The sequence below is a fragment of the Triticum urartu genome, chromosome 6A (genome assembly GCF_056163025.1).
Source record: "Triticum urartu cultivar PI428250 chromosome 6A, HENAU_Tu73, whole genome shotgun sequence".
Classification (NCBI taxonomy): Eukaryota; Viridiplantae; Streptophyta; class Magnoliopsida; order Poales; family Poaceae; genus Triticum; species Triticum urartu.
In genome coordinates, this window is record NC_141878.1 from 602,321,226 (window position 1) to 602,393,314 (window position 72,089).

General features: G+C 46.6%; 1 protein-coding gene across 1 annotated transcript; it reads left to right on the plus strand.

The window, feature by feature from the left end:
• The first annotated feature begins 12,670 nt into the window (after positions 1-12,670).
• Positions 12,671-33,818, plus strand: LOC147967151 (G-type lectin S-receptor-like serine/threonine-protein kinase SD1-1). Its single transcript, XM_087531057.1, has 10 exons — positions 12,671-12,796; positions 13,541-13,698; positions 13,791-14,046; positions 24,381-24,603; positions 24,692-24,812; positions 26,236-26,373; positions 26,915-27,367; positions 27,469-27,557; positions 33,262-33,324; positions 33,740-33,818. The coding sequence occupies exons 2-10, from the start codon at positions 13,543-13,545 to the stop codon at positions 33,816-33,818; spliced, it is 1,578 nt and encodes a 525-aa protein (XP_087387183.1). The 5' UTR covers positions 12,671-12,796; positions 13,541-13,542.
• Positions 33,819-72,089: the final 38,271 nt, after the last annotated feature.

The following is a 72,089-nucleotide window of genomic DNA, read 5'->3' on the forward strand; positions in this document are numbered from 1 at the left end:
ACATCCTCAGCTTCCAAAACTACCAGGGTTTCTTCCTTCTTTTATTGAAATAAACTAACTGGTAGTTTGTTTACCGTAGTGTGGGCTGACCAACTAATAATGGGCTTTATTAACACTTTAACATGCAAAGTTCCCGAGCTTCAAGCCTTAAGCGCACAGTTGTTTGTGGGTGGAGGTTAATTGGCCCTAAATACTATGCATAGCCCCTAATCTATCTACTGGGGGGCCATGCCACCCGCCCAGGCGATTCCTATTTGGCGCGTGGTCGTTGGATAGCAACCCAATACCCGCCCCATGCGCCACATCCTAATTATGTGCCGACCCATACTGGCTTTTTCCCCACGGTTCTAGGAAAGGTTCTAGAACCTTCCCTAAATCGGGTTTTTTATTCTGCTTTTTTGGCGTGATTTTTTTCCTTTTCATCTGTTTTCTTCTATTTTTTAATCTTTTCTTTTCTTTTTTTCATTTTAATTTCATGCACATTTTTTGAAATTTGTGAACCTTTTCAAACCTGCAAACATTTTTTGCAATTCATGATCCATTTTTTAATTCATAAAAAAATCCAAGTTTGTGAAATATTTTTAATGCTTACATTTTTTTGAATTTGCAAACAACTTCTGAATTTTTTCACATTTTTTTGAAAGTCGTGAATATTTCTTGAATTCATTAACATTTTTTTCCAATCCGAGAACAATTTTTGAAATACATGAACAAGTTTGCTAAATATCAATCTGACAATCTGACTTGAGATTTTTTATTATAATATATAATATAATTTATTTCAAAAAGTCCATGAACCATTAAGTTTGAAACATAAAATAAATAAATGTTGGTATGTAGTAATAATAATTCATATCTACATGTCCCCACTGGGAATAATCTAGCTTCTTTTTTTGCGGTAAGGGAATCATCTAGCTTCATACAGATTTTATACATACTAGCTAAATACCCGTGCGTTGCCACGGGTAAATTAATTTAGATTAAAGTGTCATCCTAATTTAAAGATATATCTATCAAAAATGATTTTCAATCGAGATGCAATAAAATCGCTTCTTCTCTGGCTTTGCACTCTACAACAAATGCCAGAACATGTTTCTTCCTCTCCACCCTACCCAATGGGAATACCTTTCTTCTAAATTAAACGACAATAGCTTTTCAAAGCATTATGTTTTTAGTTGTGAGTGCATATGTACCAGGGGTTTAGAAGGCAAACACAAATTTTACTCATTTTCAGAAAATAGAAGAGCTAACTTGTAAGGAGGAACATCTCTCAAAAGCAAAAATAAAAAAGAGGGATGTTCCTTGGCGAGCTTCGACGACAGATCGTGGTGCCTTAGGAAACAGAGTCATCTTCATGCGGCTCATTCAGGAAACAGAGTCTCCTTTCCAACATTAGACAGGCCATTAAAATAATCATCCTAAGAGTAGCACTGCAACGTTTAATCACATAATTTTTCTTATCAGTGGTTAGACTATAAAAGACTTCAAGAATGTAAAACAACATCCAAAGAGCGTATATGTAAAAACATGTTCTTCGCCCAAGAGCTAAGAAAGACATGTGGAAAACCAAAAAGTCAAAAAAAAACCCGGAAAAAGAACCGTTTAAAAAGCCGAAAACATGTGCGGAAAAAAAATGCGGAGGTAGCGCCCAGAGCGCTACATGTGGTGGCGGCTGAGAGCACGCCACGTCCAAGTGATCGTTGGGAGGCTCCTGAAGGAGCGCTCGCCAACTAGTTCCTCTCAAGCTTTTCACCCGGTTTGGGAAGATCATGGCCATTTTTTTCTTTAGTTTTCCTTGTTGTCTTTTTTTGGCTTTTTATCATTCTTAATATATTTCAATTTCCATTTATGTTTTCTATTTTTCATTTCTTTTGTCATTTATTATTTTTCTCTTTCTTTCAGTTCATGAATATATTTTTAAACTCCTGAACATGTTTTCATATATGAGAACATTTTTACAAACCCATGATTTGTTTTTCAAATTCATAATATTCCAAATTCATAAATATTTTTAAAAATCTATCGACATTTAAAATCTATGAATAGTGATAAAAAAATTCATGTGCATTTTATTTTAAAAGTCTAGAACTTTTTTTAATACTTGGAAAAAATTAATCCGTGAATCTTTTGTAATTCAGGGACCAATTTTGAACTTAAGTGGACATTTTTTGAATTAGCAAACGTTTTTCAAAATTTCAGGTAAATCTACAAAATATATATACAGCCTCAGCAAGTTTGCTTCCTCTTCCGGTAACCCCCCGGTACTCCGGTATATATCCGATAACCCCCGGAACCATTTCGGTGTCCGAATATAGTCATCCAATATATCAATCTTCATGTCTCGACCATTTCGAGACTCCTCGTCATGTCCGTGATCACATCCGGGACTCCGAACTATCTTCGGTACATTAAAACACATAAAATCATAATATAACCGTCATCAAACTTTAAGCATGCGGACCCTACGGGTTCGAGAACAATGTAGTCATGACCGAGACACGTCTCCAGTCAATAACCAATAGCGGAACTTGGATGCTCATATTGACTCCCACATATTCTACGAAGATCTTTAACGGTCAAACCGCATAACAACATACGTTGTTCCCTTTGTCATCGGTATGTTACTTGCCCGAGATTCCATCGTCGGTATCTCAATACCTAATTCAATCTCGTTACCGGCAAGTTCTTTACTCGTTCTGTAATACATTATCCCGCAACTAACTCATTAGTTGCAATGCTTGCAAGGCTTATAGTGATGTGCATTACCGAGTGGGCCCAGAGATACCTCTCCGACAATTCGGAGTGACAAATCCTAATCTCGAAATACGCCAACCCAACAAGTACCTTCGGAGACACCTGTAGAGCACCTTTATAATCACCCAGTTACGTTGTGACATTTGGTAGCACACAAAGTGTTCCTCCGATAAACGAGAGTTGCATAATCTGATAGTTCATAGGAACATGTATAAGTCATGAAGAAAGCAATAGCAACAAACTAAACGATCAAGTGCTAAGTTAACGGAATGAGTCAAGTCAATCACATCATTCTCCTAATGATGTGATCCCGTTAATCAAATGACAACTCTTTGTCCATGGCTAGAAAACATAACCATCTTTGATTAACGAGCTAGTCAAGTAGAGGCATACTAGTGACACTCTGTTTGTCTATGTATTCACACATGTATTATGTTTCCGGTTAATACAATTATAGCATGAATAATAAACATTTATCATGATATAAGGAAATAAATAATAACTTTATTATTGCCTCTAGGGCATATTTCCTTCATATAGCTGTGTCGAGAGCTCTGTGGGGGGCTCCCTTGGGAGCCTTGCGCGCCACTACGGGCTTTTCCTACCCTCCACTACTAAGCATTCCTGCAGTAGTGTGCTGGCAACACCGACACGTGCCTTCATCCACGATATGTCCCCGGGCTTGGCAAATCCGGAGCGACGCCTCGTCAACAACATTTTCTTCCCGGCGCACCATTACACCCATAACTAACACGGCTCCTCCTTGCGCTCGCGGCTCCACGGCGAATTCCTCTACACCGGGCACCTCGACTCGACATCGAGCACGACATTCTTCGCATGTCTACATTGATCACGGCTACATATCACACGCTCTCGGCTACCGCGACAACGGCACAAAGGGCTACCGCCTTTCTTGAGAAACCTCGTCGGTTTCAACTCCAGCCATGACCTCCGTGACGTATCGTCCGTTACGACTGGAGGGGGGGGGGGCGTGTCTGTCGACTTACCTTGGAATTCTTTTTCAGTCTCACCATCTGTGTCGCTACCGTAATGACTGCAGGGGGATGTTGAGTACTATGATTAGTTAGGAAATATGAGATAGACTAATGACTGCGCGCGCGCGCGGGGGGGGGGGGGTGTTGAGTTTTATGACTGAGGGGGGGGGGGTAGTTGTTGAGTTTTATTATTAGTTAGGAAATATGAGATAGACGAGGACTTGTTCTAGCTTGTCTTGTACTCCATATTAATCATGTACTCTTATAAATATATGCCCATGAGACTCGAGCAACAAACATCAATTTCATTAATCCCTCTCTATTCCTCTAACATAAACCATTGCAGTCTAACGACCGGTCGACTAGGTGTGGTTTCAATGCCATGATGCGGCTGCTGCGATCGGATAATTGTGGCTGGTATGTATTCGAGCACAGGTTAGAGCACAACCATGATCTATTAGTTAACTGTGGAGAGCAGTTGCATTGAAAGTCACATCAGCACATAGATAGTTACACAAAGGAAGAACACTCGCAACAACACGCAAAAAGCTGACAATCCACAATGAGCATCAGGCGTTAATTGACATTGTTCGTCTGTGGTTTGACGCCATTATAGATGACGTTTTGTTTTTATAAGAACCATGTCACTTCGAGACCTCCATTTACGTATTCTACTAGACTGTATGTTTGCTGAACTTGGGGTAGCCCATTAGAAGTTCGGAAGGTCAAGATAGATTGTGATGTTGTTTAAGCAAAAATGACCTTTTTTTTTTGAGGATCGATCTAGTTTTTTTTTCCAATGATATCTCTGTTGATAGGGCTGTGCTGTCTATCTCTCGACCGAGATGAGGATGACAACGACGCCATATCTATGGTGGTGTTCTAGCTAGCTTTGCTGGATCACGATGGATAGGGCGGTGCTGTTCTTGGCCGGTATAAATAGATTTGTTTCCGAACGTTCTGCTGGTGAGCCTAAACGTTTACGAAAAAAGGTTTTCCCTCGCTTTGTATTTCAAAGCAAACCACCATTATACACATCGCAATGTTGGGCGAGCAGCACATCAAGCCCTCCAAAAAAAATAAAAATGCCAACAACGGCAGCTCGACAAAGCGTGGAAGACTCGCGACCGCTGCGTCCTCCGGAAACAAACAACCACGGTCCTAGGCTCCGATCTACCGCGAACTAAGCAGCACCTCCAAGAAGGGATGCGACGCCGACGACGCTGCTGCCCGGACAAGTCCTAGGGTTTTCCCAGTACGCGGAGGGAGGTGGGGAATAGCTACTACCGACACCCTCCAAGAAGGGATAGTGGCACCCGCCGGTGTGACTGCATCAGAGCCGGACGAACCGGCAAGGATTTCTCCAGCACGCCAAACCCCACCGGCCAACCGGAGCCAACCAGCCAAACCACCACCCAACACCATGCGCCATCACGGTTGCGCCGTCACCAACGCCGTCTCGCTATGAGCGCCACCACAAGGCCACGAAGACCTAAGAGAAGATCCAAGCGACGGGAGCAACAACACCAAGGCCGGGTGGGAGGGAACCACCTCCACCGCCGTCGTGCGAGAGGCCCGTGCCTCCAGCACCGTCGCGGTAGCTGATCGGACACGGCAGCGGGGCATACCGAGCTATCCCTGGCCCGGCCAGGCCCGAAATGGGCCCGCTAAGCCCTTCCGGCCACGCTGCAGCATGCTAGTGTCGGCGCCGCCAGCACCCTGCCGTTCATCGTCGCTCCCCCACCTCCCGGGAGTCAAGCCGCAGACCGGGCCCGCCACCGACCCGCCCCGGCCTAGATGGGGCCCGAAGGGCCCAGATCTGGGCCGAGCGCCGCCGCCAATGACGGCGCCGCCGCCCAGTCGCCCGCCCACGCCGCGTCGAGGAGCCCCCCCCCCCCCCCCCCCGCCTAGGAGCACCCCCTGGTGCAACTCCACCCCGTGCCGGAGAGCCACCTGGAGGGGAAAGTCAGGGGGCCGCCGCCACCAGCGTCCCCGGGGCCAGTCCGACCGTGGGCGCCAGTGACGGCGGCGGGGAGGAAGGGGAAAGGGGGGGGCTGGAGGAGGGGGAGGTCGGCGCGCGGCCGGTCGCCCGCGGGGGCGACGTGGTCGCGAGAGGGAGGAGCCTAAAGGTTCGGAAATAGAGCACTGATGTGCAACGGCCCGTGATGTAATACTATGGGAGCATGAGAGCGTGCGCGTGCCCATGTTCGTAAACTGCTTGCACAACATGGACTTGATGGGTGAAATGATGGCACGTCTCAGCCTGGCAGCAGTGCGTCGTCTACATGGGATGACACTGTATGTAAAAAAGAAATACGGTGTGGTATGAGTACCTGACAACTGAAATACACATAGTACATGCGACGGTGCAGCTGATCTGTATGATGATGACTGACGATGAAGATCCAAACGGCATTTCCTACCTATCAGCGGAAGATATTCGACAATCTTCTTCTACAACACCATCAAGCAACCTGCCTAGAAACACTTTGCTCATGACTCCGCCGTCTCTCCATCGCGTTCAACATGTAAACGCACCATCCGAATTGAGAAAAACAAGGTATACAAGATTAAGCAATATTTTCAAGTCTCTTAGAGAAAAAACATGCCATCAACTGCAGTTTCTTGGATCTTATGCACGTTTGCAAATTGTTTTCAGGCACCGGGTGCCGCCAACCCACAACGAGGACGTGAAAGATCAACTGATGGCAACCTATCAGCACGTATCAACCCAAAATGAAGGTTAGTCCAAGTTAATCATAGCAGATAAAAAACCAGTGAATTTGAATTAACTGACGGGGCGGTACTTAGCAGTGTAGCCCTTCTCTTCTGACAGTTACCAAGATCCTGGAGGCGAGTGAAGCGTATAAAAAATCGCATCTTTTCAAATAAAAGAGGGCAAAGCTCATCGAAGAGAAACACCACAACAGCTTTGCCGTCTCGGCCTATATTGTGAGCGTAGTACCTCGTTGCCTGTCGTGACTTTCGAAGTGCTATTGTCTCAGTTGTACTAATATATGTGTAAAACGGGAGGATTATGCATGCAACGGCCACCACGGCCACATCAGTCTCTTACTCTTATCATTTCAACATCAAGGAACAATGGCTTCAGAATTACAAGATACATCGGTATCATCCGTCTCCGCTGGACTAAACTCTGATTCATCTCATCGAATAATCAACGATGAGTTTAAACACGGGCGCGGCGTCACGCAGCGAGCTTCCGCTTGCTATTACTGTATTTATGTAAGTAGATAGCCAACCTATTCGTAGCTACTCTAGAATTAGGAATTAGGAATTCTATTCGTAGTAATAAATGGTGTGCTTAGCTCTAACAGTGAGGAGCGATTGATCCATGAAAACCGTCGCTCGCTTTTTGTACAAACATTGGATGTATGTATAAATAATACTACCCACTAACATGAACGAAACTGCTTTGCAGACGATGCATGACTGCACGACACCTGCACGACGGAAGTGCTAGCCCTCTGATACACTTTGAAGATATGGATGGACGAACGGATATGCACTGTGGTGCACAAATCGTCTCCACACCGTCGTGTGTATAGCAACGAAAGTACCGTAAAATTTACGGGGTATATATCGAGATGACTGACTACATCGATCTGAACGATACTTAAAAGGAATAACTCGGGCAAAGAAAACTAATACTACTAGCCGCCCAGCATGGGCACAGCTCATGCACAGACCTAGAGGAGTTAACATGCTGACAAACCTTCGTTAACTTAATGAAAGTGCAGGCAGACATATGCCTGCACGGCTGCACATTTCAATGACATTTTAACGTAAATTATCATGCACGGGGACAGAGCATGCAATTCGGCTTGTACGGATCAACACCAAGTAACCTAAATTAATGAACACTCTCGGGTCGAGAGAACTTTTGTTTGAGTAACGTGGGACAAACATGGTGATTCTTGTAAAGCCGTGAGTTGCAGTAAATTATACATATTTGTTACTCCCTCTGTCTAGGTCTATAAGTGCTCTTACGAAAAGCAAATAATCCCAATACACTTAGTCCTTCTTTGGTTTGGAGAAAATTTATAGAATTTCTATAGGATAGGATTTCTATAGAAAAAGTTCCTTTAGATCCCTTTGGTTTGTAAGAATGAAATCCTACTCCTATGAAGGAATTCTTTCTATCCTCCACATTTCATAGGAAAATTAACATTAGCCTAGATTCATCGGAAAAAAAATCCTATGATGTGCATCAAAGGGCATCTCCTTTTCTATTCCTATGCATAGGATTTGAGATAAATGTCATCTCATTTTCTTTGACTTTCTTATCCCTATGATTTTTCTACCCTATGAACCAAAGGAGGCCTTAGGCGCGGTGCATTAACTCCCACCTCATTTTTTGTTTCTTGACATAAATAAAGGAATCCACAAATAAGATATGTGGGCGTGTATACTTTCAATGACTTGATACTACCAAACATGACATGTAGTAATCAGTTCATTGCACGCAATGCTATTAATTAGCAAATAAATATTAAGTTCTCTCATTTTTCCCTCCGTCTTGGTCGCGGTGCACAACCTAAGATGACTTATTCATCTGGAGGGAGGGAGTACAAAATTAAGGGGGTGCTTGGATCCAAGGGACTTATTTTAGTCTGACTAAAAATAGTCTCTTTAAGAGGCTAAAGTTTCAAGCACCCCTGACTAAAGAGGGGCTAAAACTAGTCTTGAGACTAAATTTTTTTAGTCAGGGGTACCCCTACTAAAATGTGGATTAGTCATCTCTCCTCATTTAACTCCTCTCCCCTTTAACACATGCGAGTTCTGGATTGGAGGTTTGAAGGATAATAAATGCTCATTAATTTGATTTTAGTCTCTTTAGTATTTGGATCCAAGCATGGGTGAGGCTAGCAAGTTTTAGTCTCACTACTTTTAGTCATGAGACTAAAACGTATCCAAGCACCCTCTAAGTCTACTGGAAATGTAGTATCTAGCAAGAGTAGATGGTAACTTCTAGATTGGAATGTAAACTACTGGCAATATAATGACTTGCTTGATACTACCAGTAGTCTAACTACCCAGCATGTGAACAGCTCATACACGTATCTAGGTGAGTTTTTTTTTTGATGATATATTTCTATATATTCATCATCTGTCAAGGTAGTACAAAAAACACCAAAAGTAAAAAAAAACTACATCTAGGTCCGTAGACCACCTAGCGACGACTAGCACTAGAGCGAACTGAAGGTGCGCCACTGTCTTCGCCCCTCCCGCATCAGAGTCAGACAAACCTTATTGTGGTAGATAGCTGGGAAGTCGTCGTGCTAAGGCTCCCTAGGACCAGCTCACCAGAACAGCAGCACCGCCGATGAAGAGAAGCGTAGACCGGAAAGATACAACCTATAGCAGCACCGCCGATGAAGAGAAGCGTAGACCGGAAAGATACAACCTATAGACACACGAACACAGACGAACGAAAACAAGATCCACATGGATCCACCCAAGACAAATGCCGACCGAATCCCGCGAGATCCGCCGGAGAAAAACCTCCACACGCCCTCTGACGATACTAGAAACACCACCGAGACAGGGACAAGGCGGGGAGAACCTTATTCCATCTTTAAAGACCCGCCGCCGCCGCCTTGTCTCTCTTGGCAGGAGACAAACCCTAACAAGACTCGAAAGAGCATGAAAAAACGGAGCCCTCCCGCTGGCATGGGCCGGGATCCACCATGCCTCCATGGCCCTAAGACGAGGTAGACCGACGGTGGAACCGGCGGGAGGCACGATAAATCCTAGCCAAAGGGTCCTCTTTCTTCCCGTGGAAGAAAGAAAACGACCAGCCTCCAGATCTCGGTGAGTTAACATAGTTACAACCTCTTGTTGGTTAACTAATCAAATGGCAGGCAGCCCAGACCTATATTGTACCTTCTCAAATTTTACAAAAAAGTACAATAGGGCATTGCCTTATTGTTTCCATGGTAAAAAGAATCAGTTTTTGGGATAAAAAGTTTGGAATTCTTTATAGAAACTAAAGATTTCTGTGAACATAAGATTTTCATGTGGCTATTGATCATCATAGGTTATGATTCTAGGATAGTCGAGTAATATGAATAGAACACAGTTATCAATCCCATTGTTGTTTGTGTTGATGAACACCCAAGGCAATGATGAATCATAAAAAATTATATACTGGATCATCTCCTAAGGAAGATTACTACGCAGTAATGTTTTTGCAAGGTCGTCTAATTCACCCTAGGAGCATTTTCAGCATGGACCCTTAAACCGCCCGCAATCATCCGGATCGTATGGTTCAGACATGTTATACCATCCAACGCCGTCCTGTGTCGGTTCGCCCGGCGGTCTGGACGTCATATTTTTCACAAATCAGAAGCAAACGGGGGGTTGGCTATGCGGGCGTCCAGGCCGTTGTCACGTCCGCTTCCGACAAACCTGGCCCACCCAAAACCATCTCCCTTGACCGCACGCTTTTCCAATTAAAGCGGTCAATGCTACTCCAGAGTGTTAGTGCCGCATTCATGCCCGCCCAAAGCAGATGCAAACTCTCATGTTGTTCTGACATTAAAGGAGCGCAACAGCCGAGAGGCGCTACTTGCAGGTGCACACAATTGCTCCGCGTTCAAACGTCAGCTCAACGGTCCGCCTCCCTACATTACACATGTGCGGTTGCCGGGGAACCTACTCCAGCGCCACTTGTCGTCTGTCGACTGCCCACCATTAACCACCTCATTGCTTGCCCTGCCATCTGCCTATTATTTAGCCTTTAGGCCCGACCATAGCTGCATCCAACCTCCTCCACGCCCTATCTTCCCTCGGCACCATGCCCTAAATGGCCTCCTCAATCTTTGAAGCTCTCTAGGATAGCCTCTCATGCAAGCAGCAGAAGAAGAAGATCGCTGCCATTAAAGGCGGCTGGTAGGCCTACAGACCGACGAGCTCACCGGAGGTCAGCGGTGTTGACGCCACAATGGAAGAAGCGGCTGACAACGAGTCGGCGCCATCATCCTCGTCGGCCCATGTCAGCATCACCATAGGTGAGGCACGTGCTCACTACACTAACATGGTATGGTCACAGTGGGAGACCTTGTTCTTGCAGGCGAAGGCCGGCCAGGCCTACAACCTCCACCTCCTCGATGAGCATTGGCGCACGGAGGAGCAACTCGCCACCTGCACGGGCATCGCGTCGGACATGGACGTGGGCGAGCAGGAGGCACTGCTTACTACTACCACTCCGCTCGCGACATTCGTCGCGTCCGCTGAAGTGTACAACAAGAGCAAGGATGATGATGATGTCACCCGCTCGGACACGGTTGTGTCCCATCGCCGCGACCACGAAGCCGACACGTCTGCGCGCTCCGCCGACAGGAAGGAAGAGTAGAGTTTGGGAGGTCGCCGGCGCCCGGGTCCCTGGAAGGCCACCACTACTCCCCTCCCATTGAGCAGCTTGGCAGGCTCATCACTAGGGGTGGAAAGTGGTAGCGGATAATCCGAAATCCGATATTCGTATTCAAGAAAATACTTATTCGTATCCGAAACATCCGTATCCGAACCAAAATGTAAATGGAAATTATCCGTATCCGAATTTATTAAACAAATAAATAATAAAATATGGTAGGAGATTTTGACACAAATATGGATATGGAAGTGGATATATCCGTATCCGAATAAGATTATGGGAGGTAATTTTTAAAATTCTAGATCCAATATTTCAATTATCCAACATAAAAGCCAAATAAGTGGTCAAATTTTACTTTTTATATGATTAAACTTATAAATTATTATGCATTACAATAGTATTTATTAATAAACATATTTATCATTGGCTTATTGTATGTCACAAGTTTATTATTTTAGGTCACATAGCTATCGACTAATTTACTTAAGCAATATGTTGATATTATTCGTATCCGTTCCGAATCAAGAAAATATCCGATACGTATCCGTATACGAATACTATCCGAGCCGCATCCGTATCCAATAACATCCGTATTCGGATTCACATTCGATTTGAAAATATGAAAATGGAAGTGGTAAGAGCACTACCCGATCCGCATCCGATTCGTTTCCACCCCTACTCATCACCATAGGCCAATTAGCCACAAGCAGGCTGCAGAGGCGGAGCTTCATTTTCCGGGGCTCATGGCGGCGGGACATGGGGAACGGGCGCCGACGGTCATTTAGACTAGGTTTAGAGTACACTTTAGTTGAAATATGTCAAAATGTAATGAATTTGCTCTAGTTTAGATGAAAAACATCTGGTTTTATGTAAACAATATGCAAGTATGTATGAATATCGTCTTGTTTGTTTAAATATGCATCAAATTTGTTAATTTTATTGAATTTTCTCATAATTGTAGCCGTGCATATACGGCTAGCTTTGGGTGGCCGGCTACCGGCATCTGTGTCGGGACATGCGGTGTCCAGTTTTGGGGTCGGCCTTGGAGATGCCTAAGATGGTTATTGGCCCCAGGGCCATCACGTGCATCACCGGCCACTCACTGGATGATGAGCTTGTTATACTAAACGTAAAGAGTACTCTGTTTAGTCTTCTTAATTGCACCAGGTTCGAGTCAAGTTAACAGACCCCATAGCTCTTCTTGCCCTCTCATTTTTACTCAACTGCCAGATCTTTGTAGATGTAGAGGCAGATCTTTACAGATATAAAAGAGTACTCTATTTTCTTGGAAGTGCAATTTAGTTTTCTTAATTTTATGAGTAAAGCTTAACAGATATGGTGCCTCTTCTTGCCCCTTGATTTCTGCCCAAGGTCGGATCCTGATAGACATTTGCCGTATAATCTAATGCTCCCTCACGTGGTATTGCGTGTATCCCAGTGGGCTATCACGTGAAGGCATTGGAACTGTTAAATAAACATTCTATGGACTGTTGTGTTTGGTCTTCTTACTTACAGCCCGCAGGTACTTAGACCACATCTCTTCATTTATATCCAATCTCGTCTGGTAGGCAGGTAGATCCAATCTCGTCTTGAACCTCTCTTCATTTGTATCCAACCTAGAAACTTACCTGCATACCTGAAGTTCTTCCAGGTTAGTATTCCATTTCTTCGTCTGCTTCGCATGTATGTTCTTTCGAAATCTATCTTTGATAGCATAAATGCATTTTACAGCAACATATTGGCCAAATATATGAATTATCGAGGAACTAATGTCCCAGTCATTTCCAAAGGAAATCCTTTGTTCCTAGACTACGATCCGTAGACGAAGTCTTCTCTTTTGGGAAACATCCAAATAGATTTTAGAACAACCATGTTTTTGAAATTTTAGTAACTAGTCCAAGAAACGGGTATAGTACTTCCAAATTGCTACGAGAGCATGGACTGTGATATTATTACACAACTTGTCATGTTTCTATGTTCTAGCTCAACTGAGCCATACTAATTGAATAGCACATCCGTTGTGGCATATCACTGCTTGAGATCTTTTGTCGCAATGCTCCTAATCCTATATTGTATCCGGATGAGAAATATTTGTGAGATACATTGTATAACATCGTACTAATTGATCGCTAGGAATCTGCAATGCTTCTGACAGTTGAATAACTCTGCCCTGTATTGAAAGAACTATCACATTTCCGTCATGCAATTAGTAATATTTTCGTACAAATTCTTACTGAGAACATATATATATATATATACATATATATACATATATATATATACATATATATATATGTATATACATATATATATATATATATGGAGTGTATCTAAGCAGAGGAACCAACATTACACTGTATTTGATCTTAATCCATAGGGTATTCTTGTATTATAGAAATGGATGATGATCAAGCACGTGAATTTGAAGCACTGGAGGGCATACTGAGTGATCCAAGTGCAGAGCCGATCAGGCTATCTTATGGACTTATGAAATTCATCAGAGAAAACTTTTCAAATGAAATTGGTCGTGGTGCATTTGGAGTTGTTTATAAGGTATGGTTTGTTCTCAACTGCCTCACAAATGGTAAAATTTCAGAAATTTTCCATGGTGTGCCAAAATAGTGCTAACAGCATGGCTAAAACAGGGAGAATTGCAAAATGGGGTGGTTGCTGTGAAGATGTCTAACGCGTATAGTGTTACTGATAAGCAATTCATGGATGAGGTCAAGTGTTTAAAGAGTGCAAATCACAAGAATATAGTAAGATTTCTAGGCTATTGTGCAGATACAAAAGAGGAAATCATGCCATTGGATGGAACATTTGTGATGGCAGGGCAGCGGTATAGGTTGCTTTGTTTTGAATATGTTCCTGAAGGAAACATTCGGGAGTATCTTCAACAAGGTAAGTACTGCTTTACAACTTCATTGCTCCCTCACTATAAGGATAAGTAGTACGGCTTCTCTTTGAAGTTTGAAGTGACATTTTCTTAGGTATAGCCTATTTTAAAGACGTAAACCAACTTTGGAATTTGATCACAAATAAACTCCTGCATTAGTTATTTTTTCTCATGATTACTTTTGTAGTCTTATTTCCCGTCGTCGATAAAATAGTTTCCCATCAGGTACATAAAGAAAGATTTGATCTATTGCCCTGTTCTCCTTCTCCCATTGATCATATGTGCTGCCCTGTGAAACTTCCATGTGGGGCCCAGGGCCACCTTCAATTGAGGCTTTGATCATTTGTGCTGCCCCGTGAAACTTCCACGAGATAAGGCAGGGAAAATGATCAAACCACGAAATAAAACGGGGCAAATGGAGTGAGTTGTCACACATGAGCAAAAGACAAGAAGGAGCGAGTTGGCCCTCCATCACACATTAACGGGTGGGCTTAGGTTATTTTTTTGTGAACCGTCTCTTACTAGTGCAAAGTATCTCACCGATATACTACCATAGTTAGAGCATCTACAATCGGCATCCTCAAATCCCCTCGAATGTCCGCGGATGTGCCCGGTCAATGATCGGACATGAGGGAGAAGAAAAAAAAAGTGATCCTACTAGACTCCTCATATCATCCCTATACGTCTGGATTGTCTGGGAACCCTTATATTGGGGACAAATATAGAAAGGATACGAGGGCTCGCAGACGCGCCCGGTTAGCCCGCCACGTAAGACGCGGCCCACCCCGGACCATTTTTTCTATTTTTTATTCATTCTTTTCTTTCTCTCTTTTCATCTCCAACAGTCACGTGCAAGTGACCGGACATATGAGGGAGAAAATGGGTGTGGTTATATGAACGGACAAATAAGGGCTCAAAACGGACATGCTCGATCACTGACCAGGCGCTTTCGCGGACGTTTAGGAACCCAGATTTGCTAAGTCCAGCAATAGATGCTCTTAGTGCACATGTGTGGCCTTGATATCGATTCCAATGAATTTTATACATAAAAAACATTCTAATTTATATGTTAAAATTCCAAGTTAGAAGTGCAAAATATTTTGGGCTCAAATATTCCTAGAGGGTGCTAGGTTTATATTTAGCCGTGGCTTAAAAACTGGAATGTAACAGCTTGGAAGTGCACAAGATCTATTATAGGAAAAACGACAAACCTCCAAGGAACTGGTGATTGGTCTTATTTGCCGAAATTTGAAATCAAAGTAAAAGAATAAAGGATTGCACTTGTGGAGGACATGCCCATGGTTCTCTCAACTCTTAAAACTTGAATTTTTTTATCTCTGAAGCAACTAATTCGATTGACAATCTATTTTTGTTGTTGGCTTAGTTGCGATGGGACTCTGAAACATGATCTCATACCAAATTAATGTCATTTACTTGCTAGATTAATTGAGAATTATAATTACTCAGGCACCAGCAACTCCGGCCGCACGATGCCGCCGCCGCCGCCGCCTGGCCCGGGCCTTGCGGCCGCTGGCGATGTTTCCATGTGCGCTGCCCAGGCGTACTATCGACCTCTTGCGGCCTCGTCCGCCCGCTTGCTGCTGGATCCTCGTATCCATGGCAGCCCTGCATGTGATCAGATCGGAAAGAAGTCACAGGAAAGACGCACACTCGCATGGAGGCGGGAATCTGATGACACCACTACCCTTGACCCCTCTTCCAGGGACACCGACGGGAGGGCTGCTGCACGCGCCACGAACCATCAGGGGACCGGAGAAAAATATCTTAAACCTGGCGATCCACCAGATGGTGTCCGCTCATCAGTTGTGCGTTCTCTGAAGATGAAGATAGCAGCAACAAGGAAGACGCTCGTGCTATCGGGGGAGTCTGAACATGGGATGCGTACAGTGAACTCAGAGGTCGGTGGGGGCGAGAACGGAACTTCCTTGCTGGATGCTCCGGGCCCCGACTGATGGGGAATCTGTGAACCCGGCAGGGACGAAAGGCAAGAAAATCACTGGGATGGAACAAGGACATTGGGAGGCAACCGGCCCAGGGGCCGCCGGTAACCTGACGGGGCCTAGTGCGGCGCCCCGTCAGGAGCAATGATAGGTCTGAGCTGGAACTGCCGAGGAATCGGGGGCGCCTCGACAGTTCGTGATCTCATCGCCCTCGTCCAGAGTCATCGCCCGCAGTTTGTTTTCCTATGTGAAACTAGACAAAGCTCACAAAAAGTTCGTCGCCTTCGCCATCGCCTAGGCCTACGTGGTTTTTGCGGCATGAGCAGTGATGGTCAAAGTGGTGGTTTAGCGCTGTTTTGGAATGATCAGTTGTCAGTGGAGATTAAAGATCAGAATGCTAGAATTATTGATGCTAATATCCGTGCTTCCCCGTCCGACCCCTTGTGGCGCCTAACCTGTGTATATGGGGAACCTCGAACAGAAAATCGACACCGTATGTGGTCCATAATGTCAGAGTTGCGAGCTACCAGCGATCTCCCGTGGATGCTCATGGGGGACTTCAACGAAGCTCTTTGGCAGTGTGAACATATGTCAGCCACCCCTCGTCTGGCTAGCCAGATTGCAGCTTTCCGAGAGGTGGTACAGGACTGTGAACTCCATGACCTTGGTTTCTCTGGTGTTCCATTCACTTACGACAATAAGAGAAGAGGAACAGCAAACGTAAAGGTCAGACTGGATCGGGCTCTAGCTGATGATCGATGGAGAGATATCTTCTCAGATGCGAGCGTGGTACACCTGGTGTCCCCCTGCTCGGACCATTTGCCACTCTTAATCCACCTACAAAAGGAGGAGCTCTTGCCAAAACGCCGACGTACCAGCCAGTACGAAATATTTTGGAAGCGTGCTGGCGAACTCCCAGAATTAATACAGAGGGCGTGGGATGCAACAAAGACCAGCGGCAACCTGGCGTCGGTCACTGCAGGGCTGAGCCAGGTGATGGAGAATCTGCAGGGCTGGAGCAAACGAAAATTTGGGAATATTTTGCGAGAGCTTGATAGCACTCGTAGGAAACTTGACCAGTTGTTGCAAACCAATGGAGATCAGCTGGAGATTAGAAGACTCTCTGATAGCATGAACGAACTGCTATATAAAGAAGAGCTCCTTTGGCTGCAGCGATCGAGGATTAATTGGCTCAAAGAAGGCGACCGAAATACAAAGTTCTTCCATAGTAATTCTGTATGGCGGGCTCGAAAGAACAAGATTAAGAAGCTAAAAAATGATGAGGGAGTATGGCAGTCTAACCCCTCGGTCATGGAGTTGATGGCCTCTTCTTTTTTCAAGGAGTTGTTCACTAGAGACCCATCTTTGAATGCAGACGAAATCATTAGCCTACTGGAGAAGAAAATAACGGGTGAGATGAATGACTCACTTTGTAAAGAATTCTCTGAGGAAGAAATCTCCGATGCGCTGTTTCAAATAGGCCCCCTAAAGGCTCCGGGGCCGGACGGGTTCCCGGCGCGTTTCTACCAAAGGAACTGGGCAGTCTTGAAGGACACGGTTGTTGCGGCGGTTAGACTGTCCTTTGCTACAGGACACATGCCGTCAGAGACTAACTCCACGGCAATTGTGTTAATCCCAAAATCAGACCAGCCGGAGACCCTAAGAGAATTTCGACCGGTCAGTCTATGTTCAGTGCTCTATAAAATAGTGGCTAAATGCTTGGTGAACAGACTTCGGCCGATTCTTGGCGATATTATATCCTTGAACCAAAGCGCCTTTGTCCCCGGGCGTATGATCACTGATAATGCTTTGGTAGCATTTGAATGCTTCCATGCAATTGAACACTGCAAAAAGGAACATGAATCCTTTTGTGCATATAAGCTGGATTTGTCTAAGGCATATGACAGGGTTGATTGGGACTTTCTTAGAAGAACGATGCAGAGTTTGGGTTTCGCTCCCCGATGGGTGGAATGGATAATGTCCTGTGTAACCTCGGTGAGCTACTCGGTAAAATTCAACGGAACCCTTCTTGATTCGTTCGTCCCATCCAGAGGTCTTCGCCAAGGTGATCCACTATCTCCCTTTTTGTTCTTGTTTGTCGCTGATGGACTTTCTGCTCTCCTGCACCGTGAAGCAACCCAGGGTACTATCACTCCGCTCAAAGTATGCCGTCGAGCTCCGGGGATTTCTCACTTGTTGTTTGCTGATGACACCTTGTTGTTGTTCAAAGCTAAAAGTGAACAGGCAGAAAGGGTAAAACATGTTCTGGAGGTGTATGCTAGAGGGACCGGCCAAGTGATCAACCCTCATAAATGCTCCATGTTGTTTAGTCCTGGTTGTCCAGCCGCAGTTCAAGAAAGTATTAAAGGTACACTCGAAGTTACCCAGACGACTTTTGAAGCGAAATACCTCGGCCTCCCAACGCCGGACGGAAGAATGAGTAAAGGGAAACTTAAAAGTCTCCAAGAGAAGTTAGCAAAGAGCTTGATGGAGTGGGGCGATAATCATATTTCCCTAGGTGGAAAGGAGATAAAAATTAAAGCTATTGCTCAAGCTCTCCCGGTTTATATCATGAGTGTGTTTAAGGTACCGGCTGGCCTCTGTGACGAGCTTACGAAGATGATTCGCCGCTTTTGGTGGGGTGCAGAAAAAGGTAAGAGCAAAACCCATTGGGTAAGTTGGGATAGTATGTTGCGACCCAAGGGAAGAGGGGGGATGGGGTTTAAAGATCTAAGATTGTTCAATCAGGCCTTGTTAGCACAACAGGCGTGGCGTCTAATTCAGTTCCCAGAAAGTCTTTGTGCACAGGTCTTGCGAGCTAAGTACTACCCGGCTGGTTCCATCACAGACACGGTCTTCACGGGTAACGGCTCCTCGACGTGGAATGCTATTGAGTATGGCCTTGAGCTAGTAAAGCAGGGCTACATATGGCGAGTCGGTAATGGCGCAGACATTCGCATCTGGCGAGATCCTTGGATTCCAAGGGGCCCAACCTTTAAACCAATTACAGCGAAGCGTCGGTGTAGACTGAAGTGGGTTGCTGATCTTCTGACAACCAACGGATCCTGGAATACCACACTTCTTAGGCAACACTTCTTCCCAGCAGATATCACGGAAATTTTGAAGATCAAACCATCTCGCCGTTCAGCAGCGGACACGATTGCATGGCAGCCGGATAGACATGGTCGATTCTCAGTGAGGTCTGCGTACAATATGGCTCGGGATGCGATCATGGCCGGACAGGGAATTGGGGAGTCGAGTACTAGACCTGATGGATCAAGACTGGCATGGAAGTTGCTATGGACGTGTGGAGCTCCACCCAAGGTCTGCGTTTTTGCATGGAAAGCAGCTCGGGAGGCGCTAGCTACTCAAGATAATAAGAGGCGTCGTCATATGGAACCCGTGGGAACTTGCACCATATGTGGACAGGAAGATGAGACGGTTCACCATGCACTGATTAGATGTCCTCATGCCCGAATTCTATGGGAGGAAATGAGACTTGTGTGGGATCTACCGGATGTTGAATCTCTTCGGAGGAACGAGCCAGATTGGTTGTTGATGCTGATGCATGAGCTGAATGAGATACAGCGCATGCTTGTTCTAATGGTGCTATGGCGGGTTTGGCACGTTCATAATGAGCTTACACATGATAAACCAATGATTCCAATTGAAGTCTCCAAACACTTCCTATGTGGATATGCTGAGTCGCTACTTATGATAAAACATTTCCCACGTTCAGACCCCACCAAAGGAAAACATCCGGCCCTGTTAGATGGCTGCATTCTTCAGAGTTCCAGCGAGATGATGCGGCCAGCCGTGGAAGCTTCCTGGGAACCCCCGCCCAATGGCCACGTCAAGCTGAACTTTGATGGGTCGTATGTTGTAGCAGATGGGTCTGCGGGGGCGGGAATGGTGCTTCGCGACCACAATGGCGAGGTCATTTTCACAGCATGCAGGTGGATCTTCAACTGTCCAGGGCCACTGGAGGCTGAGCTTGCTGCCTGTGAGGAGGGGCTAAGACTGGCCCTTCATTGGTCCGACAAGCCGCTCATGGTGGAGTCCGACTGTGCTGAGCTCATCTCGCTAATTAGTGCGGGCACGGTGGATCGTTCCAGTAACATGTTTCAGGCTGCAGAAATTTTGGAGCTACTCAAGGAACGACAATCACAAATCCAAAGATTAGTCGGACTCAGAACAAAGCTGCAGATGCCATGGCAGCTATAGGACGTAGACAGCAACGCACAGCATGTTGGCTTGCAAATATCCCTCAGGAGATTAGCATTATCATCATGAATGATTGTAAAATGGTTATCAATTAATTAATGAAATGCTTTTCCCCCCCCAAAAAAAAGAGAATTATAATTACTCAGTTACAAGGTTAGTGAATAGGAGGGGAGTGGGCCCAGGCACCATGTCCAGTCGCCAAAGGGTTTGGGCGCCTAGGGGGGGACCTAGGTCTTTGGGCCACCTCTAGTCCCTCCGCTGGCTCATGGCTTCATTTGGTCAAAAACTCTTACTCGCTTTTTTTTTCTGATGACGAAGTTTTTCGCATGAAACATAACAACATAGAAAGTCTGGTGAAGCAACATCAGTCTCATTATTATTATTTATTCATTGGAGAAAATTTTGAGGGCAAAAGCTATACAAAAGTGTTCAGAAAAATAGATGTGTTTAAGATGTATAGTGTCCTAGGCTGAATCCCCGCATCTCGTGGGTCGCCCTGCGGCTCACAAGGCGACCCCAACCACCCCCTCCTCCATGCTCCTCCCCCTCGCCGCCGGCGGCGGCGGCCTCCGGCCAGCCTGCGACGGCGGCGGGCCGCCCCTTCCCCCTCCTTCTTCCCTCCACTGCTCCCTGGAGCGCGCATTCCCGCACATCGGCGACCCCCTTCCGGATCTTGAACCCTCCTCCTTCTCCCCACTAACCGTGGCTTGCCTGGGGTGGCACGACTGTCAGCGGGCACGGGGGTGGTGTGGGATACGACCACTCACCCCTGCTGCTGCGTCTCTTCGCGTATGGGCCGGTGGTCGTGGATGTGGTTCCCGACCGCCGCTGGATCTGGCTAGCGGTCGTGGATGGGGTTCCCGGCCGCCGTTGGATCTCGCAGGGTTCAGTGGATTCGGGGCATGGCCCTCCTCTCATCAATGGCCCTTGTGGCTGATTTTTTGGGCACGCTGCAACTCAGATCTCGGTCTTGGGTCTCCTTCGTGTGGCGAAAGGTGCAAACTTTTGGGTAGTTGTGGGTGGCGGAGTTGCGCTAGTGCGGCAGCTAGGGCGACCAGATGTGCGCTCGCGGTCCATCGTCTGGTGGTGGTGGGTGAGGGTGGATCTCCTCGGTCACCGGAGCGGCGGCTCCGGATGGTAGGTGTGGCAGCTGAAGGAAATATGCCCTAGAGGCAATAATAAAGTTATTATTTATTTCCTTATTTCATGATAAATGTTTATTATTCATGCTAGAATTGTATTAACCGGAAACATAATACATGTGTGAATACATAGACAAATAGAGTGTCACTAGTATGCCTCTACTAGACTAGCTCGTTGATCAAAGATGGTTATGTTTCCTATTCATGGACAAAGAGTTGTCATTTGATTAACGGGATCACATCATTAGGAGAATGATGTGATTGACATGACCCATTCCATTAGCGTAGCACACGATCGTTTAGTACGTTGCTATTGCTTTCTTCATGACTTATACATGTTCCTATGACTATGAGATTATGCAACTCCCGTTTGCCGGAGGAACACTTTGTGTGCTACCAAACGTCACAACGTAACTGGGTGATTATAAAGGAGCTCTACAGGTGTCTCCAAAGGTACATGTTGGGTTGGCGTATTTCGAGATTAGGATTTGTCACTCCGATTGTCGGAGAGGTATCTCTGGGCCCTCTCGGTAATGCACATCACATAAGCCTTGCAAGCATTACAACTAATATGTTAGTTGTGAGATGATGTATTACGGAACGAGTAAAGAGACTTGCCGGTAACGAGATTGAACTAGGTATTGGATACCGACGATCGAATCTCGTGCAAGTAACATACCGATGACAAAGGGAACAACGTATGTTGTTATGCGGTCTGACCGATAAAGATCTTCGTAGAATATGTAGGAGCCAATATGAGCATCCAGGTTCCGCTATTGGTTTGACCGGAGACGTGTCTCGGTCATGTCTACATTGTTCTCGAACCCGTAGGGTCCGCACGCTTAACGTTACGATGGCAGTTTCATTATGAGTTTATATATTTTGATGTACCGAAGTTTGTTCGGAGTTTCGGATGTGATCACGGACATAACGAGGAATCTCGAAATGGTCGAGACATAAAGATTGATATATTGGACGGCTATACTCGGACACCGGAAGTGTTCCGGGTGATTTCGGAGAAAACCGGAGTGCCGGAGGGTTACCGGAACCCCCCTGGGAGAAGTAATGGGCCTTATGGGCCTTGGTGGAGAGATAGAGAGGGGCGGCCAGGGTGGGCCGCGCGCCCCCTCCCCCTCTGGTCCGAATTGGACTAGGAGAGGGGGGGGGGCGCCCCCCTTTCCTTCTCCCTCTCCCCCTTCCTTTCCCCCTCCTAGTAGGAGTAGGAAAGAGGGGAGTCCTACTCCTACTAGGAGGAGGACTCCTCCTCCTTGGCGCGCCCACAAGGACCGGCCGGCCTCCCCCCTTGCTCCTTTATATACGGGGGCAGGGGGACACCCCATAGACACACAAGTTGATCTTCGTGATCGTTCCTTAGCCGTGTGCGGTGCCTCCCTCCACCATATTCCACCTCGGTCATATCGTTGCGGTGCTTAGGCGAAGCCCTGTGACGGTAGAACATCAAGATCGTCACCACGCCGTCATGCTGACGGAACTCCTCCCCGACGCTTTGCTGGATCGGAGCCCGGGGATCGTCATCGAGCTGAACGTGTGCTAGAACTCGGAGGTGCCGTAGTTTCGGTGCTTGATCGGTCGGGTCGTGAAGACGTACGACTACATCAACCGCGTTGTCATAACGCTTCCGCTCTCGGTCTACGAGGGTACGTAGACAACACTCTCCCCTCTCGTTGCTATGCATCACCATGATCTTGCGTGTGCGTAGGAATTTTTTTGAAATTATTACGTTCCCCAACAGCAGCATCATTCCAGCGGGTGCCATTGCGCGGGTGCTCATGTGTTCTCTCGGCTGTTTGGGCGGCGAGGTGGCTCACTCTAGAGGCGTCCGTTATGGGGGTGTCGTCTCCGTTACCTCCCCGCTCTGTTTTGGTCGTCGTCTACATCTCTCCTTGTCGACCATGGCGGGTGGATCTCGGTGGTGGGGGTCATGTCCCGGGCGAAAGCTTTGCCTGACTTTGTCTGTGCCAATGACAGCGACACTCTTGTGCGTCGTTCCCTCCCCGGAGGTGTCATTGTGGGTGGCCCTCGTCCCCCATGGGCTCTGGGTGAAAACCCTTGTCTGGCATGTTCCAGACCGGACGGTGGCGGAGCCCTGTTGTCGTTCCCTTCTTGGAAGCTCCGTTTTGCGAGCAAGGTTCTATTGTTCTGGTAGTCGTGTTAGTTCGTGGATGACAACTTCTTCTCTTCGTGTGACGGTTCCATGCTTCGATAGTGGTGCCCTCTCGGCTAGGTCTGACGAGGTGGTTGTGTTCGAATGTCTCCCTTTGGGGTCTTGGCTTCAGGGTCCAGTTGCCCTCTAGGGAGTTGAGCATTCCAATGTCCGACGGTGTGGCGCCCTTCGAGCCAGGGTGAGGAGCAGGGGGCTCCTTTCGGTTTTGGAAGAGGTTGGCCTGTTGCATCGGGCGCCCAGGTGATGACAAAGACATAGCCTCCTTCGACGGCTGGCATCCATCGCGAGGTTGCCTCCTTCTCGGCTTGGGTCCTTCGATCATGTTTGAGGGCCCCAATGCCTTGTTGTCTTTGTTTTCGGGCTTTGTTGCTGCTCCAGGGCACCCTTGTATCACGCAGTAGTTTGTTCTTTGCGTTTTTCTGTTGGTATGGTGTTGTGTTGTATCATTGGTTGTAAGGGTTTCATTAATTTAAAGCCGCGCGCCAGCCTCTTTCTTCTTATAAAAATGTATAATGTCCTAGGGAATGCACCCCATCGGTAATTACTACAGTGTTGTGCGGGAAAATGAACCTGTCAGTGCTAAAAAAATACGAGTGGCCGGTTCCACTGTATGCACGTGATCTATCACCCATAAGGACTTCAGTAGCGAGGGCAGGGGTAGAGATGGGAAAGTTGAAAGCTATTATCTGTAGTTGTGGTCTCATGCATGCACGATGGACAACCCCTAATATATTTTCTTAGCTTAAATTTATATGTCATGCAGAATTCACAGACATGAACGAAGAATATACTACAAAGTCTGAACGATCTTATGCTTGGTTTTGTAGAGAAAGCTCAAGGAGACGACTGGTCTACACGCTACAATATGATTAGGGGAATTTCTCAGGGTTTGCACTTTCTACATGACAAGCAAATTAGTCATCTAGACTTGAAACCAGAAAATATTATGTTGGATGCTGACATGGAACCAAAAATTACTGATTTTGGTTTATCAAGACTCTTAGATCAAGGGCAATCCAAGATGATTACTAAACACATAGTGGGAACATTGTAAGCTAAGCGGCATCTTGCTATGTCTATTTTTTAATTGGCTTTTTGTGATGATATATCAGATTAACTATCAAAACAATGGATGCAGACGATATATTGCACCAGAAGTCATAGATAAAGGAGAAATATCACTCAAATCGGACATATATGCTCTGGGCATCATTATCATAGAACTTTTAACCGGGATCAGCATGATAACTCTTGAGAATGTAAGGAGAATCTAACTTAGCCTGCTAGTCGAATCTGTTGAACTATGGGAAAATCTGTTATTTGTACTACTATCGTTATGTAGAAATTTATTTACTCAATCACCATTGCACAACGTGGACCACTCCTTCCGATGAATATTTGAGTAGAAAAAATATTCTAGAATGATTTTACTGATAAAATTATATGAGCAGCATCTGACAAGCCTAAGATTTTAGTTTAACTAGATGATATCCCGTGCATTATTGAGGAAATTGGTTGTAATATATATCAATGAATTTTGGATGTATGAAACATGAATATGTGGACTAATAATATATGAACTAACACAAAATATGTATGATATTTCATATTTTAATATTTTATAGTTAAAAAGATAATAGAATATAAGTAGCATAATATACCGGAAAAAATTCCCATGCATGTTGACATGAGTCATTGGTGACGTGTCATGAGTGGTGAGATGAGGTGTGTGCATATTGAAATAAACATAAGTTGTGACTATAAGCTAATAATGAAACACGTTTTCCCATGCATGTTGTTGTGGGTCTTTGATGAGGTGACATGTGTGCATGTTAAGATAATAGAAGTAATGAGGATCAACTATTTAGATATATAGAATTAGTGGTATATAAATGGCGAAAATTTAATACACACTTTTCTGAAAAAAGGTTGTCCTGAATAAACTCGATCATATAGTGTCTCTATCAAGTTTACCGCTGAGAAGGGGTGTGCAGAGACTACTCCGTTTCAGAGTTGTTTGTACAATCTGTATTTTCATGTAGGTACATATATATGAAGTAGGTTTTGCACACTCAAGTTGATTTGCACCATAAAATATATCTCCTCTATTTATAAGGTAAAAGTTGTGATTTTTTGGAAAACATTAAAAAATATTAGTAATCATATACCACGTACAGTTGCAAAACTTGACGTGAAAATATGACTACATGGTTCCCGCATTACAAAATTCATACATTTATTCTACATATATTAGTGGACCGTATGCTATCCAGAATGTGATTCTATTTGTACAGTGTTGCAAGCCGCAATATATTTGCACCAAAGTTTGAAATTGTACATATTAGCATGATAAACACTAGATATTCGTTCGACAAAAAATATCATGACTCTCTGAAGTTTACCAAGAGCAAAGAGAATACAGCCCAAAGCAGTTAGAAATAAGCATTCCACTAAATAGTATGCTCATATGACGGTTTTCTTTACGTTTAGGCTCACCATTTGTCTACAATTTATTTTCTTTCAGCAATACAAATTTATTTCAGATAACTATCACAACTTGTCAAGTAAATCACGACATAATAAATGTGTCTGCAATGTACATATGTTGTTTATTTCCTTGTTATGTTCAAATACATATGCATGCTAGAGTGCTGCCAATGCATGTCTATTCTTATTTTGCAGTGGGAGGAATCATTATTCATTGTGGACTGCCCACGAGCAAGGAGGTGCACTGAAATAGCTCGAAACTGCACGGACCCCAACAAACATAATAGACCTACTGTGCGTGAAATAATTAGTGACCTAGACGAGCTGGAGAGTGTGATATTCCACGGTCTTCCATAAACCAAGTACGTATGACTAATTCAAGGCAGAGCTGTCGCTTTTGAGGAATGATTGTTCGTTCAAATTCCACTCTTCAATGCATAATCTGGTCCCTAATTAGCCTGCTTAATTATATGGGAAAGTTTTGTTTTTTGCCACTCTAGATTTTGCCTATTTTCCTTATGCCACTCTAGATTTTGCCATTTCACTTTTGTCACTCCTAGTTTTTGACAATTATCACAATTGCCATTCTCGTGGACTTTGTGTATGCGTTGGGGTTGGGAGCATGGTTGTAACTTATTGTATTTTCTATCCTCATGATGTTTTATTATATAAGAGCGTTTAGATTATTAAAATAGTGGTCTAAATGCTTTTATATTAGTTTACGGAAGGAGTATTAAAGAACATATTTTATCAAAACAATGCATGACTCCGCACTCATCTACTAGTTCTTTTCTTTTTCGGGGGACTCATCTAGGAGTACTAGTTCTTTTCTCTTTTGAGGGACTCATCGACTAGTTCTTGGTAGTACATGCAGGTCACTCACACCGCGTTCCCTGGGAATGAGCTGCTGGATGTGTACCCTCTGGAGCTCAGGTTCCTCTTCAAGCCAAACATGCCAAGGATGTCCTGTAAACTGAACGCGATCAACAAGACAAATAGTGTAGTCATCTCGGCGATTATACAGGGAAATCTCACGGGCGACGATGATGAATATCTGCAAGTTTTGTATCCAATGAGCACTATGGTTATCACAGTACACGTGGACGTGGAAGAAGAGCTTCTTCTTTCAGGCAAGGACAAGTACGAGATACTGATGTTAATAGCAAGAGGGTGGGATGACGAATACGACCTCGGGGAGCAGATATCATCTTTGTGCAGACACTCGCCCGAAGATATCGGGAAGGCAGCCCAGGAGTTGTTTGGGTGGGAGCTGCACAGGGCGATGTTGACGGGTGTCGTCGCCGTTCCCGAGGATCACAATCGAGCCGTAAGTATATGATATGCTTAAATTACTGCTATACTACTAATTATGTTTGCTCTAGGCTATGACTATGGTTCATAGGTAATGTGGTTGCATGCATGTATCAGTTAGTGGCGGATACGAATTGTACCTGGGAAGATGATCGTGATTATTATGATTCTGTCATTTTCATGGATGTGCATCCCACGGAGCCATGGTAAGTATATTTATATTAATCCGATCGACCAGTTTGTGTATGTCAACATCGGACTTTTCTTTTTGAGAGAAGATGACTTTTTTTTGAGGGAAGATGTCAACAACGGACTTAGTATGTATAATCTTGGAAAATACACGGGAGCTCTCGGGTGCTCCGCACCCCTATACGAAACACATTCGTAAAAAATTCCCAGAAAATCAAAAAAAATATAAAATTTCGGGATGTCAAACCTGGTTTCCCAATCTACTTCCGTGTGAAATTTCGTGAAAAAAAATACCTAAAAACGTATCCGTGGCGAAGGAATTACTGCCTGGAAAAAAAGTACCCAAACAGTGTTTTGCTATACATAGGAATTTTGTCTTTTTTGTCGCGAATACATTTCATGGTATTTTTTTCACCAAATTTCAGACGGGAGTACAACCACGTTTGATGTCCCAAAATTCCAGATTTTTTTTCAAATTTCTCGGTAGTTTTTTTCCTGGTATTGTACGTATAGGGGTGCGGAGCACCCGAGAGCTCTAAATCCTCTTCCGTATAATCTTTCTACTCCCTCTCGCTGAGTTTATAAGTCGGGCACAGATTTTTATATCTTCAATTTGACTAAGAAAAAAGTGTCTAATACACAATAAAAAAACAATGTGTAGAAACTTTATTTGACAACGAGTCTAAAAATATTTTTTTGTGTGGAATATAACAGATGTTTCTCTAGTTAAATTGAAGACCTAAGAATGTATGCCGAACTTATAAACCCAACTGGATGTAGTATCTTCTTAATTTTCCTCTTATCTAACATGCACAGGGTATTGATTTTTGAAAGGCAAGGCAATATTAACATTTGGAACTGGCAGACCAATGAGAAAATAGGAGAAATTAAGGCGGAGCCTGACAGTACCGAAAATAAAGTGGCTCAATTTATTGCTAGAAAGCAGTGGGTTGTAATCGGGGACGTGGACGGGTCCATCTCTGTTCGCACATGTCCCACAATGGATCATATCAAGCAATTCAAAGCTCACCGTGAAGGTGTCACTTCACTGGTGGTTCACCCAACTCGGCCATTCCTGCTGTCGTACAGTGATCCCACCTTGTCGCTCAAGATTTGGGACTGGAGCCATCACTGGTCTTGTACCAGAAAATTTAATACCACTTCCCCTGTGAGACAAATCATGTTTAACCCCAAGCATACCAACACCTTCGCTACTTTTCACCAGGATGGGATAACCGTGGTTTGTATTCCCCACTGGCCAACCTTTTTCTACGAGTACTTTTCATTTCCTCTCCTCTATTCCAAAAATTCGATTTAATTTTGATTCTCTGTGCTTGAAATATATACATAGATGTGGAGAATTGGTCATCCCCATCCTATTGCCATCACTCGTGAAAGGAGACATGAAATGAAGTTTTTCACCTACATTGGCGATCGGCATCTCATTGCTATTGCTGCAACAAATTTCATATGCGTAAGGGCATTCCATACCCAAGAGCATGATAGTGTAATCTATGTGCATAAACACGTACATATATATATATATACATATATATATATATATATATATATATATATATATATATATATATATATATATATACATACATACGTGACACTAATCTGCAGGTGCATTTCTTTTTCCCTTTTCTTTTTTGTGTTGAATCAGATATGGGATTTGCAGAAACAAGAACAAGTGCACACACTCATTAGTCGACAAATGGGTAAAGTCGATGCCATTGTTTGTCACCCAACACGTCCGATATTAGCTACTTCAAGTGAAAACACCGTTTGTCTATGGGACTCCATTGCCTATAGGTATGCAACATATCTGTTATTATTTATTCATTTTCTAAGAAAAACAATAAAGTTGGGGTTCCATCGTACTCCCTCTTTAAACTAATATAAGACATTTAGTGATCTAAAACACCTTATATTAGTTTACAGAGGGAGTAACTCTTACTCCCTAGTAGTTAGCTTACCAACAGAAGATACTGCAATAATAAAGCCACCAGGATTGTTAGTTTCCACTCAAAAACTATTTTCTCGTGGACTGTAATATGTACTCGTTGATGAGCGGGCCTAGAAAATACTCCCTCAAATAACAAAAGGAAGGCTTAGCTTGTCTCTCTAAATTCATACTCTTTGATCGTAAATCTCTCATATAATATTATTCAGTGGTTATAAAATTATAATCATATGAAAGCACTTTTAGTATGCATCTAATGATGTCAAATTTGTGTAATATAAATAACATATTATTTGACTAATTAACTAGCAAGGCGTCCCTTGTAAATGTGAGAGCTACATCTTTACTATCCAGATGTGTTTAAAAATAAATCATTATCTTATAGATTTTGTAATGTGCAACTAAAAACAATAATGATGTATACACTATATGGGATACCACTTGGATTGAAAACTTTGTTAATCATCTTTTGTTTACACACACTAATGATTATTATAAATTAATCCACAAATCAACAATCGTGTTGGTTCACAGGAAAGCACCTACTACTGTAGAATGAGCTATCTTAAGTAGAGTGTACTCACTATTAATTAAATCTATTAGTATGAGCTATCTTAAGTAGAGTGTACTCACTATTAATTAAATATATTGATAGAATCTTCTGCTTTTGTCAGAGTGTGTAGGTTATTGATATTTAATACTCCCTCCATCCGGAAGTGGTTGTTGGAGAAATAGATGTATCTAGACATATTTTAGTTCTAATTACATCCATTTCTATGCATTTCTCCGACAAGTATTTCCGGACGGAGGGAGTATACATTAGAAGATACGAATGATGTAAAAAAAATTGAAAAATTGTTCTTTATGGGATAAATTTTATAAGTACTTTTGTTTATAGGTTTTTTGTTCATGTATATTTCTCTTTAGAGTTTAAGGATTTGTTTTTCACTTTTTGTTACTGAATAAAAAGCCTAAGTTAATTCATTTTTTTTGTAAAATAAATGAAGAAGCATAGATTATATTTTTGTCTAGTCCGATATTTTCTTGGCTCTCATATTCCTCGCCTAAGGCTAGATGCCTCACATGCATACACCCAAAATTGGGCAAGTAAAAATAATGTAAGTGCCAAGTATCCAAACTTGGAATAAAGTTTTAAACCGAACTGACGATAACAATTTGCTTTTGTGATAATTTATAGAATACCTCTCTTTCTTCACGACATATTAAATTTTGAGTAGTACGATTAATTTCAGTGCATAAATAGTAATAACATCATATTATTTGTGACTTATGTTTAGTTTAAATTAGGATAGTCTATCTATTAATTTGGTGAGTGACTGTCCTTTTTCAATCCTTTCGGCCTTGGCTCTGTAGGAGCAAGTGGCTGGTCTACCAATAACAAGGAGTCTACCTCATTGTTCACTGGGTGTGTTACAATAATTCATAGTATATTGTTTTATTGTACTACTAATATTTAAATTGGTAGATTCATGAAATTTATAGCTAGATTACATTAGACCAATTTAGAAGATAGATTGTTTGCTGCGTGGTAGTTGGAATAACAATGTAGCCACCTTCATGCATCGTATGCGCGGTGCCTCAGTTTCAGTGATTATTTCATGGTAACATATAATGTGGTAAATATTTAGTATACTCATTAAATTAAATTCTTAGATGGCAGACTTATTCCTTCAATAATCAATTTGTGTAATGCACATGTAAGTATGGACTAGACGCTTGATTTCCCCAAGGTTGGGTAAACTGCTTGTTTAGAAATGGACCCATGTGGCCTAGCTATGGCATCACATTTCTAAATTTGATCATTTCAAAATAAAATCAAAATTTGACCAAAAAGTATATTCTCAAAAAGTACAGTAATGAAAGATTAACGTGGTGGCACGTGATGTTTCAGCTTCATCCTCCTCAGTCCCTCTGTTTAATAGCGCTACTGGCCATACCTGCCACATGCATATAAACTCACCAAAGACATGACAGAAACTTATCTATTAATTGTGTTCGCCGCTTCACCCGCCTGCTTGCCACCACTTTCCTCCATGCGCCCACCCTCTGCCCCTGTATATAAAATGGCACGGTGAAGCTTCACCTCCGACACACATTCTTTCATCCCCGCCTGCTTGCCTCCAACACCATCTTTGCGCAACACAAAGCCGCCCACAACCCGAAGAACCTCGCTCAGGCGAACGGGCCATCATAGGTGGCGCATGCCGGATCATCCTCCTCACCGTATGACACATTAACTGGGGTTTCCCCTAGCAATGGGTCGACATCGTCCTCCTCCTGTGGCGCCTCAGCATACTCCTCCCATGTTGTTGCTATGTAGGCCTCTATTGTCACCTTGCCCCGGTTGACAAGATGGACGGGCATCAAATGATCGCCTTAGTGCTAGAGTGCTTAGCTCACAAGGAGGCTAGCCGCGCCGCCGAGGAGGATTGTCGTTGCCGCTAGGACGGCCCCTTGACATAACGGAGAAGGAGTACCAGTTAGGAGCTTGCTGCTCGCATGATAGAGGAGGAGCGCCAGTAGGAGCTCGTAGATTGTTCGACGATGACGCTCAACAGACCGAGTATCGTTGCCACTTGGATGCCCACGAGGCACGGTCCACCTCTGACTTGGACTTCGATGAGTACGCCCATTTTGCCCCAATATGTATGAACTAGCTTACCGTTAGTAATGCAAACGTTGTTTGGCTGTTTGTTTCATTCCATGTTTTAGTGCCTCCAATTAGAACTAGAAATTTCAAAAAAATATGGCTCTAATTATTCAACAGGAAGAGAAGAGAACATTTGAACCGTGTGCTACTTGTGTTTCCATCACTTTATTTGTCCTAGTCGCTCATGTGAGTTGGAGTGCTAGACTTTGTTCAGTTGAACATCTAAGCCATTTAAGTACTAACCGAGCAAATGATGTTTATATATATATTTTTTTGTATCACCGAGCTGAAAAATGCATGTTGAGTTGTTGACAATAGTGAAAATGAAACGAACAATCAATATGTCAACATGGTAAACCGAAAAATTAAATCAAAGAAAATACAATAGAAATTCAAAAAAAATCTGATTTTTTTTTTGCATGATAGATGTTTCAGTGCTCAAGGTCCGTGCCGAATTTTAGCTTATCTGGACAACCGAGTAGCTCTTAGCAAAAAAAATAATAATACAAATTTGAGGTCTGTGAAACAATGGACATTTGAGTAGCTGTCGGTTCATTTGGACATCCGAGTAGCTCTTAGCAAAAAAGTCAAATTTGGACATATATATTATGTCTCAACCACATGCACAAAATCCACATGCACATACACAAAACTCATACATATATAGGGCCGCGCCATTTGTCACCCAGGATGAGGAATACTTATTCTTCATCCCTCTCTTATTACATCACTACATCACATTTTTACACCCCGTAAATTTTGTCCTACATCGGAAGTGAAAAGAGAAGTTAAGAAAATGTATGTCAGTCACAAATATATAAATGACGTGACGTAAAAATACGAACATAGAAACTTAGTAAAACAATACATATAAATGCAAATTAGGAGGTCTTATGACTCATATCTTATTTTTCTTATGCCCAATTTTATGTAGTGAATCAATATGAATGTAACTATTTGTATGAAAAATGTATTTTTTTTACATATAAAATGATCCTAAAATTATCTCGGGTGCAAAATAACTTATCATGCACATTGGGTAATGAATAGCACACAACTAACTATGAGCCCGCATTTGCAGTTATATCAAGTCCTACGACATTGCATGTGGTCCTCTAAAGATTGGATTTACAGGTTCAGGAAGGTAATGAATTTTCCTGTTACAATTTTACCTTGTTAATATTTTTTTGATGTATAGAAAAAGGGACATGAAGTTAATCGGAACAAGCTCAGTTAGATACTCCCTCCGTCCGAAAATACTTGTCGAAGAAATGGATGTATAAAACTTGTATCTTTTCCAATCAGGATAAAACCTGTATCCAACATACCCATGAATTTCACAATAGATATTGCAGCTCTGTCTCGAATCTAGTGGAAATCATGCATTATGAAATTAAAAACTGTGCCTAAGACAAGGAATAATTAAGATGTTTAGAAATTAAAAATATTATTTATTTATTTTGCGGGTAGAAATTACAATTATTGAAGGGTCAAATATCTGCGGTGCTAGTTTTTGCCCTTTTAAAGCTTCTAACCCAGAACGTCTCAATTGTTTGTAGACTCGTGGTCGTACACCGTGGTGGAATTTCAGTACTGGATATTGATATGGATATTGGAATTGAAGTTGTATCTCAGTGATGCCTACACAAAGTGTTCCCGGCTGACTATATATATGACTGGTCAAAGTTCCATTTTTATTTATCAAATACTACTTCATGTTAGCAAATAATTCGCTCAGACAGGGTCTCCTCAGTTAAAGCGAACAGAGAAGAGTGATATAGCTACCTCCAAGATCCATCTCTCATTGTTTCCCTTGTCCACATCATCCCGGCTGTATACTAGTAGGCGGTCAACAGAGATAAATTCAAATTTTGTTAAGTGCCAACTTCCATGAACTTCTGTATGTACTACTCCATTTGAGCACTGGAGTAATTCGATAATTCCTTGTACACCAAATTAGCTTCCTAACCATCTGTCTCTCTCTTGTTACCTCACTGCCGCACAGGCAAGCTGGCAGGGCAGCAAAGACATTTGACCCAGAAGCCTTTTTTTTTTAGATAAAGGGTATGTTTTATTGACTCATAATGATTCATTAAGAGGATACAAAATACAATGAGCACATACCCGGCCTCTGAATAGATAGGATGCACACGGTCAACATCAATTCACACATAAACACGCCAACAACTAACAAAGTCATATTTAGACCAAAGCTATGCGTAGACAGAAAAAAAAAAGAAAAAAGCTCCAAAGTAACCAGATACACGTACGCCAAACTGCAGTAATAATCATATCCGCACCAACCATTTCATGACACCATAAGAACGACGAGGTTCTTCAATAGCAACCCTTTAGGAAGGGAGTGACACTCAACGTCGTCGTCATCGGATCCAACCATTAAAGTCAGACTCTATGTTTTCACCCTGAATAATCAATCCGTGCATATCTGAGCAATGCCTTCATACAAGGTAACGACGTAAAGAAAACCTATGTGGTGATGACATTGTACATCACATTTTCTTCTGCGAAACCAGCCAACGACCAAGAGAACCCTGAGACCTCACGAATGACACTCCAGATCAATTGGGCCATAATGCAGTGGAAGAAAATATGTCCGCAATCCTCGCCCTAGCCACACCACACGCATGTCCCATACCGGGATCATGATGTTGGAGATCCTGATCCCCGCCCGGGATCCTATCCCGCGCCACTTGTCATAAAGAAATGTTGATCTTCGAGTGCATTCTAATTTTCAAATTATCCGACACCTGACAAACACATGTATTTAAAGAAGCTAACCTAGCCTATCTAAATCCTATTTGGTGATTGTACTAAGGCTCCCATACCCAACTAGTCTATCTAATCATGCGCCGAGGAATGGCGGAGGACGGGTTCCTCCAGGACAACACAAGTGGGATTGGTGTGATCCGTTTGAAGCTTCGGAGGGCGAGAGACGTGGAGGAAGAATGCTCTCTGCCACCGTTGGCCGGCCAAGGCTACACCCTGCGACGCAAACAAATGGTGGCGAGGAGGAGAGGGATGGAAAGAGATGCCGCTGGTGGCAGTGTTGTGTGTCCTCCCAAGCCACCCTAGCGAGCAACACAATTACAATCGCACAATACATTTACGGATTGTAAATCTAGACATGGAGACCGGCATCTCCGAACCTCGCCTCGGTGATGGCGTCGATCCTCCGTGCCATCGCCAATGACAGATGTTTCTCCCAATTGTCTACCTGGTAGCGCCGGAAGAACCAACTGTTATCAACCTCACGAAAAAAGGCCTTCATCTTACCATACTTGGTGGCGTCCAGCCTGATCATGTGTTCCAACGAGCACAACCTTACAATGGCTTCTACCATGCCAACTTCCTCCTCCTCCATGTTGAGTGGGCGCCCAAGAACTCTGCGAGCTTCCACATGTGCACCGCAGGGTCCCAAGTCATCTCTTCGTACCTGAAGAAGAGAACCTGCTTAGGGCTGAAGAAATCAGTGGCGGCCTCAATAGAGAGTGTCTCCAACCCATCCTTGACCTTGGCCTTGTCGAGGATGCTGCATTGCGAGATCAAGACGTCCTTGGGGTCACGACAAATGTACACGAGCTTGCAGCCCATCGCCACAATGGACCTCGGCAGCGACATGTACGAAGCGTGCGTGGCGAAGAGTCTTGGGCCCGGTAGCTCGTCGACGTCCGGGGTCTTGTTGTGAGTGTAGAGCTGGTACACCAGGAACTTGATGCACTTATGTGGACTGAGGGAGTTGAGCGGGTCGCTAGAGCCGTCCGCTGATGACCCAAAAGTATAGGGGATCAATCGTAGTCCTTTCGATAAGTAAGAGTGTCGAAACAAATGAGGAGCAGATGAAAATGACAAGTGATTTTCAGCAAGATAAACTCTGCCAGTACTAGAAGTAGCGGTAACAGATAGTTTTGTAGCAAAATAATTCGTAACAATTAGAAAGTAACAATAATAACACAGGTGCAGCAAGGTGGCCCAATCATGTTTATAACAAAGGGCGAGCCGGAAAGTTCTCTTATATAAAGCAAAGCGTTCTTGAGGACATACGGAAATTCTCATCAAGTTAGGTTCATCATGTTTAGTTGGTTCGCGTTCACTACTTTAATAATTTGATATGTGGGTGGACCGGTGCTAGGGTGTTGTTCTTACTTGAATAAGCAACCCTCTTATGATTACCCCCTCTCGCAAACATTCACAACTACGAAATAAAAATTAAGATAAATCTAATCATAGCATGAATCATATGAATCCAAATCAGCCCTTTACGAAATAATGCATAATACTAGGGTTTAGGCTTCTGTTACTCTCGCAACCCATCATGTACTTATTACTCCCCAAAGCCATCTAAGGCTTTGCTATTACAGATTTTTTTATTCTTCTTATCTTTTCGTTATTTATTTATTCATTGATTTTTACTTTATATTTTTAATCATTTAATATCACTGGTAGAAAAAGGGCCTACAGTCCCGGTTCGTAAGGGCCTTTAGTCCCGGTTCCTGAACCGGGACTAAAGTGTCGGTACTAATGCCCCGACCCTTTAGTCCCGGTTCAATCCAGAACCGGGACTGATGGGCCTCCACGTGGGCAGTGCACCAACCAGGACCAATAGGCATCCACGCGTCAGCATTTCTGTGGTTGGGGGTTTTGTTTTTTTTAAAGAGGGGGGGGGGGGGTTGGGGGTTTTGGGGGGTTAATTTAGGTGTTTCATATATTGTGTTAGCTAGCTATAATTAATAGAGAGAAGTGTCCTCTCTTCCGTGCTTGGTCGACGCTACGTACTATACATACGTATAGAGAGGACTAGACACGCTGGCTAGCTAGTAAGCAAACGAAGGAAACAGAAGATCGTGATGAACATATATGCATACAGAGAGAAGTGATATCGACCACCTCTCTTTCTCCGAGAGATTGGTCGAACAACAAGTTCTCGTATATCTATCTGACACTACCGGCTACATATATACAGTAATTATCTCTTACAAATATAATCATACGGACTCAGGGTCAACATAGAATTCTCCGTCTTCAGGGATCACGTGGTCAAGAAAGAATGCCGCCAATTCCTCTTGAATTCCTCGCATGCGAGCTGGTGCTAGGAGTTCATCCCGCTTCCGAAACATCTAATTTAAAGAAGGGGGTCAATACATATATATATGAATGAATGAAACTCAACACAAATGATGGTAATAAAATAAAATTGTGAATGTTGTTATTTACGTACTTCATATTGTTCGTCAGTGTAGCCCCGCTCACAGGTCGTGTGGCGGATGGACTCGCAAACATAGTATCCACAGAAATCATTCCCTTGTTCCTGCCACAACCACTTTACAAGAAATAACGGTTAATCAAACTGATAAGCAAGAATGCCAAATGGTATTGATGAAACTAGCGCTTGAATGACTAGTAGATGCGCTTAAAATGCTACTATAGCTAGTACTTACTTTCGGGTGTCTAAATTGCAGCTCCTTCGGCAGTCCCGGAGCTTTTCTGGTGAATTTTCTCCAAACCCTGCCGGACAAAGAAAACAATTACTTGATATATCAGGAAATGAACAAAGTTGCTGATATGGTGGATAATGATCGATTTAACTTACTTCTCGAGTATTTGAGTCATGTCTGCATAGTCCTTGGGATCTTTTCGTCTTGAGTCTAAGACGGTTACTAGTCCCTGCTCAAGCTTAATATGTAGGAGAATATAGTGGAAACTGCACACGCATGCATAACTCATCAATTACATTACTATAACCTTGACTAATATATAAGGGAAACCGAATACGCACAAGACAGTAACACTCACTTGAAGTTGTAAGGAAAGAGTATTATATCTTTGTTTTGATTTATTATCAACGATTCTAGCATGCTGGCCTCGGTTTCTGCGGCATGAAATTTAACCTGAGTTGCATCTATGAGATATGTGTTAATGAACCCAATATCACCGACTTGTCTTTTCTTCAATTCGACGATCTTCAATCTGCATAATATAGTGAGGATGATTATAAATACATGCAATGAAAGAGCTAAGCTATATAGAGAAACTTAATGACAGAAGTAGTACTACTTACAGACAGTAGCAGGCGACCGTTGTTTTATCGAGGGCCAATTGATTGAAAAACTGATAGAACTCCTCAAATGGAACATGCAACAGATCAATTCCAACGAGGTCATGCTCCTTTTTAACTTTCAAATACAAAGTACTCCTCCCCCCAGAGTCTCTGCAGATTTTCAAGTACCAATCATGCAATCTTCGCATCATCGTTGATAGAGATCTTTCATCTTTGACGAGAGGCTTCCCGTACTCGTATCTTTGTATCTGCATCTCCATGGGTTCATAATGTACTTCGTCGGGCAGGTAATCTGCAAGATTTCTATAACCGGGCACCATCCTCGGATCATTAGCGATGTTGTGGCTAGGCACCTTGAGCGGGGGGCACGATTGCTTCGCTTGTTCGCCGAGCTGGGCAATTTGTTTCCCAGCTCGTCGTTCTTTCAGCCTTTGATCACTGACAGTACTTCCCGACCACTCCGCTTCGGCAAATTCCTTTCCAATAATGCGGTCATAGTTTCCTTTCGGCGGATCATACTTCGGTGGTTTTGTCAGGGCAGCCAGAGTGCGCTTCACTTTCACCCGATCTACCTTCTCCTCCGGAGGTGGATGTTTGTATGCTTTCACCCCTTCAAAGAATTTCCTCACTTCTTCTCGCGCGATCTCGGTGTTCTCCTCCTGGGTCCTCTCGTATGGTAACTTCTCTGGAGTCTTCAGAGAAGGACCGAATCTGTATGTCCGACCACCTCTGGTTGTACTGCTAGACGCCGACCGAGCAGACGGAGCGGTTGTCTTCTTTACTTGCTTAAGAGGCGGAGGAGAAGGACTACGACGCACCGGAGCAGCTGGAGCGGCGGCAGGTCTCTTCCGCCCTTGCTGACGAGGCGGAGAAGGAGGAGGCTGGCTGCTCGGGCGCGTCGGCGCAGGCGGAGAAGGAGGCGGAGTGCCGCCACGCGTCGGAGAAGGAGCCGGCCGAGGGCCCTGATCGTCACTCGCCGAAGGAGGAGGCGGTGGAGGAGGCGGAGTGCCCTGACTCGCCGGAGGAGGAGGAGGAGGCGGAGGCGTCTAGATCGGAAGGTTGATGAGCTCCTTCCGCCATAGGCATGGAGTCTTCAAAGCAGACCCCAGCCGAGTCTCCCCTTCACCGGTAGGGTGGTCAAGCTGGAGGTCCTCAAATCCCTCCGTTATCTCATCCACCATCACCCTAGCATATCCTTCTGGAATCGGCCGGCAGTGAAAAGTTGCGCCGGGTTCAGTAGGATAAACAGAGCCAACAGCCGCCTTGACCTTCAAATTCATCCATTGCGTCATAGGGTGGCAATTTTGAGACTCTGTGATAGCATCCACGGGATAGCTGGCAGGAGCCGTCAAGGCATGCTCCGGCTGAAGCAGCTCGGTGGAAGCCACGCTGCTTCTGCGCTGAGATGGCGGGGTAGCTTCGGGGGAGGCTTCGGCAGTACGTTTGCTGCGATTTGCTTCTCGTTCCTCTATCGCGTCTACCCTTGCTTCCAGTGCCTGCATTCGGGTCTGCTGCACTTTTTTCCTCCTCTCATGGGATTTGTAACCGCCTGCGTCCGGAAACCCAACCTTCCACGGAACGGAGCCTGGCGTGCCTCGTGTCCGTCCAGGGTGCTCAGGATTCCCGAGGGCCATTGTGAGCTCGTCGTTCTCTCTGTCTGGAAAGAACGTCCCTTCCTGCGCTGCTTCGATATACTGCTTAAGCTTACTGATTGGTATGTCCATTTGATCGTTCGTCCAAATGCACTTCCCTGTTTCAGGGTCCAAGGTTCCGCCATCCCCGAAGAACCAAGTCCGGCAACGGTCTGGCAGTTATTTGTCTCTGGTTCGATCCCTTTATGAACCAGATCATTCTGAATCTTGGACCACTTAGGCCAGGCTACGAGGTAGCCACCTGACCCCGTGCGATGGTGAAGCTTCTTCTTCGCAGCATTTTGCTTGTTTGTTGCCGACATCTTCTTACTCTTTTCCGATGTCTTGTGGGCCACAAATGCGGGCCAGTGATCTCTGATCTTCTCATATCTTCCCTTGAATTCTGGTGTCTCATTATTTTCGACAAACTTATTATTCAGCTCTTTCTTCCACCTCCTGAATAGTTCTGCCATCCTCTTCAGAGCAAAAGACTTGATTAATTTCTTTTTAATTGGGTTCTCTGGATTATCCTCTGGCGGTAGGGTGAAATTTGACTTCAGCTCAGTCCAAAGATCATTTTTCTGCATATCATTGACATAAGACACCTCAGGGTCTTCTGTAGCCGGCTTAAACCATTGCTGGATGCTTATCGGGATCTTGTCCCTAACCAGAACCCCGCACTGAGCAACAAATGCGCTCTTTGTCCGGAGGGGTTCAATAGGTTGGCCGTCGGGCGCGATTGCTGTGATCTCAAGCTTTTCATCTGAGCTCAACTTTTTCTTTGAGCCTCGTCTCTTTACCGAAGTTGTGCTCGATCCGGAGGGCTAGAAAAAAGAACAAAGACTTAATTAATATGTGCACATACCAAAACAATGAATGCATCAATCAGCTAGTCAGCATAGGCTTAACTAATATATATACCTGGCCGGACACGGTTCGGTCACCGGAGCCGTCATCACGGTCTCCTTCTTGCATCGGCATTGGGTCACCGGAGCCGTCCTCATGTTCTTCTTCTTGCACCGGCATTAGGTCACCGTAGCCAGCTTGTTCACCCTCTCCTTCCAGACCATCGGTTTCGTTGAGAAAGTACGAGACGACATCACTTCCTTCTGCGATTATCTCCCTCAACAACGCTTCTTTTGTTGCTTCGTCTAGGGCGGTGTCCATAGTTTCTACAAATATTTACAACATGGCAATTATTATTCAAACATGACAGATGGATATATTAGTGCCAAACGTAGAACTAGCTACCTAATCATAGTAAGCTATCGGGAGGGGGTATATATCGACAACGACGACACTACATCTATGTCCCTCGACGACCCTCGTTCCCGATAAAAAAAAGAGGAAGAAGAAGAAAAAAAAGAGGAGAAGAAAGAATAGAGGAGAAGAACTCCTCTATTCTTTCTTCTCCTCTTTTTTTTCTTCTTCCTCTTCTTTTTTTATCCTCTTCTTCCTCTCATGTTCGAGAGGATCGCCGAGGGGTCGGGAGGTTGCCTAGTGTCAAAGGATTCAACAAAACCATGTCTTCATCATTAGGCGAAAGTAACATGTGCATGATGGTACGAAGCTCTTCAAAGTTGTTCTGGAACGGAGTCCCAGATAGGATAATTCGCTTTTTGGTACAAAGTTCAGAAAGAGCCTTCCGAATATCGCTATTTGGAAGGCCTTTGCTGAATTCGTACCAAAAGGCGGATTATTCTATCCGGGACTCCATTCCAGAACAATTTTGCAGAACTTCGTACCAACATGCCTTGGTTACTTCCGGCTAATGATGAAGGCATGGATTTATTCAATACTTTGACACTAGGAGAAGAAGAAAGGAATAGCTAGAGGAGAAGATCGAAGAAAAAAAAGAAGAAAAAAAAGAGGAGAAGAAGAAAGGAATAGTGGAGAAGAAGAGAAAATAGAATATATTCTATTTTCTCTTCTTCTCCACTATTCCTTTCTTCTTCTCCTCTTCTTTTTCTTCTTTTTTCTTCTTCTTATTTATTTCTCCTCTTCTTTTCGGTAGAGGAAACCCTAAATAGCAAGTATCGTGGGTGTGAGATACATGTGGCCGTCGGTGTCGGACACTACATCCACGTCCCACAAGTGACGTGGGCGTCGAAGCCCGCGCCACTTGTGGGATGTGGATGTAGTGTCCGACACTGACGGTACATGTATCTCACACCGACGATACTTTCTATTTAGGGTTTCTCCTCTATCGCTCGGCGACCCTCGACGACCCTCGTTCCCGATAAAATAAAGAGGAAGAAGAAGAAGAAAAAAGAAGAAAAGAAAGAATAGAGGAGAAGACTTCCTCTTCTTCCTCTCCTCTTCTTCTCCCTCTTATTCCCCTTCTTCCTCGCCTCTCTCATGAATGTCCGACATTCTCGACCCCCTCCCCCATGTGTCGAAGAAAAAAAAGAAGAAAAAAAAGAAGAGAAGAAGAAAGGAATAGAGGAGAAAAGAGAAAATAGAATATATATTCTAATTTTCTCTTCTTCTCCTCTATTCCTTTCTTCTTCTCCTCTTCCTTTTCTTCCTCTCCTCGTCTTCTCCTTCTTCTTCTCCTTCTTTCTCTACTTATTTTCCTTTTTCCTTATTTTACTTTTTCCTCTCCACTAACATAAAATGCACTAACCTAAAATGCAACAAACATAAAATGCACTAAAGAGGCTCAACTAACCTAAAATCAGTGATAAAATGCACTAACCTAAAATCGATATCTACTAACAACTTTAAAAAAAATACATATATGAAAAAATGCATATATGAAAAAAAACATCATCATATATATCATCAACAGAAAAAAACATCATCATATCATCAACAGAAAAAAAAACATCATCATATCATCAACAGGAAAAAAAACATCATCAACATCATCATATCATCAACAGGAAAAAAAACATCATAAACATCATCATCTTATTTAGTTCTCTCGACCCCTCGTCCCTCTCTCATGTTGTCGGGGAGGGGCTATATCGACCTCTCCGCTCATGTTGAAATTATCGGGGAGGGGGTATATCGACCCCCACCCCCCTCATCATGCATATATAGCTACCACATACATATGTACATTGAAAAAAATTACATATATGCAACAAAAACATTAATACACATATGAACAAAAAAATACATATATGAACAAAAACATGCTGTGAACAAAAACATTAATGTAATAAATCTAATAAGAAATTAATCTAATAAGAAACATGCTTTGAGCCGGACCGGCGCGGCGGCTCACAGCGGGGGCGTCTGGCGATGGCGACGGCGGGGGAGGCAATGGCGCCGGCGGGCGGGGGCGGACCGCGGGAAGGGGCTAGGGCGCGGGGCAGGGGCCGGCGCGGCGACGACGTGGTCGGCGGCAGGGGCGGCGCGACGACGGCACCGGAGGCAGGGGCGGCGCGGTGACGGCGTCGGAGGTAGGGCGGCACGGTGACGGCGTCGGGGGCAGGGGCGGCGCGGCGACGGCGTCGGAGGCAGGGGCGATGATGGCGATGGCGACGAGGAGCAGCGCTAGGGTGTCGGGCACGAACTGACGGTGAAGTTGTGAAATTTTCACAAGTCCAGCTTATATACCAACAGCATTGGTCCCGGTTGGTGCTACGACCCGGGACTAATGCCCCCCTTTAGTCCCGGTTGGTGCCACCAACCGGGACCAAAGGCCAATTTTCGGCAGCCCAAAGGGCGGGAAGCGGCGGCCTTTGGTCCCGGTTGGTGGCACCAACCGGGACTAAAGGGGGGCAATGGTCACGGTTGGTGCCACGAACTGTGACCAATTGACCAATGCCCCCTTTAGTCTCGGTTGGTGCCACCAACCGGGACCAATGCCCTTGTGCTGCCCGCCAAAAGTTTAGTCCCACATCGCTAGCTGAAGGGCGCCGGCACTTGTTTATAAGCGCTGCTGTGCCTCCCCATTCGAGCTCCTCTCTAATGCAGGCTTTCGGGCCTAAACTTGCTACTGCATGTGGGCCTATTGGGCCTCTGCGGGCCTGAATCCTGGCCCATGTAGGGTTTCTATTCGTATTCAGGCCGTGGAGGCCCAGTAGGTGGCATTTTTTGGTTTTTTCTTTCTACATTTTTTTGGTTTTTTATTTTTTTATTTCTACTTAAAACTAAATACTTACAGTTTTTAGTGATTTCTTTTTGCTTTTAGGTCACAAAAATTATAAACTTTCTGTTAGTGCCATTAGTTTTAAATTTTGAATAGTTTAAATTTGAATTTTTAAAAATTTGTGTGAATCACTAGTTTATGAATAACTTTACTATAAAAATAGAATTTTTTTTATATTTATTTTTTATTTATACTTACAACTAAATACTTATAGTTTTTTAGTGATTTCTTTTTGATTTTAGGTCACAAAAATTATAAACTTTCTGTTAGTGCCATTAGTTTTAAAATTTTGAATAGTTTAAATTGGAATTTTATAAAATTTGTGTGAATCACTAGTTTATGAATAACTTTACTATAAAAATAGAAATTTTTTTCTTCTTTGCTATTTATTTTTTATTTATACTTACAATCAAATACTTATAGTTTGATTTTAGGTCACAAAAATTATATTCTTTTTGCTATTGAAGAATATTATAGTTTTATTTTAGTTGATCATAACATAATATTTTAATTGATTGTTTTTATTTTCATAAAAGTTTTGTAGTTCATTCTGTTTGCTATTAATTCATTCTTTGAGCTAAATGACTCTGAAATTGGAAAGCATTTCAAAATGAACTCTGAAAAGGTTGAAAGTTGGCATGGTATCATCATTTCACCCACATAGCATGTTCCAAAAAGTAGAGAGGGTTACGACAAAAACTTGATGCACTTCGTGTACAAAATGGACAATCACTTTCGAAGTATCAAAGTTTCCAAAGAAGGATGGTGGGAACACCAGCTCGAAACTGACAAGACATTGCGCCACATCACTCCTTAGCCTTGGTACGATTTCTGGATCGATCACCTTCTGAGAGATTGCATTGAGGAATGCACATAGCTTCACAATGGCTAATCAGACGTTTTCCGGTAGAAGCCCCCTCAATGCAACCGGAAGCAGATGCGTCATAATCACGTGGCAGTCATGAGACTTTAGGTTCTGAAACTTTTTCTCTGGCATATTTATTATTCCCTTTATATTCGACGAGAAGCCAGTTGTGACCTTCATACTGAGCAGGCATTCAAAGAAGATTTCTTTCTCTTCTTTCGTAAGAGCGTAGCTGGCAGGACCTTTATACTGCTTCGGAGGCATGCCGTCTTTTTCGTGCAAACGTTGTAGGTCCTCCCGTGCCTCAGGTGTATCTTTTGTCTTCCCATACACGCCCAAGAAGCCTAGCAGGTTCACGCAAAGGTTCTTCGTCACGTGCATCATGTCGATTGAGGAGCGGACCTCTAGGTCTTTCCAATAGGGTAGGTCCCAAAATATAGATTTCTTCTTCCACATGGGTGCATGTCCCTCAGCGTCATTCGGAACAGCTAGTCCACCGGGACCCTTTCCAAAGATTACGTAGTGTAAATCATTGACCATAGAAGCACGTGACCGGTGCGCATGGCGGGCTTCTTCCGGTGATCTGCCTCGCCTTTGAAATGCTTGCCTTTCTTTCGACATTGATGGTTGGTCGGAAGAAATTGACGATGGCCCAGGTACACATTCTTCCTGCATTTGTCCAGGTATATACTTTCAGTGTCATCTAAACAGTGCGTGCATGCGTGGTATCCTTTGTTTGTCTGTCCTGAAAGGTTACTGAGAGCGGGCCAATCGTTGATGGTCACGAACAGCAACGCCTTAAGGTTAAATTCCTCCTGTCTGTGCTCATCCCACGTACGTACACCGTTTCCATTCCACAGCTGTAAAAGTTCTTCAACTAATGTCCTTAGGTACACATCAATTTCGTTGCCGGGTTGCTTAGGGCCTTGGATGAGAACTGGCATCATAATGAACTTCCGCTTCATGCACATCCAAGGAGGAAGGTTATACATACATAGAGTCACGGGCCAGGTGCTGTGATTGCTGCTCTGCTCCCCGAAAGGATTAATGCCATCCGTGCTTAAAGCAAACCATACATTCCTTGGGTCCTTTGCAAACTCATCCCAGTACTTTCTCTCGATTTTTCTCCACTGCGACCCGTCAGCAGGTGCTCTCAACTTCCCATCTTTCTTTCGGTTCTCACTGTGCCATCGCATCAACTTGGCATGCTCTTCGTTTCTGAACAGACGTTTCAACCGTGGTATTATAGGAGCATACCACATCACCTTCGCAGTAACCCTCTTCCTGAGGGGCTCGCCGTCAACATCACCAGGGTCATCTCGTCTGATCTTATACCGCAACGCACCGCATACCGGGCATGCGTTCAGATCCTTGTATGCACCACGGTAGAGGATGCAGTCATTAGGGCATGCATGTATCTTCTCCACCTCCAATCCTAGAGGGCATACGACCTTCTTTGCTGCGTATGTACTGTCGGGCAATTCGTTATCCTTTGGAAGCTTCTTCTTCAATATTTTCAGTAGCTTCTCAAATCCTTTGTCAGCCACAGCATTCTCTGCCTTCCACTGCAGCAATTCCAGTACGGTACCAAGCTTTGTGTTGCCATCTTCGCAATTGGGGTATAACCCTTTTTTGTGATCCTCTAACATGCGATCGAACTTCAGCTTCTCCTTTTGACTAATGCATTGCGTCCTTGCATCGACAATGACCCGGCGGAGATCATCATCATCGGGCACATCGTCTGGTTCCTCTTGATCTTCAACAGCTTCACCCGTGGCAGCATCATTGGGCACATCGTCTGGTTCCTCTTGATCTTCACCAGCTCCCCCCGTTGCAGCATCACCGTATTCAGGGGGCACATAGTTGTCATCGTACTCTTCTTCTTTGCCGTCTTCCATCATAACCCCTATTTCTCCGTGCCTCGTCCAAACATTATAGTGTGGCATGAAACCCTTGTAAAGCAGGTGGGAGTGAAGGATTTTCCGGTTAGAGTAAGACCTCGTATTCCCACATTCAGTGCATGGACAACACATAAAACCATTCTGCTTGTTTGCCTCAGTCGCATCGAGAAACTCATGCACGCCCTTAATGTACTCGCGGGTGTGTTTGTCACCGTACATACATTGCTGGTTCATCTGCGTGCATTATATATAATTAAGTGTCCAAATTAATAGAAGTTCATCATCACATTAAAACCAAAGTGCATACATAGTTCTCATCTAATAACATATAGCTCTCCAGAGCATCTAATTAATTAAACCATACATTGAAACTATGTAAAACATTTCAATGCGAAAACAAATGCGATCATAATCGCAACCAAGGTAACAATTGATCCAACGGCATAATGATACCAAGCCTCGGTATGAATGGCATATTTTCTAATCTTTCTAATCTTCAAGCGCATTGCATCCATCTTGATCTTGTGATCATCGCCGACATCCGCAACATGCAACTCCAATATCATCTTCTCCTCCTCAAATTTTTTTATTTTTTCCTTCAACAAATTGTTTTCTTCTTCAACTAAATGTAACCTCTCGACAATAGGGTCGGTTGGCATTTCCGATTCACATACATCCTAGATAAATAAAATCTATGTCACGTTGGTCGGCATAATTTTCATAAACAATAAATGAACCAATAGTTATAAAGATAATATACATACCAAATCCGAATCATAGACAGGACGAGGGCCGACGGGGCGGATACCAAAACCATCGCACTATATAAGATGCAATAAAAAATGTAAGAAAATGATACAAGTATCTATCTAAACATACAAGTAAGGATATTTTTCCTTTCAGAAAGAAGATAAGAACAAGAGGCTCACCACGGTGGTGTCGGTGATGAGATCCGCGCGGGTGATCGACGGCGGTGAAGACGGGGACGGGGCGTGACGGACCGCTAAATCTAGACAAATCTCGAGGAAAATGGAGCTTGGAGGTCGAGCTTCGAGAGGAGAAAGCTTAAGTAGTGTGGCTCGGGCATTCCATCGAACACCTCATGTGCATAGGAGGTGAGCTAGAGCACCACAAAGCCCTCTCCCCCTCGGCCAGAAAAAACAGAGCACTGTGCTCTGCTCTTGCGCGAAGGGGTATATATAGGCACCTCATTGGTCCCGGTTGGTGGCATGAACCGGGACTAAAGGGGAGCCTTTGGTCCCAGTTCATGCCACCAACCGGGACCAATGGTGGTGGGCCAGGAGCGAGGCCCATTGGTCCCGGTTCATCCCACCAACCGGGATCAAAAGGTCCAGACGAACCGGGACCAATGGCCCACGTGGCCCGGCCGGCCCCCTGGGCTCACGAACCGGGACCAATGCCCACATTGGTCCCGGTTCTAGACTGAACCGGGACTAATGGGCTGAGCCGGCCTGGACCATAGCCCTTTTTTCTACTAGTGTATGCAATATAATGCTGATACGTCTCCAAACGTATCTATAATTTTTGATTGTTCCATGCTATTATGTTATCTGTTTTGGATGTTTAATGGGCTTTATTATACACTTTTATATTGTTTTTGGGACTAACCTACTAACCCAAGGCCCAATGCAAATTGCCGTTTTTTTGCCTATTTCAGTGTTTCGCAGAAAAGGAATATCAAACGGAGTCCAAACGGAATGAAACCTTCGGGAGAGTCATTTTTGGAACAATATCAACACAGAAGACTTGGAGTACATGCCAAGAAGCGAGAGAGGCGGCCACGAGGGCAGGGAGCACGCTCAGGGGGTAGGCGCGCCCCCACCCTCGTACAAAAAATTATGTTCAAGTCAGAATTTGGTCGCTCTTTAAATTTATCTGGTCGGTACAAAAAATTGTGATGCGTGCAAAAGAACATATTACAATCTTCCTAAAAAAGGCGAGGTGCAATGTGAGTACAAGAATTGTCTTCTAACAAATTATATAGTCGTGTGTGTAGTGTACATCCCTATACAGAAGAAGGTTCATAGTTACAAGATCATATATTTAATTATTCCTTTTTTTGTATGTGGGAACATTTCAGCTCCAAACTCGGCTCCACGATTACGAAAAATGGTTTTGACATGCACCTTGTTGAATATGTGGCCTGCCCGGTACACTTCAGAGATCTGTTGAATATATGGTCTGCTCGGTACGTTTCCAAGAACAATACTACAAAGCACAATGGAAACATGTTGGATATATTATCCCACGGAGGGCCGCAATTTTTTGATTTCTCCGACCAAGATCTACCCTTAGTCCGGCATTACAACACCTAGTTGACTCTAGCTGTTCCTACAACCGCCATGACTGATAATCATAATTTGTTTCATCTAGAAACATAATTTCATACTCTACAAACCTTTCTCAGTAGACAAATCTAAGACAAGAATTTTGGGACGGAGGGAGTACAAAAAAACCCTATGTCCAGTCAAGGTTTATGCTCCTCTTTTTTTGTGTGAAACCGGACTTTCACTGTTTAACCAGGGTTGTTTACAATCCAAATTTCAGAGAGATTGAATTTCAGTCAAGGTTTCTGCTGCTTTCCTATGAACTATAATATGTAATTTATTTCCGAGATTACAGTCACATGAATATAAACATATGGCTTACTAAGTTGGAAGGGTTGGCATGAGAGTGCAAGCGTGCCAGCTCCGTACAGTCAAATAATCACAGTGTGCCAATGTGAGGAGGGTGGAGGGAGCAAAAGGAGTTCAATCACACAGCACTGAGAACACACATTAGAAGAATAACCATTTCTTGAAACGCCATGAACAATCGCACATAATTCATTTCCAACGGATGAGTACCGAAAAATATTCTAATCGGTGGTGCTAGCACGCATCGCATAGCATCCAATAGCTTTCAGTCTGTGGATCTAGCAACAACAAATTAAACACATTCAGCTGTGCAGAAGGGTGAATCAACCTGTGGTTGAGTTGGTTAGGTGGACAGTGGTATCCCCAACCCACCAGGGTTCAAATCCTGGTGCTCGCATTAATTCTGGATTTATTTCAGGATTTCCGGCGATGTGCTTTCAGTGGTAGGAGACGTTCCCATCGCCAAGCCCCGTCGTTGTGCGGTACACATAGATGGATGAGGATGCCGGTAGCAAGCAGCAACTCCCCTATTTCGGTATTCCCTGGTCGCCGCCGATGCCAAGCGAGAAGAGGTGAGATTGAATCCTTCTGGTCTTTCTTTTCCCCCATCCCTCTCATGGATTTTGCCCGGATCTTGGTGAGCTCCTCAACCACCTGATTTCTTCTTCTTTCATGTGTGCAAACCTCTGTAGCCCAGCCCAACTAGCAGAGCGCGTGACATCCCATCCTCTTCCCGTCTCGAGCTAGTCGCACAGTCTCCCGGATCAGGGATCACGGGCCACTGAAGCGAGCCGCCCGGAATCTCGCAGAGCAGCCGCCACCCACATCTCTCGGAGAAGCCGCTGCCCGTCGGGATCTCACGTCTATGTCGTCAACCCCCTGCCCTTTTCTCTCCCCCCCGAACGAGCGGCGACGACATCTGCGCGGCCGCACCGTCGTGGTGCTGGCAAACTGCTGGCGCATAAGCCCGTTGCGGCCTTGCGTTTGCTCTCATCCAAAGCTCCAACATTCAGTCCTGCCAACATGGCAACATCCCTGCGCTGGTGCATGACCCCGACTGCCTGCCGGACTGAATTTTCTTGATGACACAATGGCACAGAGCAGGGAAGCAGTGGTAAACTAACATCTTGCCCCAAATTCCACGTTTGATAAGCAATAGACTGACTTCTTTCAACTCTTTACATCTAATGATAAGTAATAGTCTGATCTTATGCAAATTCCAACCTAGGTAATTATGGGAAGGATAATCAGACATGGAAAAGAATTGGTTTGGTTTTTAAAAGAAAAAGAGAAGACATAACTGAAGTTGAGGAAGAACATCTGAACATGTATTGCCCTTGCTTGAATTAGCTAACTTTTTGACGAAAAAGCAGCAGGATGCTGATTTTCATTGATGTAGAGGAAGGGACGGTACAGTTACAAGAAAAGGTCAGGGAACACTCTAGCAAGGTGGCAGCAGCCTCGCGTAATTACATTGGCCTCTACCCGGACTCATGGTGGTTCGAAGAAGCTGGTCATTGGGGCTAAGCCCGCTTGTAGCCACGTTCTGGCCTCGTCTAAGATTCTGGAGTGAACTTGGTCCGTCGTGCTGGCCTTGGAGTTGAAAATCCGCTCGTTTCTCTCTTTCCAAATGCACCAGGATACCAGTAGGCAGGTGGCTCGCCATGTAGCCCGGTTTGCGCGTGGTAGCGATCGTGTCTGATTCCGGAACCGCGATCGGAGGCGGTTGCCAGTGGCCATCGGCATGTTGGAGAAGGGGCTTCCGAGTGTTTGCGCCGTCTTGTGCCAGACCTGCATAGAGAAAGGGCAGGTGGCGACGAGGTGGAAGGCAGTTTCCGGCGCTCCTCGGCACAGCGCGCAAACCGGGTCGTGTGGTATATGCCGGCGTTGAAGATTGTCCGCTGTGAGGCATTTGCCCCGTAGCAGGATCCAGGCGAAGCACTTGGCCCGTGGTGCCGCCTTGGCTGACCAGATGATTTCCTTGTCGTTGGTTGGGATGGCCCCTTGGAACATCATTCGGTATGCCGAGGCGGCGGAGTATTTTCCGTCGGCCGTCCACTTCCAGCGCAGAGAATCTGCTCTGTCCTCCTGCAAGGTGATGCCTGCTGCCACGTCCCAGAGCTCGCATAGCTGGTGTAGCACCGCTGTGCTTGGATTTGGTTTGACATAGCCCAGCCATGCGTTGCCGTCGAGCGCAGCCCTGAGTGTTAGCCTTCGCCCGTTGCAGTGCGCGAAGAGATCAGGCCATCGGTCGGCCGGCCTGCACCCCTGCGCCCAATGTGCGCGCCAGAAGCTTGTCTTTCGCCCGTCGCCGATGATGATCTCCGTGGAGGCTCTGAAGATGCAGTCGGCGGCCGGATCATGGGGCATTACCAAATCCATCCATGGCCTGGTGTCGTCCGTCCAGCATAACCATTGCCAGCGTGCCCGCAGTGCGGCCCCTTGGCGTTGCAAATCGAGTACTCCGAGGCCGCCCAGCTCGCGGGGTCTGCACACCTCCTTCCAGTTTACCAGACACTTGCCGGCCGGAGCGGCCTCATCTGCCGCCCACAGGAAGCCACGTCGCAGTTTGTCTACCATCTTGAGGAACCAGGTCGGTGGTGCGATGGCCATGATTCGGTAGATTGCCATCGCCGAAAGCACTGTCCTGACAAGCTCGATCCTGCCAGGGAGCGCGATTAGTCTTGTCTTCCAGCCCCTTAGTCTCTTGGCCAGGCAATCTATGACAGGTTGCAGGTCGTCCCGGCGGAGCCTTGTGTCAGAGAGAGGCAGGCCAAGGTAGGTGATCGGCAGGGTTTTGGTGGAGCACTCTGTTTCCACAACTGCCTCCTCAACCTGCCTCGGCGCGCACGCGACTGGAGTAGCCGCGCTCTTTGTCCAGTTTGTTCGCAAGCCAGAAGCAGAGCGGAAGAGGTCCAGGAGGGTGACGGCAGCATGCATCTCGGATCTTGAGGGGTTGATGAATTAGCTAACTTAATGGTGCTTCATTGTTTGTATTAGCTAACTTAATGGTGCTTCATGGAATCATGGTTGAATATATGTTGCCGTACACACACACACACACACACACACACACACACACACACACACACACACACACACACACACACACACACACACACACACACACACACACATATCTGCTTGCTCCATCTTGTAACTTTGCATAATATAGTACTTCTTTAGTCTAGCCCGCCCAACATTTTCTTTAAAATGCTAATGATTCAGATTTTTTTTTAAATGTGCTCTTCTTTAGTCTATCCCACCCAACATTTTCTTTCAAGCTCCGCCACTGCTCGCCCCACTTTGACCCTCTTGCCCTTTCTGCCTTGCTGGGAGAAGATGTAGTATGTGTATTTTGTTTTAGACGGTGGCGTTCATGCAACGGCATTCACGTCATGTTCCATTCTGCAATGCACAAGTTCTGTTTTATTTCTAGAACCGTGTCTATTTGCACAAGTACTATGCACACAGCAACACATGGTCTATACTGCTACAAATTGTTCCGGGTTAGCTTTGAATCTGTTATTGAAGTTACTGTATGGCAAACCCACGGCATACTTTTATGGGTTGATTAATAGAATGGTTTTGTATGTGCTATAGATAGCTAATCCTTTGCAACAATTTGATAAGATTCTTAAATCAATGGCGTGGCTTCTATTTGATGAGCAGGGGCTGCTATAAAACCGAGAACAAGACAAGGAGGAGTAAGTGTAGGCTCTGTTGGTACCAAATTTCGCTGATGTTGTGCTGCAAATTTTCGCTCTTGTGATTTGTCTCTTGTAATGATCTTGAATCATACAGTCAGTTTATTTCCGTTCCTACAGTCAGCTGCATTTTTGGTACTAGGTGAGAGTTTGTTCCTGCAATTTGGTTCCTATAGTCAGTTGCATTTTTCTTATATATGAAACCAAAGTGCCTTGGTTTCCTATATGGATTGAACCATCTGCCATTTCATAACCTTTGTCTCAACAAAAAAGGAAGGAATTTGGAATTTTGGGTGGAAGCCTGTCTGCTTGTAGAAAGATAGCCTTTGATCCTATGGAGAATTTTCAAAGGATAATGTTACCATCAAACCACTAACTATGCCTATAACATTCATGTTTCCTCTACAGAACTGTAGAAGTCTTCCTTATGAGTTTAGGCATGCCAGGTTTTTAAGGCCCTGTCTGATATTGAGGTGGATTCGATTATGATACCTTCCTCGTGTTGAACTGCTTTTGGAAAATGAGTGTTTGGCTACCTGATTATTCAATCAGTTAATAGCTTTTCATTGTGAACACATAAGATGAAATTTTAGAGGACAATCATCAGTAAACCTGATTTCTCTACAATTTAATTTTATGTTTAAAGAAGAGCAATGAACTTTTTGTGAATTCTTTTATGCAACGACTTAAAAACTAAGCACATCATATTTTGTTTATTTTTTGCGGGGATGCATCACAGTTCATTAATCACATCTGATGCTAAGTTATACCATTTTTTTATTCCTAGCAGATTTGAAGATTCTGGTGATGAGATAGATTGCAGCAATACACCCTATCACCTGATGGAGAAAAGGAGCCTAGAGAAGAACATTCGGCTTGAGCTGGAATGTGAGGTATATGCTTTTTCAGTTTACGTACATTTTGTTTACTTTGTTCAGCTAATGATAGTTCAGTTGTGAGAAGTGTTGCACTCTCCTCTCTGACCAGTGAGCTCTGCTGTACTACTACTCCGGCTGAAGGTTTGCTCTCAGTTTCAGACCTCTGCGAGTTATTCTAGAATCTATTATGGTCTTTTACATTGAGCTCATTGGATTGAAAATGTTAGTTATGCCTCTGTTTAATTCTAAAATGTATCTGCTCTGTCTAGAGAAGGTAGAACGGTAAGTTTATTCAGATGTTTGACAGTATCCGAGATGCTGTAGTAAGGTCTGATGCAATGCTTTACAATGTTGTCATTTCTTCACTTTGCAAAAGATAGGAAACTGATATTGCCATTGATTTCTTATTCCCACATGGTGTTGATTATTTCATAATTCATCATTTTGGTTAACATATTCATAGGAAATGTAATGTTGAAAGTTGCATTTGCAGACTATACTCATCTGAAATGTCTTTTAATTTTAACTGTTAGAGTGTATATCCTTGGTTAGAGTGAGTATGAAAAACTAAACCAAAAAGGAAATGTAATGTTGTCAGCGAAGATGGGATTCCTAAGATACCCTGATATTTTCATTGACTTCGGACCGGCCACTCATTTTGATCATGATAACACACGACCCATGACTAGCCAGGTGATCACTTTGGTATCATCCAGCTGAACTATTATTAGGTGCTACTCACTACAGCGTTGGTGTTGATCTTTCAAGTGTGGGTTGCATGTTGGCGGAACTCCTTGGTGAGCGTATATTCCCTGAAAAATTGGAGCTTTCAAAATCTTTGAGCCAGTGTTTTTAGCAATCTATTCTAGGAAACTGACTTAGATTTCCATTGTAGGGACACAAAGGTATATATTGCATCATTTGTTGTTACTGCAACGTTGCTCCCTAATCCAGGCCATGAAATTATTCATCTATTATCTCGCCTGAAATAGTTAGTCTTTTGATGGTTCAATAACATCTTTTGATTTTTCAAACATTCAAGCCTGTTCCATATGCCACTTCATTTGGTTATTAACTGATTCGGTTAAAGGTTTCATTTTTCATTACATTCATTTGAGTTAACCTGGTTATTCCCAAGCTGTGTCAGATGTTGCATGAGATGGTCCAATGGTCCTGTTAGTTCTGTTTCATTTTCCTGTTTACATGTAGCGGTGTTCTTTGTTAGTTCTGTTCCATGATCCTGTTTACATGGACAAACGTTAATTTCCCGTTTGAATCCCCTTAATTAGTAAGGTGTGCTCACAAGCTTGGGTCCTGAGCCACAAGAACTCAAGAAAGGCATCATACATTCCTTTTGCAAGACACTGGCAACTTCGGATGTGAGTACCCATGGTGGTTTCTCTGTTCTTAGGAGACATGCTGAAGAGTGTCTTCCTCTGCCGGCTAGCATTGAAAGCATTTTTTACTCCAGTTGATGTCTACATAATTTCTGGCTTATTCAATGGTGTGGTTGCTTTGCAGGGCATGTCTCAGAATCCACCTTGTCAAGAACTGGGAGCCAAAGATCTCCGTGGAACTCAGTGGCATTTTCGTCACATATTTGATGGGCATTTTACAATTTGAGCATTTAGCTTGAATACCCTTTGAACTTTTCGTCGTTGTGTTATTGTTTTTGTGTAGCACTTCACGTCACAATTGAATGTTGAATTCTTATCCATGCAGAAATTTGCATCATATACTGATTCATTACTTTATGAGTATGTGTGAGCTTTTCTCCCTGTCTTGTTCTATCTCATGCCTTCCGGTGTTTTGTGTTTCAGATGCCCTAATCTCTTTGTATTTGAGTGTGATTTATTCAGCTCTTTCAAAATTTGTAGTGAAAATTTTAACATGCAATGTCCATGTGTTACAAGGTAACAACAAAGCAAGTGAAATGGGCGATTGCCAACCTAGCACCGTCCAATTTCCTCTCAAGAGGCGCCACAAGGTGGCGCCCCAACCCCTAGTGATTAAGAAAGGAGCAATAGCCAAATCCCCACCGAGCGTCCACTGTGTGTCCCTTCTATGCTTATCCATCCACATTGCCATTCCTCCTCAGTCCTCACACAGCGCCGCTCCGCCTCCATCTTCCTCCTCCTGCAACCTAACCACCAAGCGCTGCTCCTCCTCCTCCTCTTCATCCATCCACCTCACCACCAGCGCTGCTCTCCTCTTCTCTATCCAGCACGCCCACTACCGGCTTGGTGCGCGTCGGCCCTACCCAAGTTCTCCCCTCCTACCGATGCCTGGTCATGCTCCACCCCAACAGCCGCCCGTGCTTTGCCGACTGTAGAGAATGATTTGGTGCATCGATGATTGATTGATCGTGCACTAGGCACATATATATAGGTACAAGGGGTGCGACCGGTATCTTGTCTCCTAAGATACACGTACATACAGAGGGAGACAGATACTACAGGTACTGCATACAGAACCCAGACCTACGTACATGTATACATGTTCAACACCCCCCCGCAGTCGAAGCGTCGCCGGTGACGCAAAGACTGGACCGAAACCCCTCAAAAATCGAGGTGGGTAGTCCCTTCGTCATCACATCGGCGAACTGCTGATCGGTGGGCACATGTAGAACACGATCACGACCAAGTGCGACGTGCTCCCGGACGAAGTGGATGTCGAGCTAGATGTCCTTCGTCCGTCGGTGATGGACAGGGTTGGCAGCGAGGTACACCGCGGAGACGTTATCACAGTAGACGAGCGTCGCCTTGGTGACCTCACATAGCAACTCCTGGAGTAGCTGTCGTAGCAAGGAACACTCCGCGACGGCGTTAGCCACGGCCCGATACTCGGCCTTGGCGCTCGATCGTGAGACCGTGGGTTGTCGTTTAGACGACCATGAAATCAGAGAGGGCCCGAGGTAGACGCAGTAGCCGGAGGTGGAGCGTCGAGTGTCGGGACACCCAGCCCAGTCGGCGCCGGAGTAGGCGACAAAGCTGGTGTCTGACGAGGCCGTCAGGGTGAGACCCATGGCTGTGGTGCCACGTATGTACCGAAGTATACATTTCACGAGAGCCCAATGGGTGTCACGAGGAGCATGCATGTGAAGACACACCTGCTGGACAGCATACTGAATGTCCGGACGCGTCAGTGTGAGGTACTGAAGCGCACCGACGATGGAGCGGTAGAAGGGAGCGTCGGACGCCGGAGAGCCCTCAACGGCGGACACCTTAGCCTTCGTATCGACAGGCGTGGAAGCAGGCTTGCAATTAAGCATGCCCGCTCGCTCCAGAAGCTCGTAGGCATACTTCTGCTGGTGCAGGAAGAAGCCAGTAGCCCGGCGCACTACCTCGATGCCAAGGAAGTAGTGGAGAGCCCCCAAGTCCTTGAGGGCGAACTCGGCGCCAAGGCGAGCTGTGATCTGCTGAAGAAGCGCTGGCGAGGACGCAGTCAGGATGGTGTCGTCGACGTACAGGAGGAGGTACGCGGTGGCGTGGCCCTGGTGGTAGACGAACAAGGAGGCATCGGACCGTGTGGACCGGAACCCCTGTTGCTGGAGGAAGGCCGCGATCCGCTGGTACCAGGCCCGAGGTGCCTGCTTCAACCCGTAGAGAGAACGGGAGAGCAAGCACACGTGGTCCGGATAGTCGGTGTCGACGAAACCAGTCGGCTACTGGCAGAACACCTGCTCGTCGAGATGGCCATGCAAGAAAGCATTAGACACATCGAGCTGGTGGACAGGCCAAGCGCGAGAAACAGCGAGCTGGAGAACAGCGCGAATCGTGCCGATTTAACAACCGGGGCGAAGGTGTCGGTGAAGTCCATGCCGGCGCGCTGGCGAAAGCCGCGCACCACCCAACGCGCCTTGTAGCGCTCAAGAGAACCGTCGGGGCGAGTCTTATGGCGGAAGACCCACTTGCCAGTGATGACATTGGCACGGGGTGGCCGCGGGACAAGCTGCCACGTACGATTGCGCTGCAGGGCGTCAAACTCCTCACGCATCGCAGCTAGCCAGTTCGGATCCCGAAGGGCTGCGCGAGCGGAGGTGGGGAGCAGTGACGGTGTCGAGGTAGAAGCCACGCATGCGTATTCGTCCGACGAGTAGCGCGTGCTGGGACACAGGGTCCCAGTCCGAGCCCGAGTGACCACACCGGTGAGGGGTGCGGCCGTGGCGACGGGAGCCGCCAAGGGAGCCGCGGCGACAGGGGCTGCGGTGGGGGCCGCGGCGGGGCCGGCCGCGGGGGCCACGGCGGGGCCGGCCGCGGGGGCCACGGCGATGGGGGCCGCGGTGTCGAGGGCGGCGACGGGGGCCGCGGGGGCGGCCGAGGAGGCCGCGGCAGGGGCCGCAGTGCCAGGGACCGAGGAGGTCGCGGCGTCGGGGGCCGCGGTAGGGGCCGCAGCGCCAGGAGCCGAAGAGGCCGCGGCGTCGGGGGCCACGACAGGGGCCGCAGCACCAGGGGCCGCCGACGCGGGGAGCGCGGGCGGGGCCGGACCCGAGGCACGGACGGGCGGTCCGCCAGAGGTGGAGGCAGGGACGAACTGCGCCGCAGGAGACTCCGAAGGTGACGGTACCTGCTGAAACGGGAACACAAGCTCATCAAAGTACACATGCCGCGAAGTGAAAACGCGGTGGGAGATTGGATCATAGCACCGGTAACCTTTGGTGTTGGGAGGATAGCCAAGGAAGATGCAAGGAAGGGACCGAGGCGCGAGTTTGTGGGGAGCAGTGGACGCGGTGCTAGGATAACAGAGACACCTGAAAATGCGAAGACCATCATAAGATGGAACCGCACCAAAGAGGAGCTAGTGAGGGGTGTAGTTCCAGCGGGAACGACAGGGGCGAATGTTAAGGAGGAGGCTGGCGGTCGCAAGCGCGTCTGGCCAGAACCTAGCAGGCACGTAGTGCGGACACAGTCATTAAGCGTGTGAAGGACGCGCTCGGCGCGACCATTCTGCTGAGACGTGTAGGGGCAGGTGAGGCGAAAGATGGTGCCGTGGGACGCAAGTAAATTGCGGACGGCGACGTTGTCAAACTCCTTGCCGTTGTCAGTTTTCACGGCGAGAATAGGACGACCGAACTGTGTGGTGACATAGGAATAAAAGGCGGTGAGTGTGGCAAGAGCGTCGGACTTGCGACGGAGAGGGAATGTCCACACATAATGAGTAAAATCATCCAATATCATCAGATAGTATAAATAGCCCGTGTTGCTAGCAACCGGGGACGTCCAAACATCACTATGCAATAACTGAAACGGAAAGGTGGAAATGTTTATAGACTCGCTAAATGGAAGATGAACGTGCTTGCCAAGACGGCAAGCCTCACAAGTGTGATCGTCGACCTTATTACATGAGAAAGAAAAACTTCGAAGAATCTGACGCATAACGGTGGAGTTGGGATGACCGAGACGGGCATGCCAAAGATCGACACTGGCGGCGAAGGCGGCGGGGCGACGGGTGGTGGTGGCGCCGGAGGGATGCACTGGATAAAGCTCGTCCGGGCTATCACATCGGTGGAGCACCATCCGTGTACGGGCGTCCTTCACAGAAAAACCGATATCGTCAAATTCAACAGTTATAGGATTCTCACGAGCAAGGCGACGGACGGAAACAAGATTAGTGACTAAGTCAGGAGACACAAGAATATTAGACATATGCACAGGAGTGGAAGTAGAAGGAAAAGACATATGACCGACGTGAGTAATGGGAAGGGAGGAACCGTTACCAACGGTGATACGGGTGGGAGTATGAACGGGAGTGGCAGATGTAAGGTTACCGGGATGAGCAGTCATGTGAGCAGTGGCGCCCGAGTCCATGTACCAGTCACCACCGCCACCATAGGAGCTCGGTGACGGGGCGGAGTGCAGTGCAGCGAGCAAGGCCGGGTCCCACGGCGGCATCACCTGAGGAGGGTAGAACCCTCCATAGGCCGGCGCGGGAGCGGCCCCGAAGCCCGGAGCGGCGGCGGCGCCGTAGGTGGGCGCGGCCCCATAGGCCGGCGCGACAGCGGCGCCATAAGCCGGTGCGGACCCGTAGGCGGGTGCCGGCGGGGGGCGGCACCATAGCCGCTGTAGGGAGCGGAGTTCTGCGTGGCGAAGAAGGCCTGGTGACCCGCCGGGCGGGGCCCAAGGATGCCCGAAGCTGGAGCCCGAGGGACCGGCATGGAGTACGCGTGGACGACGCCGGTCCACGGGTTGGTGCCGTATGTCCATGGGGGAGTCACCTGCTGCTGCTGACGAGGCCCCCCCGGCGCCTGTTGCTGCTTGCGGCCGCCCCCGCGGCGGTTGCCGCGGCGCCCGCCACCCGGCTGCTGGGGTGCAGCGGGAGGGGCGGGAGGCGCGGGAGGGAGGGGGAAGTACCCCGGAGGCGCTGGTGGCGGCGGCTGCTGACGCGGCGCGGGTGGGGCGGTCGGTGGAGGGGCGCCGCGAGAGGTGCCGGCGGCGAGGGCGTGGTGCTGCACACGCTTCTTGACCCCCTTCATCCGGCGCTCCTCCAACCTCAAGTACGCCACAAACTTGGGGAAGGAGGGCTCCGGCATCAAGGTGAGGTTGGAGGTGGCGTTGCCAAAGTCCTCGTTGAGGCCGGCGGTGAGCGTGCTGAGGAGGAGGTCGTGGTCCACCTTGGCTCCAATGTCACGGAGCTCGTCCGCCAACGTCTTCAGGCGGCGGCAGTAGTCATCAATGGACTGGTCATCCTGGTGAAGGAAATATGCCCTAGAGGCAATAATAAAGTTATTATTTATTTCCTTATTTCATGATAAATGTTTATTATTCATGCTAGAATTGTATTAACCAGAAACATAATACATGTGTGAATACATAGACAAACAGAGTGTCACTAGTATGCCTCTACTTGACTAGCTCGTTAATCAAAGATGGTTATGTTTCCTAACCATGGACAAAGAGTTGTTATTTGATTAATGGGATCACATCATTAGTTGAATGATCTGATTGACATGACCCATTCCATTAGCTTAGCACCCGATCATTTAGTATGTTGCTATTGCTTTCTTCATGACTTATACATGTTCCTATGACTATGAGATTATGTAACTCCCGTGTGCCGGCGGAACACTTTGTGTACTACCAAACGTCACAACGTAACTGGGTGATTATAAAGGTGCTCTACAGGTGTCTCCAAAGGTACATGTTGGGTTGACGTATTTCGAGATTAGGATTTGTCACTCCGATCGTCGAAGAGGTATCTCTGGGCCCTCTCGGTAATGCACATCACTTAAGCCTTGCAAGCAATGCAACTAATGAGTTAGTTGCGAGATGATGTATTACGGAATGAGTAAAGAGACTTGCCGGTAACGAGATTGAACTAGGTATTGGATACCGACGATCGAATCTCGGGCAAGTAACATACCAATGACAAAGGGAACAACGTATGTTGTTATGCGGTCTGACCGATAAAGATCTTCGTAGAATATGTAGGAGCCAATTTGGGCATCCAGGTCCCGCTATTGGTTATTGACCGGAGACATGTCTCGGTCATGTCTACATTGTTCTCGAACCCGTAGGGTCCGCACGCTTAAGGTTTCGATGACAGTTATATTATGAGTTTATACGTTTTGATGTACCGAAGGTTGTTCGGAGTCCCGGATGTGATCACGGACATGACGAGGAGTCTCGAAATGGTCGAGACATAAAGATTGATATATTGGAAGCCTATGTTTGTGTTGGGGAACGTAGCAGAAATTCAAAATTTTCCTACGTGTCACCAAGATCTATCTATGGAGAGACCAGCAACGAGGGGAAGGAGAGTGCATCTACATACCCTTGTAGATCGCTAAGCAGAAGCGTTCAAGTGAACGGGGTTGATGGAGTCGTACTCGTCGTGATTCAAATCACCGATGACCAAGTGCCGAACGCACGGCACCTCCGCGTTCAACACACGTGCAGCCCGGTGACGTCTCCCACGCCTTGATCCAGCAAGGAGAGAGGGAGAGGTTGAGGAAGACTCCATCCAGCAGCAGCACAACGGCGTGGTGGTGATGGAGGAGCGTGGCAATCCTGCAGGGCTTCGCCAAGCACCACAGAAGAGGAGGGAGAGAGAGATGTAGGGCTGCACCAACGAGAGATCGAATCGCGTGTGTTATGGGCAGCCATAGGCCTCATATATATAGGGAAGGGGAGGGGCTGCGCCCCCTCTAGGGTTCCCACCCCTAGGGGGGCGGCAGCCCTAGATGGGGAGCAAGGGGGCGGCCAAGAGGGGATGGGAGAGGGAGGCGCACCAATATGGGCCCTAAGGCCCATATCCCATTAGGGTTTGCCCCCTCTCCATCTTTTAGGCGCATGGGCCTTAGTGGGGCTGGTACCCTTGGCCCATGTAGGCCAAGGAACACTCCCTACAGCCCATGTGCCCCCCCCCAGGGCTGGTGGCCCCACTTGGTGGACCCCCGGGACCCTCCCGGTGGTCCCGGATAAACCCCGAAACTCTTCCGATGACCAAAACAGGACTTCCCATATATAAATCTTTACCTCCGGACCATTCTGGAACTCCTCGTGACGTCCGGGATCTCATCCGGACTCTGAACAACATTCGGTAACCACATACAAACTTCCTTTACAACCCTAGCGTCATCGAACCTTAAGTGTGTAGACCCTACAGGTTCGGGAACCATGCAGACATGACCGAGACACCTCTCCGGCCAATAACCAACAGCGGGATCTGGATACCCATGTTGGCTCCCACATGTTCCACGATGATCTCATCAAATGAACCACGATGTCAAGGACTTAATCAATCCCGTATACAATTCCCTTTGTCTATCGGTACGATACTTGCCCGAGATTCGATCGTCGGTATCCCGATACCTTGTTCAATCTCGTTACCGGCAAGTCTCTTTACTTGTTCCGTAACACATCATCCCGTGATCAACTCCTTGATCACACTGTGCACATTATGATGATGTCCTACCGAGTGGGCCCAGAGATACCTCTCCGTTTACACGGAGTGACAAATCCCAGTCTCGATTCGTGCTAACCCAACAGACACTTTCGGAGATACCTGTAATGTACCTTTATAGCCACCCAGTTACGTTGTGACGTTTGGCACACCCAAAGCACTCCTACGGTATCCGGGAGTTGCACAATCTCATGGTCTAAGGAAATGATACTTGACATTAGAAAAGCTTCAGCATACGAACTACACGATCTAGTGCTATGCTTAGGATTGGGTCTTGTCCATTACATCATTCTCCTAATGATGTGATCCCGTTATCAACGACATCCAATGTCCATGGTTAGGAAACCGTAACCATCTATTGATCAACGAGCTAGTCAACTAGAGGCTTACTAGGGACATGGTGTTGTCTATGTATCCACACGTGTATCTGAGTTTCCTATCAATACAATTATAGCATGGATAATAAACAATTATCATGAACAAGGAAATATAATAATAATCAATTTATTATTGCCTCTAGGGCATATTTCCAACAGTTTGGATATCGGAAGTGTTCCGGGTGAAATCAGGATTTTACCGGAGTACCGGGAGGTTACCGGAATCCCCCGGGAGCTATATGGGCCTTAGTGGGCCTTAGGGGAAAAGAGAAGAGGCAGCCTGAGATGGGCCGCGCGCCCCTCCCCTCCCTTGGTCCGAATAGGACAAGGATAGGGGGTCGGCCCCCCTTTCTCTTCCCCCCCCCCTCCGCGAATCCTATTCCAACTAGGATTGGGGGGGGGGGAATCCTACTCCCGGAGGGAGTAGGACTCCTCCTGACGCGCCTCTCCTAGGCCGGCCGCACCCCTCCCCCCCTTTGAGCCTTTATATACGGAGGCAGGGGCACCCCAGAGGAACACAAGTTGATCCATGTGATCATATTCTTAACCGTGTGCGGTGCCCCCTGCCACCATAATCCTCGATAATATTGTAGCAGTGCTTAGGCGAAGCCCTGCAACAGTAGTACATCAAGATCGTCACCATGCCGTCGTGCTAACGGAACTCTTCCCCGACACTTTGCTGGATCGGAGTCCGGGGATCGTCATCGAGCTGAACGTGTGCTAGAACTCGGAGGTGCCGTAGTTTCGGTGCTTGATCGGTCAGGCCGTGGAGACGTACGACTAGATCAACCAAACGCTTCCGTTGTCGATCTACAAGGGTACGTAGATCACACTTTCCCCTCTCGTTGCTATGCATCACCATGATCTTGCGTGTGCGTAGGAAATTTTTTGAAATTACTACGTTCCCCAACAGTGGCATCCAAGCCTAGGTTTTATGTGTTGATGTTATATGCACGAGTAGAACACAAGTGAGTTGTGGGCGATATAAGTCATACTGCTTACCAGCATGTCATACTTTGGTTCGGCGGCATTGTTGGATGAAGCGGCCCGGACTGACATTACGCGTACGCTTACGCGAGACCGGTTCTCCCGACGTGCTTTGCACATAGGTGGCTTGCGGGTGACAGTTTCTCCAACTTTAGTTGAACCGAGTGTGGCTACGCCCGGTCCTTGCGAAGGTTAAAACAACACCAACTTGACAAACTATCGTTGTGGTTTTGATGCGTAGGTGAGATTGGTTCTTGCTTAAGCCCGTAGCAGCCACGTAAAACTTGCAGCAACAAAGTAGAGGACGTCTAACTTGTTTTTGCAGGGCATGTTGTGATGTGATATGGTCAAGACATGATGCTAAATTTTATTGTATGAGATGATCATGTTTTGTAACCGAGTTATCGGCAACTGGCAGGAGCCATATGGTTGTCGGTTTATTGTATGCAATGCAATCGCGCTGTAATGCTTTACTTTATCACTAAGCGGTAGCGATAGTCGTGGAAGCATAAGATTGGCGAGACGACAATGATGCTATGATGGAGATCAAGGTGTCGCGCCGGTGACGATGGTGATCATGTCGGTGCTTCAGAGATGGAGATCACAGGCACAAGATGATGATGGCCATATCATATCACTTATATTGATTGCATGTGATGTTTATCTTTTATGCATCTTATCTTGCTTTGATTGACGGTAGCATTATAAGATGATCTCTCACTAAATTATCAAGAAGTGTTCTCCCTGAGTCTGCACTATTGCGAAAGTTCTTCGTGTTAAGACACCATGTGATGATCGGGTGTGATAGGCTCTACGTTCAAATACAACGGGTGCAAAACAGTTGCACACGTGGAATACTCAGGTTATACTTGACGAGCCAAGCATATGCAGATATGGCCTCGGAACACGGAGACCGAAAGGTCGAGCGTGAATCATATAGTAGATATGATCAACATAGTGATGTTCACCAATGAAACTACTCAATCTCACGTGATGATCGGACATGGTTTAGTTGATTTGGATCACGTAATCACTTAGAGGATTAGAGGGATGTCTATCTAAGTGGGAGTTCTTAAGTAATATGATTAATTGAACTTTAATTTATCATGAACTTAGTCCTAGTAGTATTTTGCTAATCATGTTGTAGATCAATAGCTCACGTTGTTGCTTCCCTGTGTTTATTTTGATATGTTCCTAGAGAAAATTGTGTTGAAAGATGTTAGTAGCAATGATGCGGATTGGATCCGTGATCTGAGGTTTATCCTCATTGCTGCACAGAAGAATTATGTCCTTGATGCACCGCTAGGTGACAGACCTATTGCAGGAGCAGATGCGGACGTTATGAATGTTTGACTAGCTCAATATGATGACTACTTGATAGTTTAGTGCACCATGCTTAACGGCTTAGAATCGGGACTTCAAAGACGTTTTGAACGTCATGGACCATATGAGATGTTCCAGGAGTTGAAGTTAATATTTCAAGCAAATACCCGAGTTGAGAGATATGAAGTCTCCAACAAGTTCTATAGCTAAAAGATGGAGGAGAATCGCTCAACTAGTGAGCATGTGCTCAGATTGTCTGGGTACTACAATCGTTTGAATCAAGTGAGAGTTAATCTTCCAGATAAGATAGTGATTGATAGAATTCTCTAGTCACCATCACCAAGTTAGTAGAACTTCGTGATGAACTATAATATGCAAGGGATAACAGAAACGATTCCCAAGCTTTTCGTGATGCTGAAATCGACGAAGGTAGAAATCAAGAAAAACATCAAGTGTTGATGGTTGACGAAACCACTAGTTTCAAGAAAAAGGGCAAAGGGAAGAAGGGGAACTTCAAGAAGAACGGCAAGCAAGTTGCTGCTCAAGTGAAGAAGCCCAAGTCTGGTCCTGAGCCTGAGACTAAGTGCTTCTACTGCAAAGGAACTGGTCACTGGAAGCGGAACTACCCCAAGTATTTGGCGGATAAGAAGGATGGCAAAGTGAACATAGGTATATTTGATATACATGTTATTGATGTGTACTTTACTAGTGTTTATAGCAACCCCTCAGTATTTGATACTAGTTCAGTTGCTAAAATTAGTAACTCGAAACGGGAGTTGCAGAATAAACAGAGACTAGTTAAGGGTCAAGTGACGATGTGTGTTGGAAGTGGTTCCAATATTGATATGATCATCATCGCACACTCCCTATACTTTCGGGATTAGTGTTGAACCTAAATAAGTGTTATTTGGTGTTTGCGTTGAGCATCAATATGATTTGATCATGTTTATTGCAATACGGTTATTCATTTAAGTTAGAGAATAATTGTTGTTCTGTTTACATGAATAAAATCTTATATGGTTACACACCCAATGAAAATGGTTCATTGGATCTCGATCGTAGTGAATATTGAGGATAAAAGATGCAAAGTTAATAATGATAGTGCAACTTATTTGTGGCACTGCCGTTTAGGTCATATTGGTGTAAAGCGCATGAAGAAACTCCATGCTGATGGGATTTTGGAATCACTTGATTATGAATCACTTGATGCTTGCGAACCATGCCTTATGGGCAAGATAACTAAGACTCCGTTCTCCGGAACAATGGAGCGAGCAACTGACTTATTGGAAATAATACATACTGATGTATGTGATCCGATGAGTGCCGGGGTTGCTGATCCACGGGCACCTATGGGACCGGCGGACCGGGTCCCTTTTGGTTCGGCGGGGGCGGAGGTTCCGCAAAGAGCAGATCGAGGCGAAGCACGCGAGCGATTTACCCAGGTTCGGGCCGCACGGATGCGTAAAACCCTACTCCTGCTTTGTGGATTTGTATTGATTTCTAGCTCGAGAGCGAGATCGAGCGTGAGTGTTCGAGGTGGCTTCCTCTCGAAGGGTTCTCAAAATGGCTAACCCCCCTCTCCGTTTCCCCGGGCCTCCTTTTATAGGCTCAAGGGGTTACCGACATAGGGCAACGGAGGGCAAAAACGGAAGAGTGGTGGTAGGTACAGCTACTTGTACAGTGCTATCATACCTAACCCTGATGGCAGGGGACAAGGGCATTAAATGCCCATCTATGTCGCCTAGACAGCACCGAAAGGGACCGCTAGTGACGCCACCGTTATGCCACGATGGTTATCTTGTCAGCGCCTGCTTGCCACCGCACACCCCAGCTGCGCAGCCTCCCGCCACGTGTGCTTGGGAAGGCCCCAGAGCGACACGTGGGTGGATGCGCTGGAGCGCGGGCGTGGAGTGGGGGCTTGCCGCGGCCGTCGTCTTTCGCGTCCGGGAGCTTGTCACTCACCGGGCCTTGCCGGGACGCGTGGTGCGTCGTGGCAAGTTTTCTTGATCTTCCTGGAGTGGCCTTCCCGGCAAGCTCCTCTTGCCGGGGTCTTGTTTTCCTTCCCGGCAAGCTCCTCTTGCCGGGGCCTTGTCTTCTTCCCAGCCAGCGCCTCTGGCCAGGGCCTTGGTTTGAGTACTTTGCTCTTGAATGGTCTTCAAAGGGATCACGAAGGATCTTGGCGGTCACCCGGCAAGGCTTGCCGCGGGATGCTGCAACTGCCCGTGCACAAGTTCGGGGTACTAGGGTACCCCTACTCTAGTACACCGACAGGAGCCCCCAGGCCTGGGCCAGACACGGTGCCGAGCGCTGTTGGGCCAGGCCCAAAACAGTGCACGGGCACGCGCGGCCTAGGTCACGCCGCATATCTCTCCGTTTCCACCGTGCACGCCCCGAACGGCACGCGTCATACGCGGCGTCGTGGGCGACGTGGGCGGCGTACGCGGGGCTAAGCCCCGCGAGCATGCGTCTGGCCATGATGAAGGGAACGGCCCACGCCCTCCTCTCCAAACGGAGGTAGGCGTGGGGGCGTGGCGCATTTACTGGACGGGGCCGGTGCGCGGTTTTCGAGACGCCCACTCCCTGAGATCACGGGGTAGGGCGAGGCCGCCTCACCCGTCGCCTCGGTTCCGCATCCCCGCCACGCGGCTCCCACGCGCCTGGGGTCGCGGACGGTGGAAGCGGGAAACCGGGCCGTCGTGAGCAGAGGTAGCGGGTCGGGCCCGCCTCCCTGCTCTTCATGTGCCTTGATTCGCTAAGCGGGGAGGCCGGGCTCCCACTTCGCTCCTTTATAAGGAGCGGGAAGGGAGCACCGAAGCCCGCACTCTCTCATCTCCTCCTTTCTTCAGCTTCTGCTCCCCTTTCTCTCATTCGCCATGGAGAAAGGGAACCCTGGGCCTTCATCGGTGGCGGCGAGGGTCGCCACCAGACAGTGCACCCTTCCCTCTCCCGCACCCGTGGCGGCAGAGCCAGCCGCAAGGGGAAGAGGGAGGGGGCGAGGTCATGGACGAGGTCGAGGACGAGGTCGAGGCGCTCGGGGAGGAGGCGGACGGGGTGGCGCGCCAGCTTCGCCCCCGCCGGCAGCTCCTCTCCCCACGGCGGTCCATACAGGGGACGACCCTAGCGAGTTCTTCGTCAGGCTGCGCCGGGCGCCTCGTCGTCGCCTCCGGCTTCCAGCTCCATTCGCGAGCGTGATGGAGTTGGACCCGCCCGAGACACTGAGACTGCACATGAGGGGCTGTGGGATCAGCGGCACGCGAGTCCGCGTTGTATTCCCAGCCCCTAATGTGATGTATCTTGACCGAGGGTGGAAGACGTTCGCCCGTATCCACAGCCTGATGGAGGGGTTCACCCTCCATTTTAAGCTGGTGGAGGGCGATCTCCTCTCCGTCAAGGTCTTCGGGTGCTTTGGCACCCGGGCGAAGTGCTGCGTGGACAGCTCCTCCGATAGCGAAGGCTCCTCCTCGAGTGAGAGTGACGAGGAGGAGAGCGGCAGTGATGGTGAGGGTGGCGGGCGGCAGGACGGCGGATCCGACTAGGTGTCGGGCGCCGTCTCGTGCGGCACCGGCGACCCCATCATCCGTGTCGCTGACTCCTTGAACTCCCCGGGGTCGTCTCCTTGGGCGGCTGGCGTAGGGAGGCTGCGGAAGGGGAAGAGGGCTGGCGATAAGGCCGTCAGGTCGGAGTACGAGGGCGTGGTGCCCTCGACAGCGCGCTGACGTCCTGCCGCCTCGTCTTCGAGCCCCGCTTCCGGCGCCGCCATCACCGTCCAGCCTTCGGACGGCCCCCGGGAGTTCTCTTGGTGTCTTCTGGCACCCGTAGCTCGCCTTGGCGCCCCTTCTTCCCTTTTCGTCTCCTTGACCTACCTCCTGAAGAGAGGGACAGGAAAGGGATTACGGGCACCTTATCTTTTTAATTTGTAAGCCTTCGGGCCTTAGCTGTATCTATAACTTGTAATCCTCTCTTTCATGTTTTTCATCCTCTATGGACTGTACCTGTGTGGGATGTTTTTTAATGAAAAGGGGATGCTTGCCGGGTTATTCGTCTCGCGGGTCGAACCCACGCCAAGGGGCAAACCCTTGGTATCTCTCGGACAGACATTTCGTCTCCCGGCAGCAGGCCCTGCCGCCTTCCCACGTCACTCGACCTTTCTCACGCCTTTGACGGAGGCGGGAATGAGGTGGGTGCGGCCTCCTCGTTTCATCCCTTTGCTGCCGCGACTACGACCGAACTTGGCCCCGGGAACGAGCCCCAGGGCCTAAAGTTAAGAGAGCACGGAAGTTTCCGGGAAGAAACGCGGTTTCGCATTCCCCAGTCCATAAGAGGATGCATGATGAGGGATGAAAAACTTATCTGATATCGCAGCCCCCGGCAACTCTGGCTTGCCGGGGATGAATCTTTGCGCTCGCAGCCCCCAGCGACACTGGCTTGCCGGGGCCCAAGTGCCGGCGCGCCCTTCTTCTCTTTTTCGTCCTCAAGCAGTCCAGCCAGGATATGCGAGCCCTGCAAACGAAAAGAGAAGCAAAGGGACGGACACTCGACCTCTAAGCTAGGGGTTAGCCGCTGTTAGGGACTACCAACCCTAACCAAGGACGAGACTCAACCTAGCATGCATGCTATAACCCCGGGGTGGCAGCGCTTCATTTACTGGTGCTCAGGGTCTGCGCCTGGCTTTGTACAAAGGATTACATGCAACAGCGGCAAGACTTGTACAAAAGAGTGGTTGCCGGACGGGGTCCGACAACCGCGCCTTACGGGTAAAACTTACGAAGATGCTCGATGTTCCAGGAGTTGCTCACCGGAATGCCATCTTCGGTCTCAAGGCGGACAGCGCCAAGCCTAGTGACTCGTTTCACCCGGTAAGGGCCTTCCCACTTCGGCGTCAACTTGTTGGAATTCTTGGCGGACTGAACGCGCCGAAGAACAAGGTTGCCTTCCTCGAGACTTCTGGCATTAACTTTGTGGCTATGGTAGCAGCGCAAAGCTTGCTGGTAGCGAGCAGCTCGCACAGCAGCCTGAAGACGGTCTTCCTCAAGGAGCAGTGCGTCATCGTGCCGCAGCCACTCTTGCTCGAGCTCATCATAAGCGAGCACTCGAGATGACCCGTATACGAGTTCCGTGGGGGTAACTGCCTCTGCTCCATAGACTAGAGCAAAGGGTGTCTATCCAGTGGCTCGATTTGGCGTCGTTCTGATCGACCAAAGAACCACCGGAAGCTCCTCGATCCAGTTTCTTCCGCACTTGTGCAGCTTGTCGAAAGTTCTGGTCTTGAGCCCGCGCAGCACCTCAGCATTTGCCCTCTCCGCTTGACCATTGCTTCTCGGGTGAGCAACAGAAGCGAAGCAGACTTTGGCGCCGAGATCTTGGATGTACTGCATGAAGGCGTGGCTCGTAAATTGTGTACCGTTGTCGGTGATTATCCTGTTAGGGATCCCGAAGCGGCAAACAATTGACCTGAAGAACTTGACTGCTGACTGTGCTGTCACCTTCCTCACTGGTTCCACTTCCGGCCACTTTGTGAACTTGTCGATTGCAACGTACACGTACTCAAAGCCCCCGATAGCTCGGGGAAAGGGGCCGAGGATGTCGAGCCCCCAGACCGAAAATGGCCAGGATAAAGGGATCGTCTGGAGAGCTTGGGCTGGCTGGTGTATCTGTTTGGAATGGAACTGGCACGCTTCACACTTGGTTACTTGTGCAGTTGCATCCTGGAGGGCTGTTGGCCAGAAGAAACCTTGCCGGAAAGCTTTGCCGACGAGTGCTCTTGCGCCAATGTGGTGACCACATATGCCTCCATGTATCTCTGCCAACAGCTTTTGTCCATCTTCCCGGGGAATGCACCTCAATTTCACACCGTTGAGTCTTCTCCTGTACAGCGTCTTGTCGACAAACTGGTACATACTTGACTGCCGGGCTACTCTTTCGGCTTCTTCTTGCTCTTCGGGAAGCTCTCCTGTCTGAAGGAAGTGGACAATCTGCTGTGCCCATGCTGGAGCTTGGGGCTCGACAATAAGGACTAAAGGCAAATCTGCTGCTGTGGGAACATCCGCTTCCACGGCAAGAACCTGCGGCTCTGCCGGAGCTTGACGTTCCCCGACAAGCTTGCCAGAGCAAAACTTGTCGGGAGCTTCTGCTTCAACGGAACAAACCCTAGGGCTTGCCGGAGCATCATGCTCCCCAGCACTCTTGGCGTTGATCTTGGGGACTGCTGCGGGAACATCCGCTTCTACGGCAAGAACCTGTGGCTCTGCCGGAGCGTGACGTTCCCCGACAAGCTTGCCGGAACAAGACTCGTCGGGAGCTTCTGCTTCGATGGAACAAACCCTAGGGCTTGCCGGAGCATCTTGCTCCTCAGCACTCTTGGCGTTGATCTTGGGGACCTTCTTGGCGGCGGCTTCGGGAAGCTCTGCCGGCAAATAGTCACCAGAAATCAACTTCCTCTTCTTGCTCTGTCCGGTGGATGGCGTTACGGACGGCTGAGTCAGCTTGAGCACAAAGGTCCCTAGT

Coding starts and splice junctions, on each gene's coding strand:
- LOC147967151 (XM_087531057.1), top strand. CDS start 13,543: ATGGATGATGATCAAGCACGTGAATTTGAAGCACTGGAGGGCATACTG. Junction 14,047..24,380: donor TCGGGAGTATCTTCAACAAG/GTAAGTACTGCT, acceptor TTGGTTTTGTAG/AGAAAGCTCAAGGAGACGAC. Junction 24,604..24,691: donor AAACACATAGTGGGAACATT/GTAAGCTAAGCG, acceptor CAATGGATGCAG/ACGATATATTGCACCAGAAG.